This window comes from Agelaius tricolor, unplaced genomic scaffold, assembly GCF_023055355.1.
Source record: "Agelaius tricolor isolate 1412-34295 unplaced genomic scaffold, bAgeTri1.0.p SCAF_5, whole genome shotgun sequence".
NCBI classification, from domain to species: Eukaryota; Metazoa; Chordata; class Aves; order Passeriformes; family Icteridae; genus Agelaius; species Agelaius tricolor.
The window spans coordinates 15122075-15194163 of NW_027269265.1; the positions used below are offsets into that span (position 1 = coordinate 15122075).

Here is a 72089-nt window from a genome sequence, read left to right on the forward strand (position 1 = left end):
TCTGTGCTGTAAATTTCAGTGTTTTCTTTCCTGAAATAAAGCTAAGACAGCTTTACTTTTTAAAGCTTAAATTTAAAATTAAATTCTGTCAGACGGTAAATGGAACTTCATATTAAAATGTAAGTGTGTAAATCCAAATCCCTGTAAAGAGCATTGTCCTGTAAAGAACAGCTCCTTTTGAATTTCTGGGGTACTTTGATAAGCATACATCTTCAAGTGGAGAACTGCCTGTAAATTTAAAATTAACATTTTCTGCTGAAAATAGTGTGAGAAGAAACACTTCTGTAAGTAAAATCAAGTAATGTCCTTTTCTTGATAAAGATTTTCTCTTATTGCTTGAGATTGCAAGTATATCTAATACCATTTCATTTTCTTCTCATAGTAGGCTGTGCTGGAACAAAAATGCAATGAAAGAAACACTGGATGAATGAATGAAAAGCCCTGCTTTGCAATCCCTCAGCATGGCAGGACTGCAGCTCATGACCCCTGCTTCCTCCCCAATGGGTCCATTTTTTGGACTACCATGGCAACAAGAAGCAATTCATGATAACATTTACACGCCAAGAAAATATCAGGTACTAGTGGTAGTACTAATACAGTAACATCAAAAAAAGTACAATTAAATCCATTAATTAATGGAAAAAGAACAAGAGCGGGTGGAGAATGTGCTGTGATGCACACTGTCAGAGCACGTCTCTCTCAGCTCCACCTGTTGGGAGCTAATTCTTTAGTTTGGCTTTGTTTCACATTTGTTATATCCCCTTCCCTCTTCTAAGTTTGCTCTAATGAGCAGAACAGCTTTTAAGCTGCCACTCTCTGCAGAATGCTGCTGGGGACAAATAAACTGTGCCTCTCAGTTGTATGCATACATCATGTCTCCTTCCACCTCCCACTTTGTCTTCCACATGGTATACTAATTTTGATTTTTGGTTCACATCCTGGTCAAAGCAGCCCTCTAAAGTCAGAGACCCCATCAGGGTACTCTGATTTTTCACTTTAAGGAAAACTGAGTTCTAGAATACCAGTTCTCTTTGCACTGCAGCGGTGCCCAGAAGCATTTTGTTAGCGTTACTGAGAAACTTGAATCACCTTCAGCTGGTCTACTTGCTTATTGGGCTGAATTGATGCTTGCAATTGGATTTAAAAGCTGTAGTTTCTTTCTTCATACCATGTATATAGCAACAGAATCATCTATTAAAAAGGTACATTGAGAAAGCTACCTGAGAGCAGATTGTGGTACTGAAGGATTTTAGATTTAAAAGCTGGGCTATATATAGTGTGTTAGTATTTTTGAAGGGTTGTGAGAACACATTGTTATGAAAGAGATGTGTTAATTATATGGCACTTGGAAGATTTCAAGCTGTACTATTGACTTGTACTTGTCTATAGTTTATTTATCACTTTTGTTATTTTTTTGTCAGTTTTTTTACTGCATTACTGCAAGTAAGGACATTCTTATTTTTTAACCTAGGTTGAACTGCTTGAAGCAGCTTTGGATCATAATACAATAGTCTGCTTAAACACTGGCTCAGGGAAGACTTTTATTGCAGTACTACTCACTAAAGAGCTGTCCTATCAGATCAGGGGAGATTTCAACAAAAATGGAAAAAGAACTGTGTTCTTGGTCAACTCGGGTAAGAGGAAATGTTCCTAAACACACTACTATTACTTCCATGGAATATTCTGTAAAAGAAGTTCTTTGAAAGCAAAGTTGGGAGAAACTTTTGTGTAAAGCCTTCAACAGCAAGAATGTGATACCTTTCATCTTTTGTTTCATTGTCTGTTTAATGTAATCTGTTTAAATAAGAAAACAGAACATGTTATATATATATATAAAGTTAAGACATTGAATCTGAAGTGAAATTTAGTTAGCAATCTGTTTCCTTCATGTGGTTCTGCATAGAGGCAGTTGCCATGTATACATGGTTTAACATTAGTCTAAGCTAAAGAACACATTATGAAATGTGGTGCTAGGTTATATGACACACATCTTACAAATTAAAGTATGAGAAGACCTTTATGTAAATGAGAGTATTTTTTTTTCCTTAAGCGAATCAAGTTGCTCAACAAGTGTCAGCTGTCAGGACACATTCAGACCTTAAAGTGGGAGAGTATTCGAGTTTGGAGATAACTGAATCATGGACAAAAGAGAAATGGAGTCAGGAATTCTCTAAGCATCAGGTAATGTATTAAGTAAAAACTATAAGAAAAGCATGCAGAGAGTTAGGTTGGATCAAAAGTGATTCCTTCTAATTATGCATTCAGTCTTCTTTTAAAAGAAATCCAGCATATTGGTAATATTTGTATGTTAATTTTGAGGCAAATATATGTAGGTGTTTTCAGGTTGTTTTTAAAAAGCCATCCTCTAAGTCCTTTGTTTTCAATCTCCCTGACTTGTTCATTATGTTGATTGCAGAAGAAATTTTGAGTGTGCATACTGTACTTTAAGCGCTATTAAAATTTTATTAAATGTTAGGGTTTTGGGGTTTACTTTCTGGTGATTAGTAATGCTTTATGGAATATGTCTGAAGAACTCAGAAGAAAGTGTTACTATACTTAGTGAAGTTCAAAGTGAGTGTAAAAACTACATAATTTTATCAACAAAGTCAATTTTTATGTGTTTGTGTACAAGAAATAAGTTTTTATTTAAAAAGAATTCTGATAATGTCCTGCTTATATTACTGCTGCAAAGAGTTAAGAGCTTATGAAGAACCATCTTTCTGGCTGGACACATGATGATGGGACCAATATAAGGACACTATCTTAATTTATTAGGATTATTTAATTATACTTGTTCTGTGTGGTCTGGTTGCTGCTGAGATTGTCTGTTGTATTCATTTTTTAACAAGGCATGTGCCTGGAGAGATACAGACATATATAAATGCACCCCCATTCAGAGAGATGGCTTTCTCCAGCAGAGAAGGTTTTAGTCTCTCTTGTCCTTACCTGGTATAGGTATAACAATAGGCATTGGTATTTGCCAGTGCTGTCTCACAAGACCTGCAGAAAACTATTCCTCCTTCACCTTACCTCTGATAGCTTGTACTTTTCTTGTAATGACATTTTTTTCCTTTCAATCTAGGTTCTGGTTATGACATGTCATGTTGCTTTGACTGTTTTGAGAAATGAGTATTTATCCCTGTCAAATATTAATCTTCTGGTGTTTGATGAGTGCCATCTTGCAATCCAGGATCATCCATACCGTGAGATTATGAAGGTGCATTTATTGTGTGAATGTTTAATATACTTGGTTGAGGAAGAAAAGTGAGTGGGAGAGCTGGAGAATTGGAAACCATTTAAGGCAACTTTTGCTGCCAAAAAAGATAGTGGAACCAATGTTAGCATGTTCCTGGGACTATGAAATTACTGTATTGAATTAAGAATAATGTATTTACTGTATTTCACCATGGGGATTAAAGACAAATGTGTCTTTAACAGAGAAGCTAAATTTACTGAATTAGGGGAATTTTTAAAATTCATCAATAAAATATTTGAGTTAGGGAATGGGATATGCTAATCGGTTTTTATTATTTTTTAAAATGCTGACCTCTAAAGGTGATACTGGAGCTCTTTCCAGAATATTATTGGCTCCATGTCATTTTTGGCTTGTAAGTGGGAGACACCTGCATAAAAAGTATCTTTCCAAATCTCTTTTCAAATGTATATGCCTTTTTATATGACATGCAAGTATTATGTATTGTAAGTGTGACAAGAGTATTCGGTTTATTGCTAACTTCCATGTTGTAAATACTTACCTTTAAATGTGATGGCTGTTTGACTTCCAGTCAGTAGAACAGAAAGTAATAATTAAATGTTTGGTTCCTTTTGCAACACCTGCTATTGAAATAAAAGTTTCCACCCTAGGCATCATAAATATGCAGGTAGATTAACAAGATACCTTTTGTAAATAATTTAATTTGATTTTATTTCACAGATCTGTGAGGATTATCCATCATGTCCTCGAATTTTGGGATTAACAGCTTCCATTTTAAATGGGAAATGTGATCCTGCTGAGTTAGAGGAGAAGATCCAGAAACTGGAGAAAATTTTGAAGAGCAATGCTGAAACTGCAACTGATTTGGTGGTCTTGGACAGGTGTGTTTTATAATGATTGTTGGTAAATTGATGCCTGCATTTTCGTTTTGGATAGAGGAGTAAACCAGTAGCAATATTTAGTCTTCTAAATTTTAGAAAAGTTTGTGTGTATATGATGCTGATAATTCAATTTAGGATGGAGATAAAATGTTAAATGGCTTTTGAGTATAAAGGCTGATTGGCCTTGGTAAGGAGAGATTTTCTGTTGTTGAAAAACAAAACAAAAGGTTCAACAAAACAGATCCTCTAAAAAAAAAAGCCCAACTCAAAACAACAAAAAAAACCCTCAACACACCACCAAGCTAAAACCTGACATTTCATGAAATACTATTGAACTTTTAAAATGCACTCTTTTGTGTGGAGTGTAACTGTTTCACATCCAGTGTATGCCATAATGTCACTATTTAGGAAAATGTGGCAACATTCCCAGTACAATGTGCTCTTAATGCAAGAGAAGTTGCCTTTTCTTTTTTCTTTTCCCCCAGATGCATAGCTTGAGTTTTAAAGGCTAATGAAAGAGGGAGATGAGAGGAAGTAATAAATACTTTAACAGAACAAGTGAGTTACAGAATCTAGAATCCTGCGAGTGTTGTTTAAACTAAAGGTGGTGATAATGCAACAACTTGTTGTAGGGGAGAGTAGGGTGAAATGATTGCTATGTAGTGTGTTTTCTTCTACCACCTGGACTGTATTGTTGAGTTTCAAATAAAGGTAAAAAGTTATGGAACAGGTGTTTTGTCCATGCATAAATGTTTTAAATGCATTTTTTTTACTCATCTGAACCATTTCCTTTTAAGAACTTTTAAGAATTTTCCCTTGCTGCCATTCAAGAATAATAATTACTTTAATTGTGTAAATGTATTTCAAGACATAAATTTACATTGTGTAGATTGGTTTTGTTTTGTATAGCAAGAGAGTGCACTATCGAAAAACAAGTGAAGACATTGGTGAAGTAATTAGAATTTACTTAAATTTCCCAGTATTTGAAATGAGAATAGTAATATTGGCCTTCTTTTTAGGATTGTATTAAAACAGTATCTAGAATTTGAGTAGTTCAGTATTTCAGGAGATAGAGGTTTTTCTGAAGTGTTTAACTGTATAATTTTTAATAATTATTGATTCTTGGTGGGGAAAGAAATGTTCTTGAATACATGCCATGTTGCTGTTGTGTTTGCTGTATAACCTTAAGAGCTGAAATAGCTCTGGCTTTCAGAAGCTGTGTTTAACTTGATCTTTGCCCTCATTAAGATATACTTCTCAGCCATGTGAGATTGTTGTAGACTGTGGACCATATACTGACAAAAGTGGGTTGTATGGAAGATTATTAAAGGAATTGGATGAAGCACTTGCTTTTCTGAATGACTGCAACATATCTGTACATTCAAAAGAAAGAGACTCTACCTTAATTTCTAAGCAGGTAAGGATACCAAGAAATGTGAGAAACCTTGGAATAGAAATCTTACTACTGTTTTTGTTTGCCATGTATGTTACATAACTGAAACCTCCTTAGCTAGCCATCCTTGATTATCTGAAGCAAAAAGACTTCTGATTTTTGTGTTCATTAACATGCAGTTGTTTTCATAAATGAGTGGGGCTTCAATGTCAGGCATTGATTAGAATTCCATTTACTTTGAGATTCAGATTTGCTTAAAGCACTAAAACAATTCTGCACCCTGATGTTCTAGGTCCTTATCTCTGAAGTCAAGAATTTGACATTTTCATAATCTCCTATGACCTTTGAATAATTCAGTACAGAAGAGGAAATAAGGCTACAGGAAGAATTTGGACTGTTGCCTGTTGTATTAAAAGTTGGTAAAGGAAGAATTTAGGCAAAAATTCCAGCCAGAGATATACAGTGTCTGTAATTTATCTTAGAACAATGTTGGAGTAGTGTCACACCTTGCTGGAACAGAATTTGAATCTCAAGTCTTGCTTGACTTTCTCTGTGTTTGCCCCTGTGTTGTCCTGACCTTTAGCAGAGGATGGTCTAGAAGGTGTGGAGTGTTTAGCAGGGACCTTTCACACAGGTCACACACACCTTTTTGAACCCTGCTTGGCCTTCCTGGTTTGGAACTGCCTGCTAAATTATAACTATGTAGGGATGTAAGTCTTTGAACAAGAAGTCAGTAGTGAGTCACTACTGTGGCTATTCCTGTAATAGTCTATGAGAAATTTGGAGAATATATTTCTTTCTTCAGCCCAAAATATTCCAGTTTCCCTTAGAATTCTCAGAAACTGGGGACTCTGACACTGTCTATAAAATATTATTTGTGCCAGAGGGAAAGATGGCACATAAGGTAGCCTATCACAGTGCATGGGAATTGGAAGTCCTGGTTACTTTTGTGCTAAACTATAATAGGCTAAAATATATAAGGAATGCTGGCTGGAGGCAATCTTCATGACTTGCAGAGTCCAGAAGAGTGGATTAACTGCTCTACATGTAAAGCTTGTAACCCTCTGGGCTTGTTTTAAACCAGTAGCTGTCCGAGAAGATGGAGACACCCATATTAAGAAACCAGTTTCAGACTAAGGTGCTTTATGTCTTGGCAGTGTAGAGTATCAAACCTCTGTATTGCAGTTACAACTAGTCTGGATAGTTTTGTCCTTAAGTCTTAGAACTAATAAACTCCACAGAGGATAGGATAGCATCAAAAGGACGATAGCCTGTTCTTTATTTCCTCACAGAAGGAAAGAAGGAAGAGAAATTAAAGCAGCAGCTGAACAAGTGTCCTGTTATGGTACCATTGTAGTTCTTCTGGTACAATATAGGGCATCCAAACAATAAGTCCTTTTAATAGAGTTATCAGTGTACCCCATTTCTGAATTCCTAGTTTATTGTCTGACAACTTCACTCTTCTGGAGGAAACAACTTTTCATAAGATAAGATTATGATGGTACTCTACTGCCTGTTTTCTATGAATGGGACATAGTTTTCTCTTTTTACTGTTCCACCCACACGTACAAACCACTGTGTTCTGTTTTTCCTAGGCTAGACTTCCTAAGGCTACCTTAAGGCCACTGTGCAACTTACTGGTTATATATATTTCTGAAACCCTGCCAGCTGTCGGTAGTAAATAAAGTAAAAATGCCCAGTAAACTGTTTATTCTGTTAGTTCTGTGTTATGTAGTAAAGATAAGAATTTTTGCTTTGTTTATCTAGCTGCTTCAAAAAGTATTCTTCTTTTTAGTATAAATTTCAAATTGCAGTTCTACAAAATGACAAAATTTTGATTAAGTTTGGGGTTTTTTGGAGATTCAGAAATGTACAGTTTGAAGTTGATTGGTAATAATTTAAGGGGGGGGGAACTCGCTCCATTAGAAACACCAAATTTCCCAACGTCATCTAAATAAGAAAAGCAGACTTCTGCATTTTTTTTAAGTAGAAAAATTGCCATAATCCTTACAAAGACTGTGCTGTAAGAGAAAAAAAGCCCCTAGTCTTAAATGAATAGTTCATGAATGTACTCTTTGAACTGATACTTGAATTCATTTGTTGTAGATATTGTCAGACTGTCGAGCTGTGTTGGTTGTTCTGGGACCGTGGTGTGCAGATAAGGTAGCTGGGATGATGGTGAGAGAGCTGCAGAAGTATATCAAACATGAACAAGAGGAGCTGCACAGGAAATTTTTATTGTTTACAGACACTTTCCTAAGGAAAATACATGCACTCTGTGAAGAGCACTTCTCGCCTGCCTCACTTGACCTGAAATTTGTGACCCCAAAAGTAATAAAGCTGCTTGAAATCTTGCGCAAATACAAACCATATGAACGGCAGCAGTTTGAAAGTGTTGAATGGTATAACAATAGGAATCAGGATAATTACGTATCTTGGAGTGATTCTGAAGATGATGATGAGGATGAAGAAATTGAGGAGAAAGAGAAGCCAGAGACTAATTTCCCATCTCCCTTTACTAATATTTTATGTGGAATTATTTTTGTGGAAAGAAGATACACAGCAGTTGTTCTAAATAGGTAAAGCTTTTTATTAAAAAAAATATATATACTCTGAAGGAAAAAGGCAGACTTAGCTGCCAGGATGTTAATATCATGAATATGTAGGGGATTTCTTTGTATTTTTAGAACTCTTTTCATAAAGTTGGTTTAGGAGATCATACAGAATATTTCTAAAGCATATGAGAAGAGTGTATGTCTTTAAAAGTTGTACTCAAGGACTTGTTTCAGACCTGAGTTTTTAATTTGATTCCTTTAGAAGGCAAATTGTTAAATACTGTACTAAACCTGTAAAATAAGCATATACTGATTTGTTGTAATTGGTCTTTAGATTTATCTTTTCAATGGATGTTGAAAACTTCTCTAGCCTACTGAGTTCAATACTTCTGGAAATCTCACCATTACCCTGCTAAATCACAATATTATATGATCCAAGTCTAGAAAAAATCAAATTTACCCATGCACAAATATCTCTCAAGATTTACCAGTACTGCTTTCACAGTTGATGTTTATAAAGCACCTATTTAGTGAAACACTGAGTGCTTTCTTAAAGTCTCCACCAAGAAAAACATGAATGTGGGAGTGTTTGCCAACTGGCAGTATTGTAGTACCTTATCAGTTCCTATTCTTGAATATGATACATGTTAGTTATGTATAGCACTTAATTGTTAAAAGCCGTTTGCCACAAACTGTGAATGACATGATTGATTCACCTATCCTGGTTTTGGTTTTCAGGTTTTTTCAGGTTTCTCTGATAGTGTAGCAAATGTCCTGTGCCAGGTGTTCATTGCATTCTGGATATCTCTCAGTCTAACCCCTCTGTTAGTACATTTTTGCTCAAGTTAATAAGTGCATAAGACATCCTTTGATCTGCAGACTTGTCTATGTCAACTTTTGTCTTTTCTCTTTTCCTTTTTTGCATTTTAAATATGTTCACATAAATCTGCAGTATGAGGCAAACCAAGCTGTTCAGCATAATGAACATATTCTGTTAATAAGTCCTGAAGAAATGACATTAACAGTCTTTTGCTGAGCTGAAATGAGTATTTCATTACCCTATAGGGAATGAACAGAATTCTGAAAACTTTTTTCTTCTCTGTTCAGTTATGAATGTGATTTAAATCATACTGGTTTTCCACTGTGCAATCATTCTTGTATTCTGTGATTTATACACCATACAATATCCTAACTGCTGTTGAACCTGACAGAATACAGAGTCTAGATTAAATAGGTAATCAAATTCTGCCATCTTTGAGCTTTAGGCACCTTTAGTAGAGGTTACTGGTGGCAAAATATAAAACTATATGTAACTTTTTATCCCTTTTTGAAAGCTAGCTGCCAGACTCTCAAATTGCTCCTTTACCTCATGTAGCATGTGATTTCAGAACACCTCATATGGTATTGACCATCAGACTGGAAGCTTTTGGTGGAGAAGCTCACTGTAGGCCTTCTTCAGCAGCGTGCATTTGATTTCAAGGGCCTCTGCTGATGACAGCTATACCTAGGCTGTATATAGGGGGAGGACTCTCTACTGGATGAGAAAGTCATGAGTGTTTGAATTAATGTATCACAGCTACTTCCAGTAATGGAACCAAGTTAAAACAGAAGTATAATTTTTCTTAAAACACAGTTATTATGGTAGTATTTAGAATACCATTTTATGAAATCTAGGATGGGCAAAATTCATGGCATGAGTTGTACTTTCTGTCTTTATCATTGCACTCGGTGAAGTGGCTTGCTCAGTGTTTAAGTTGATGTACACCGTTCAGTTCTGGTGCCTATAAGCTTCTTTTCAGAACAGAAGACATTTTCTAAAGCCCAGTTCCCTTCCATTTGCATTGTAAGTGCCTCTTGGCTCCCTTAAGAGAAGGGTTCGAAAGCAGAAGTTTGAAAAGCAGAAGTTATCAGTTTGAAAAACACCACCTGTTACCTACCACAAATAGTTTTTTTTAATCACAAGTTTGGAGTCCTATATGTTTCTCAGGAACTTGACTAAGATTTGCAATGAAGTGTTTATTCAGATGCTTTTTATTGTCCATTTCTATACAAGTAAACTAAAGTAAGAATGTTAGGGATGTTTGGTAGGTACTCAATTTGTGTGACCTCACAGAAATGCCATATCGAAAAAGAAATAAAAAAATATTTCTGTCCCGTTATTAACCCATACTTTCTTAGACTGTCTGTCTCAAGAGCCTGGACTGCATACAGAAATGTAACTCCATTTGGCCTTGAACTAACAAACCACATTTGCACTTCAGCACAGGAGGGTCCTTCTAGTCTTGTTTCCTTAAGGATGGCAAGTTGTATGCCTGTTTTATGTCCTCTTGCCTATCTCTCCATCCATTCCAATTTTAACAGATTGCAAAAGAGGAAAGCCTTCAAGGTGTTTTATGTTCACATAAATTTTGTTTAAAATGGGGACTAAGAAAGGGGGCCAGACTTGAGTAGTTTCCCAAGGGTAGAAAGAGCAGGGAGGGCTTTGCATTTTCCCTCTGGTTTGGCAGCAGCTTGCTGGACAGATGGTAGGCTTATAGCTGGGGACTGGCACAGCATCCATCTACTTCTGTGTGAGACAGAAATGCTAGAGATTTTCTGGGGAAAGGTTTGAGTTACTGCTGCAGGTGTAGAGAGACAGTATGTTCTCTGGCCATGGGGAGCACCTGGTAATGGACATGATGGATGTGCTTTGAGCAGAGTAGTAGTGGGATGGCTGTAGTGACACATGCAAGGGATTATTTGTTGTATATAATCCCTTGGTTTTTATTGGCTCTCCTGTTCACAAGCCTGTTGCAGTTAAGTAATTCCAAATTTGTTCATCCTGAAAACTGATCAACTAATGATGCTTCAGCATACTTATTTGATTGCACACTGTAATTGTGGTTCTAAATCCATAAATGCTTCATTTTTAGATTTCATGCATTTCATGCTCATTTAGGTGAGCAATCTTCTACCTTATGTGTGAAATCAGAAATCAGAACAATGCAGAAGCCAGCCTTTTCTGCTTCTATAACATAAAGGATAAACTGAGTGGAAATAAAGTGAGAACATGAAAGTTCTTCACATCCCTGTCAATTACTCCTTTTAAAGAATTGTATTACATCCTCTATTTGGGTTAATGTCACAAGTAGTGAACATCTCACCGTGTAGGCTGAGCATCACTCTTGAGAAAAAACAGGTCAACATTTTGTCACCAGTATACTTGAACAGAATGTATATTCTAGTATTAAGTAGAATTACAATCTTGCATTTTAACCTAGAAGTTAACATTTTATACTGAAGAAACATATTTTTGTTGAGGAAGCAGATACAGGTCTTTCTTCTAAAATCAGCTAGAGCCTACAAAAAAATATTAGCAAAGTAATTTTGAGTAGAGTGCTTTAACAACAGAGAGCCTTAGAGTAATAGATTGGTTTAAAAATATAGAGTTTTAGCATGATAGGTCTGAAATGTGTGTGAAGCACAAAATGCACGAGCTCTCCATGTGTTTCTGTATGCAGTCTGTCTTGTGGTAACCTTGCAGTGGTTTTTGAGAAGACTGCAGTCAATTTATGTGTTAACATGACTTAATTGTCATGCTTCCACTTTTCCTTTTAATATAGGTCTTATAAATAATAGATTTTCCTCCATTTTGTAGGTTGTGTAACTTCTAAAAACACATGTAATATTTTTAGGTTGATAAAAGAAGCTGGCAAGCAAGATCCAGAACTGGCTTACATCAGTAGCAATTTTATAACTGGACATGGCATTGGCAAGAACCAGCCTCGTAACAAGCAGATGGAAGTAGAATTTAGAAAACAGGAAGAGGTAACTTCAAGAAAAAAAATTAAACTGACAGTACCTTTTTTGTGTGTGTGTATGTGCCTTTGAAAACAAAATAAATCAATAGGCAGAGTCTGGGGCACAGTCACTGGAAGTTTATAGCTTTTTTTAAAAATAATGCTTACTTATTGGAGATACAGATGTTGTTTGTAAAACAATAAAAATATGTTTGGAGACACATTGCACAAACAGAAATTAAAACTTTATGTAAATTCATGTTTATATCTAGTCAGATCATTATCCAATTTTTCTGCATTGTGTTAGTGGTAATATAATAATATGTTACAAATGTAAAGAATGTCAGGCTTACTGACATTTTCAGTGGTTCAGCTGATTTTAATATTTATCTTTTCTAAATGTGAATTTGTTTAATTATTAAATGTTAAAAGGTTTAAAAAAACCCCTGATTTTACATTATTAAAGCTCATCCTGGCTGGGTTGTGCTCCAGACACCACACTTTTCCTTAGGATTCTTTCATATATAGTATAAATATCAGAAGTGCCAGTTCTAGAATGAGCTCCATCCCCTGAGGATGCTTCAGCCTCAGGAATGTTTGGGAAAAGATGGTGTCCTGAAAGCATAATTTGTTTTTTCATTAATACCACAACTGAAAACTTGTAAGTAAATAGGGGGGATCCTCTCCATTCCTAGAGGTTATAGTAGCTTCTTAGACACATACCTGATTTTATTCTTAGAAATCTTCTGGTTCTGATAAATAGTCTTGTTACATTTCTGAAAAGATTCTTTGTAATAGTTTTATATTTCCATGTGTTCATGTTTTGTTTTCCGTGTCCGGACACAATTTCATGATGGAAACAGATCTTGTAAAATTAATCTGTAAAATTTGTCTTCATTACTTTTTCAGGTTCTTAGAAAATTTCGAGCACATGAGACCAACCTACTTATTGCTACTAGTATTGTAGAAGAGGGTGTTGACATACCAAAATGCAACTTGGTGGTGCGTTTTGATTTGCCCACAGAGTACCGTTCCTATGTGCAGTCAAAAGGAAGAGCTAGAGCACCAATTTCCAATTACATTATGTTAGCAGATACAGACAAAATCAAAAGTTTTGAAGAAGATCTTAAGACATACAAAGCAATTGAGAAGGTATGAGGTCAAAGGAATGGGCCTGGCGTTTTTTAAGTGTATCTTAGTACTTTTTCAGGGAAAAACCTCTCATCATGTTCTTTTCTTGAAACGTTTAGATCCTCCGAAACAAATGCTCAAAATCTGTTGATGCCAATGAAACTGAAACTGAACCCATTGTTGATGATGATGATGTCTTTCCACCCTATGTATTGAGGCCAGATGAGAACAGTCCAAGGGTTACTATTAACACTGCTATTGGACACATAAATAGGTAAGAGATATATTCACTTCCTCATATCATTGAATAAAAGATTTCTTAGTCAGTCTCGCAACATGGATGCATGGGGCGTTATACACATTTCCTCTTAGGCACCTTGACGGAATCTTCTCTCCTAAAGAAACTGGTCACAGAGGTTTGAAGGGATTATTTGCTTTCTTTATCCTACCAGAGATTCTAGCTCTGATAATAAATGTAGTGATGTTGATTCCTGTTTAAATAAGAGCTTCTCTGAAGACATTCAGCTTCAAATTGTGTACTAAATTTGCATTTTTGCTCTTGTCAAGCTAGTTTTAAAAATAAATAAATAAACTGTTAAAACAGTAGTTAAATCTTCAGTTCTAATATTCACATTTGTGGTAGCAGTCTGTTGCCATCTTTACAAACAAAACCACAGTAACTAAAGTCCACCAGTCAGGATGGTGGACTACTCCACCATCAAATATGCTACTCAAATATCAACTCTGTAAGGGAATGGTAATTAGAGAAGGTTCTCAGTGATAGGAAGACAAAAAAGACAAGGAAGAAGATCAAGGGAGCTGTGGATCAGTCAATTTAACTATAGTCATGTGGAATGCTATGGACAAAGTCCTCATGGCAATGGTTTTTAGGCCCATAAATAAAAGTGGGTTGGCAGAAACCAAGTTTTACTGGGGGATTTTTATCTCTGGTGTCATGAAGTGGTTGACTGTGAAAAGCAGTGAATGTCATTTACTGAAGTAAAGCTTGTGATGCAATTGCCAAAGTACTACCTTAGTAGTTAAATTCTTGAGATGCAGACCATTTTGATGGACTGGCTGGTAAATAAAGCCTCTCAAAGCAGTCAGACTTGAAGCATGAATGGCAGATGGTAAATGGTTCAAAGGCTGTCTGGCAGCTGCATGTATGTGGCATTGCTTCTGGACTGTTAAGAGGCCCAGCACAGTTTAATATCAGGATGTTGGTATTTAATACCAAGCTGGGAGAGAGGGAAGTCAGTACAAGGGAGGAAAGGCAGGAGGGAGAAACCATGATAAACAGGAGGAGTAAGACAACAGTAAACTCAGGAGGCATAATGGGAACCCTGGGACTTGGTGGGAAACAGCCTTGTGCATCATTACAAGCTGGAGCAACCATTCTGGAGACCAGGTTTATAATAAAGGACTTGGAGGTCTTCTGCTCAGAACTTAGTTGAATATGAGTCAGTAGTGTACTGTTACAGTGTGCATCATCTTCTCTAGCATTCGTACCAGTAAGGTAAGGTGCCACTGAAATGTGTTTAGGTTTCGATTTGCAAGTTTTGATGATGTGTAAAATGTTTTGTGCACTCAGGTACTGCGCTAGATTACCAAGTGATCCATTTACACACCTGGCTCCCAAGTGTAAGACCTGGGAACTACCTGACCATACATTTTACTCTACTCTCTACCTGCCAATCAACTCACCTCTTCGAGCTTCAATTGTTGTAGGTATTTGGGCAAGGAAAAGCATGGAAATACATAAATATGTTGGGCTAAGAATGGTCTGTGCCATTTCTAGATGTAGTTTCACTGTTGTTAATGAAAGGTAGATTTTTCTGTATAGTACTCTCTAACTGGTTTTAGATCACTGTCTGTTTTTGTTATAATTCATTTTTCATCAGTTACTTTTTATGCCAAAGGCAAAAATATTTAGATATTCTCCCCTGTACATTGTTGTTTCATGCACTTGTCCTTTATTGGTTTTGATCAGTAGTATAGCTGAGTTCTTGTAATTTTGGTTTCTATGGAAAAACAAGCCTGAATATCTTCACAAAACTGCCATCAACGTGTTTTTTTACAAAAATCTTGCTTGCTTGAAATGTTTGTGTTAAACTAAACACAATAAGTAACTTGCTAGTAAACCAAAGTTTTTACGAAGTGTTTAAATGTTTCTAGGGCCCTCCAATGAGTTGTGCAAGACTGGCTGAGAGAGTTGTTGCTCTTATTTGCTGTGAAAAACTGCACAAAATTGGTAAGACCTGGAAAAACAACCTCTTTGTTAAAGTGTATTTTATAGTTGAGAAGTTGCATATGATATGGCTGTTGTATATGTACATGCCCTTCTCCTGTAGCCATCTATTGCAGCTTGCTTTCGCTTGCCTTGTGTTGTGATGTGGTCATGCACTTACTAATTTAGCTTACAACTTGTAAGTTAAATTTTCCAGGGAAATGTGGTTATTTAACAAATTTCATATTAAACAGCAAAAGGAGCATTAGTAGAGACAAAGATTCTGACATTGAATATACTCAATAGGAGAGAAGTCAGTATCTTAGGATACTGATTATAGTTCAGGGATCACATCCTATGGCCAAAAGAGCATATTTTTTTAAGTGAATTGTGACAAAATGTAAAATACACAACCCTAAATTTATTGGTTTCTTTACTGTATTCTAAGTCATGGTCCAAAAATAGAACATTGCAGAAACTACTTCAGCTCTTTTATCTAGTAAGGATGATGGAGCATGTTCTTAATTGTGAAACATTTTAAAGATAATTCTGTGTTACTGTTTTTTTTTTAATGAAGTATGGAAGTATTTATGTATTTTTTAAGCAAAAAAGAATTTCAGGTCTGGGGTTTATATTTTTTTCTGAGTTAAACCATTTGAACACTGAATTCATGCCAACAAATATACCCAAGAATGGCACCCTGATGGTGGTTCAACCCAGTGTTGGAAGTGCACATTCAACAGCAGTAATTTACTTTGTAGACTGATAGAGAAATATAAATTTTCTCTCTTCCTTTGTATTACTCCATATGAGTGATTTTAAAGTAAGTATGTCAGTCAGAGATCACTTTAGGGCAAAAAGAATTATTGGATATTTTTGTTAAAGAATTCAATTTTTAAATTAAATATAAGACTTTTTTTTTACTAAAAATAAGCATTTTTTTCCCAAAATTCAGTCTTTATCACTCTTTCCCCAGAGTTGCACTTTTGGACCCTTGCAGTAGTCCATGTGTTTTAAAACCTTTCATGTGAGGTGTTTTCACAAGCAGTCTCACTACTCTGTAGTATCTGAAGAAACCAAGATTTGGTTGTTCATAATGCTATTTCTTTGTACTCTTTTGTAATATTCAGGTGAACTGGATGATCATTTGATGCCAGTTGGTAAAGAAACGGTTAAATATGAGGAGGAACTCGATTTACATGATGAAGAAGAAACCTGTGTTCCAGGAAGGCCAGGCTCTACAAAACGAAGACAGTGCTATCCTAAAGCTGTTAGTATCACTTACTGGTGTCCAGATCTCTGATTTAATACTTCATGTACTAATAAGACAGAATTGCCAACTCTTAATCTTAGCTCATCAGAAATTTTTTGAAGTCTTGTGTTTATTTTGGTGTTCTAATTTGGTGAAAGCCTGCAATGCTACCTGAGTTTATGGTACCACATGCTTTGGAAGCATGCCTGTAAGCTAAGAGAACACTCACTTTCTGTAGGGTTTGTTGGCAAATACTTATTTGCCTAGTGTGAAAATAAGTGTGAAGAAAACAGTCCTACATTAATAATCTGTAAAATCTTTACCTTATTACTGGCTTTCAGGACAAATAATTGAACACTAAAGATGTGCCCTGGGCTAAATACAGAAATGCGTTTGGGGTTTTTTTTTGGATGCCTGGTTTACTGGTTGAACACAGAATTTCATAATTCCTGGTATAAATCTTACAATATCAAATAAGTGTACCTGTATTTTTTTTTTAACTTTTAAAGTAGTTCTAAATGTTATGCTTAATATTATATTTGATCTGTTGAATGGGTCACACAAGAAAATACAGCTCTCTGTTAAGTAATGTATTCAGTCTGTTGCAACAGGTTTCAACTACACCAGCTTGTAAAATTGGACTTCTTAAGTGGTATTTGGGGGGAATTGGAAATACTTTAAGAGAAAATGGAGAAAATAAGCTTTGTAAGAGTATTTTGTAACTACTCTGGAACCTTCCTTTTTCCTCTGCAGTTGTTACAGGTTCTGTCTGAGGTCCTTTGAATAGGAAGGTAACTAATATAGAATCTGATAATCTTTACATTCCACAAAGATGCACAGTTTGCATTTTTGCACAGTATTTCTTGTTACAAATGCTTTTCTCTGTCCTTTTACCTCACCAGTGATTGGAGTTGGGGTGATACATAAAATGCAAGATTATGGTATCTCATTCTGAGGAGTTGATTTGTCAAGTGATGCATCATTCTTTCTCAGTTATTTCTTTTTTAATAGGGAATCTAAGAATACTTTCCTTTGCCTTTGTCCCAGCTTCTCACATCTGGAAAAGAAGCTTTGGCAAATGTTTAAGGTCTGCAAGATCCTCTTGGGTTTAATGTAGTTATTAAATTTATGAGTAATTTTCCATTTAGCCAAGGCCATAGTTTTACTGCAGTGTAACTTTAAAATCCAGGACTACATGTATTACAATTTAGTTTTAGATAAACAGGAGGATCATTTTGAGACCTGCAAAGTAATGAACTTCTACAAAACATGAAGCATGGTTTCTTAACATCCATGACAAATGTGAGCAGCAGAATTAAAAGTGCTTGTAGCTGTTGCAAGTATTCACATCTGCCAGCTAGAATTGTAATGAGAGAACTCACATAGTGTAGTACCTGGACGAAGGGGCAGTGCATTGAATTTTGCTTGTGTGTTTGTCCCAAGTGTATCAAAACATTTTTGATACTTTTAAATAATTCTGCTGGAAAAAGAATCTGTGTTAATGAAGATGTAAGTTCAGTCAAGCTTTTTTTTCCTGAGTACGCACACTTTCCTTTTTACCTTTTTTTTTCCTGTTCTACTGTTAAGTTCCAAAGGTCTTGGACATAAAATGTGCTCTAGTGTTACTGGTTAAATGCAGACATTTGCATCAAAGCTTGTTTCAATCTGCCTAAAGTGAAGAGAGGCATGTTTTGCCTCCATCCACTACTGCAGAAAGGAAGGTACTAAGCATACCCGAAAGCAAGATTAAAATACAAACAAGCTTAAATGGTGTGATCCAAAGCAATAATACAACTTTATTTTTTATAAAAAGAGAAAGGAAAGAGAGAAAATAGGAAAGTGGGAGAATGCCCAGAATAATTATAAGAAGCACAGGAAAGGGGCTGCCACTACTATGGTGCTGGCTTACAGAGTGTGATGTGTCTCTTTGGTGAAGTCCCTCCCAGAGCCTCAGCAGCAGGAGAAGCACAGGGGGTAAGGGGGCACAAGCAGCCAGTGCCTTACCTTAGCAATCTTTTGAGGCTGGATGTGTCCAAATGCATCTACCACCAATATACCTTTATTTGAGGGAATGATTCCATGTGAAGAGGCATCTTCAACTTTGGGGGCAGACATTTGAGCTCCAGTATCGACTTGAAAAGTTAAAGGAACTTTATGGGGACCAATAGGACAGGTTGTTAGTAAGTCTCCTTTAGAATTTTTGGTAAGTCTTCTCATGAAAACCCATCTCACCTACTGAGAACAAAGGAAATCTGCTATAAGCTGCTGGCCAAACATTTTTGCTTAAGAAAGAAAACACTGCTTGAGCCCAGAATAATTTTTTTTTTTCCTTATTTTTAGCAATGTGTTTCCAAATAAACCTAAGAGGACTTATTCAGAAAAAAACAGCTAGGTAGACTTGGCTGATTTTTGTCATGTTAATGTTTTAATTTTTTTTATTTTTTTCAGATTCCAGAGTGTTTGAGGGATAGTTATCCCAAACCTGATCAGCCCTGTTACTTGTATGTAATAGGAATGGTGTTAACGACTCCTCTACCTGATGAGCTCAACTTCAGGAGACGAAAGCTATATCCTCCTGAGGATACTACAAGATGTTTTGGCATATTGACAGCCAAACCTATACCTCAAGTAAGGAATCTGTTTCCTTATTCTGCATGCCTTGCAACCTGTTATTTTCCACTTACTCCCCACCCAACAGAGTGAAGAGTTGGAAATGACCATAAATTATGCTTGTATCAAGTAATGTCCAGAAAATAAGCAACACTATCCATCCAGTCAAGTCACCACTTCTTTTTCTGCCTTTAGGGATGGAATCATCTATTTTTGCTAAACTTTTGGTTTAGAAATTTAGTATTTTGCATTGGCAAATTCAAGATTTCCCTCCTTTCTTGTATGAGATATGATAGGAGTAGACATACCAGCTACGGAGGTGGCCTGCACTGCGCTACCTTATCTATACAAAAGCTAAGGTAACAAATTCTCTCAGCATTCCTAGTCTGCAGCAGCAGCAGAAAGTGTGGGCCATGTTAGTTGAAATTGGCATCTCTTGTTTCAGAAATTTTTTAGTAGGCATTTTCTGTTGGTGAGACTCAGCTGAAGAAGATTTTTTCAAATGGTATTTTCTGCTGTCCACATAAGATGATGTTACAGGAATATTCCTGGGTTTCAAATTTCTTACTTCATAATAGAAAATACTTCCTTTTCTGCTTAGCTTTAATAAAGAGCTGTAAAACACAAGGAGAACTATTGAGAAAACCAGTTCAGTCATTCTTTAACATTCAGAGTCTCATCTGTAATTGAAGGATCATCACAGTTCAAAATTCTGATCCTGTTTGTTCCGATTTGCTGTAGGGTCAGTCAAGCATTACCTCAGAATCTGCACTAAACAGACAGTACTCTGTAAAGGAATCCCACTTTGGATTCTCTTTTGTGATTTCTTTCAATTTTGTTCTTGTTTAGATTCCTCACTTTCCTGTGTATACTCGCTCTGGAGAGGTTACAATATCCATTGAGCTTAAGAAATCTGGTTTTACTCTGTCTCTGCAAATGCTTGAGCTGATAACACGACTCCACCAGTACATTTTTTCACATATTCTTCGTCTTGAGAAACCTGCACTAGAGTTCAAACCTACAGAAGCTGATTCAGCCTATTGTGTTCTACCTCTAAATGTTGGTAAGAACAAAAATTTTGAAATTTATAGCTTGTCAGAAAAGTTCAGCCTAGAATACTGAGTTATGCATTTTCCTTTTTAAGTTGATGACTCCAGCACTTTGGACATTGACTTTAAGTTTATGGAAGACATTGAGAAATCTGAGGCACGTACAGGCATTCCCAGTACACAATATACAAAAGAAATGCCTTTTATTTTCAAGTTAGAAGATTACCAGGATGCAGTTATCATTCCACGGTGAGTATTCTACAGAGTGTAGGTGTGTACCTATTGTATTTATACAAATACTTGTAATAAGGGCATGTTAGTAGTATCTGCAGCAGAATTGCTTTTAAAGAACTGTATGCTGTTAGTCTGAAGGTATGTGGTAGCATTTCAAATAATTTAAAGATTTTTAAATCAGTAGTTAATCTTATTTTAGTAGGATATCCACAAAAAAGATGTTGCCACAGTCTAGCTTTAATTTTAATATTCTGCCTGTAATGCAAGAACTTCACTGTCCTTGAAAGGCTTGTGAATTGACCTTGTTAAGTATTTGAAGTTTTGTATTTTAACTTTATTTAGGGGATGATTTGGTTAAAATGCCAGTTTAGACATGAGGTAGTACAGTCTTTGTATGTAGAGGAACTCAGAGGAATTCTACTGATGCAGAATATCACATTGGAGACCAGATGCTAAAAAGCCAAATTATCAAACTTTATTGTTAGGTGTTCTGAATTAAGAAATTATCATTTTCAGCATTACTGTTGTCCAGAGCTTGATTTTGTATTATATATTGAAGACCTAAATCCTCCACTTAATTTAAATGTTTATCTTGTAGAGGGAATTTCACAGATTATAGATTGACTTTATTCATCTTTGTCTTAAAGCACATTTCTCATTTAGCATTTGAGTTAGCTAGATAAGTGGTTTCTACAACAAAAAGAACCCTCATTAACCAAAAATCTCAAGTGCACTGTTTAACTGTTAATTTCCTGACTATGTTAGAACATGAAGAACTTAACAAAAGCTTTACTTTAATGTCAAAATATTATTTTTTTAGATACCGAAATTTTGATCAGCCTCATCGATTCTACGTAGCTGATGTATACACTGATCTTACTCCACTCAGTAAATTCCCTTCCCCTGAATATGAAACTTTTGCTGAATATTATAAAACAAAGTATAATCTTGACCTTACCAATCTTAACCAGCCACTGCTGGATGTGGACCACACATCTTCAAGGTAACAACAATCATTTTGAGTCTGATGTTTGTAGTTTGACAGTAAACTGCCTTTTTTTTTTTTTTCTTTAAAATATGGGATAAAGCTGAGGATTTGTGTCTTCCAAATAATTACTGGTTTGGTTTTTTTTCTTGAGAGATACTTAACTTGTGTAACAAGAACCATTAATTGAATCTGTTTTTTCCCAGAGATAATGGTGCTGTCACTTCACAGCACTTTGAAGTTGAATACTAAGAAACTTAAGAAAATTTAGGCTAGAAAGTTCTAGTCATTAATTATGTACTTACACCACAGTATTTTCACATGGTTTTTAGACTTAATCTTTTGACTCCTCGCCATTTGAATCAGAAGGGAAAAGCACTTCCACTAAGCAGTGCTGAGAAGAGGAAAGCAAAGTGGGAAAGTTTGCAGAATAAACAGGTAAAATAGAAGCATCTAATTCAAGTGGACTCTCTTAATAGTTTTTTGATGGCTACCTTTACCAGGAATATTCTTTTCTTCCCCCTCCTCTCCCAGATACTGGTTCCTGAGCTCTGTGCTATACATCCTATTCCAGCATCATTATGGAGAAAAGCAGTTTGCCTCCCCAGCATTCTTTACCGCCTGCACTGCCTTTTGACAGCAGAGGAACTAAGAGCTCAAACAGCCACTGATGCTGGTGTAGGGGTTAAATCACTTCCTGCAGATTTCAGGCATGTATTTTCTCAATAGATATTTTTCAATATGATCTTTAATTTGCAAGGTAGAAACAACTATTACTGCATGGATTATGAAACTAGCAACTCTTGTTTAACTCATAGCACTTTTCAGTGAAACACAGTTTAAAAATATTTGATTGTGAGAAATGAAGTTACATGTTGCAGTCACTGCTCTTTTCAAAAGGCTGTGGCTTTTTTTAAACATGTATGTGCATGTAGAGTCTTCTTGTCTTCTGCTAATATTTTTTGTTAACAAATCTCCTGTTTATCTTTACAGATATCCTAACTTGGACTTTGGATGGAAAAAGTCTATTGACAGCAAGTCCTTCATCTCTCTTCCTAACTCCTCTGTAGTTGAGAATGAAAATTACTGTAAGCACAGCACAATTGTAGGCCCTGAAAATGCTGCACATCAAGGTGCTAATAGAACCTCTTCTGCAGAAAACCATGACCAAATGTCTGTGAGTTACAGAACATTGCTCAATGAGTCACCCAGTAAACTCCAAATTGATGTCTCGGTAGAACTTGCAGCAATTAATGGTGTTTCTTATAATAAAAATCTTGCCAATGGCAATTGTGATTTAGTTAACAGAGACTTTTGCCAAGGAAATCAGCTGAATTACTGCAGGCAGGACATACCTGTACAACCAACTACCTCATATCCCATTCAGAATTTATACAACAGTGAGAACCAGCCCAAGCCCAGCAATGAATGTACTCTGCCGAGTAATAAATACCTTGATGGAAATGCTAACAGATCTACCTCAGATGGATGCCCCATAATGGCAGTGACCACCAGTACTTCAAAAGCTATTAATCTTTCAAAAGACAGAGCAGATTCTGAAAAGAGCCCTTGCAGTGGGTACTCCTCAAAAACTCTCGGTCCTAATCCTGGTCTCATTCTTCAAGCTTTGACTCTTTCAAATGCTAGTGATGGGTTTAACCTGGAGCGGCTAGAGATGCTTGGTGATTCATTTTTAAAGCATGCCATCACTACATACTTGTTTTGCACTTACCCTGATGCTCACGAGGGACGGCTGTCATACATGAGAAGCAAAAAAGTGAGTAGAAACAATCCATTCATACTGTGTAAAAGGCATGCTGTAACAGGCCATATATATGACATTTTTGCTGGAAGGTTGAAGGGGAGCAGGTTGATTTAACTCCACAGATTTGTTCATTATACATTGAGTATATGCACATTAGGAATAAAAATTCAGGTCTGTGGGCTTCATGTTGCCATAACTATGATTGATTGAAACTGTTTTCTGCAGTTTAGTTTGAAATATGAACCATCTGATTACAAATTGAATGAAACTAAAAGTTCTGGGTTAGTGAGAACATTTGGTGCACTGAACTTCTAGAGCTGTATTGAGTAGAAGCTTTTTAACAGCAATGCTTGAATGAAGGATTGAATTAGCAGCACAGAGCCTTAGTTTGCTTCTTTACTTGAACTTTCCTTTGTTTCCTCAAGAAGATACTTCTCTAGAAGTTTTTAGTGTCTACTTAAAAATGAAACAACAAAGAAATCTTACAGAACTGTCGCAATAAAACTAGAAGTATTTTAGAGTAAATGTAAGCAGTAGAGAGTAGAGTCTTGAGTTCTGCTGCTGCTAGAAAAATCCACCATGAAAACTTTTGTTTGGTTTGTTTTTTCTTCCAAATGAATGTGATAATTTCAATTAAATGCCAAGGCATTGACTGTTGACCTCTAATAAAATGCATCACTCTGAAAATAAAATGATTGTAGAGTTTAATCTTGGAAAATAAGGAGGGCTAAATAAGTTGCACTGTTCAAATAAAAGAAGTGATTGAATATTCAAGTTCAAATCTCAAGAGTTTAAAACATGCAAAGTGCATTTAAAAAGAGAAAAAAAGATCGGTGGTTCATAGTTAAAAAAGAAAAGGAAATATATTTGTATCTGAGAATGCTTTTTTCCCTTCCCTTTAAAATACTTATAATCATTTTAGAGGCTATTAAAATAACATCTGGATTATGACTCAATAAGTGTTATATGGAACTGTTTTAACACTTTCTACTGCCAAGGTTTAGGTCAATCTACCTATAAATAAGAATTTTTCATTCCAAATGTAGTCTGAATGATGATTATTTATACTGGTAATAAATGACACTTGTACAGGTTCTATTTACTATTATTTTAAAACTAGCAATCAATTTGTTTTGTGAGGAGAATGTAATATATTAAATTTCTTTAACTGAAACAGTCATACCTACTATGCTTGGCCTCAGGAAAAAAAAGAAAGGACGATGTGTATCTTGCTTTGAGTTGGTTCTACTGCATTACAAAAGCTGAACTCCTTTTTGAGAGTTGGAGAAACTGCATAATAATATAAGATCCAGCTTGACTCGTAACATTTTTTTGCTTCTTTTGCCTTTTAGCCTGTTTATGTAAATGTATGTCCAAAGGTTTATCAGAATGTTCTTCTTAAAGGTCAGCAACTGTAACTTGTATCGCCTTGGAAAAAAGAAAGGACTGCCAAGTCGCATGGTGGTGTCGATTTTTGATCCCCCGGTCAATTGGCTTCCTCCTGGTTACATAGTAAATCAGGACAAGAGCAATACTGACAAGTGGGAGAAAGAGGAAATGGTAAGAATTTATTTAACTGTGTTGACAAGTAATCTTTTGTGTGTCTGTATTCTTTTGCCCCTACCTGATCCCACCACCCCCAGTTACTTTGCTGTTTTCAGCAAAGAGAAGGTAAATCCAAATTTCTAAAACTTCTCTGTAAGAAAACGAGAGGAAAACTGATTCTAACCAGAACCTGAAGTAAGGAAATTTATTACACATCATCCAGTATTGAATGTAGATATTAATGGAGAAGCAGAGAAGAAAAGCTTTTTTGCTGATATTTAGCCTGCTCCCAGGAGTTTTTCAGAAGTTTCTGTTGGAAATTTTAAGTGGTATTACCACACTGCCTTAGCTGTAATATGTTCAGGCAGAACACTGTCTGCTTTTTAATAATGAGTTCACCTTTACAGAATATATGAAAAAGAGTTTGTGTTTTTCATAATGCTGAGGCAGATTGAAGAGTAGAACTCTCTTGAGATAATGTTCCATATTGATGGCTGGTGGCTACACCATTTGCATGACTGAGAGCTGCTTCTCAGGTCAAATACTGTGCTGGCTTAAGCTCTCTCTCTCTCTCTCTCTGACATCCTCACTGTCTTATCAAATGCTTCACAATGACAAATCCTAATGAGGAAAGGTTGACAATATTTTCTGACATTCTATGAGTTGGAGGACATGTTCAGATATACCAGTGATCACAGTAGTTGGTAACATGACCTTGAAGTGTTTCAGACTGGTTTGGAGTTCAGGGGAAGGAGGTGCAAGGACATCTTTCTTTTTCCCAGTTCTGAAGACCACACTCAGGCTATAGAACCACCAGAGGGCACATGAGAGTACTGTTAGATGGATGTACTGTGCAAATAAATGTTTATTGCAGAATAAAACAACCTGATTATTGTGGTTCTGTACTGTGCCAAGATTTCATTTCAAAGAGACTTCCTGCTGTACCTTTCTGGCAAATGAGATAGTACATTTGGGACTGGAGCTAATTGTTGGTTTCTAGAAGGTTTCAGTTTTCCACAAGTTTCAGCAGTGACTGTGATAGTCACTGTTTATTTGTAAATAAAACATACAGTTTCAGACAAAAATGCAGAGAGTGATACAACTAAATATTGGGAGTGGGGGGTTTGTGACAAGTAGATATTTTGCTTTCCTAGATGTAAATTTAATTCTCCACCCATGGACTGATGTCACTCTGCAACAGTCTATAACTGAAAATAGGGATCTCATTATGACAAATTATTACTAAAACATAGTAGTCAAATGTTAGTATTTATCAAGCTTTATAAAGGGGGAGAATCTTTCTTCATTCATTTTATCAAATGGCTGATTTCCAAAAGAGCATTAAAAAAGCACTTAACATGTATTTTGCGTCACCTTTTAATTGGCAATAACTTCCTGAAAATTAGTCAGTTATTATTTAAGAAAAAAATCATTCTTCTGGGGTTCATAGTTGATTTTTTTTAAATGCTAATGACAAAAGAATTAATGATCAGAATGGTTTTCTGTTTTCTTTAGCCATTGCTCATCCTTATCTCTTAGGATTTTCTTCTAATGTACAAGAAATAATGTACAGACAATGTTAGGATAGCTCATGTAGCTGTCCTGCTATTTAAAATTCCATTTTAAGAAACTTGTGAATGAAACCACAGTAAAAATTTAAATTTATAATTTGTTCCATCTTTGTAAAAACAGATGCCAAAATCTGTTTTGGAGCATCCATATAGATGTGTCTCATTCAGAGACTTTTTTCATTTCAATAGTAAATGTGACAGGTGGTGTGTAACAAGAAAAAAGCAGCACTTGTCCTTGCTGGGATTGGTTAAATTAATCTTATTTTAAGTTTTATATTACTACAACTATCTAAAATAACTATCTCAAATCCAGTTTTCATATCTCTTTCTGAGCAATTTAAGTTACAGAAGTCCCTGCTGTGTGTGTGAGATAGGGAATTACAGCAGCAGGAATTCTTTCAGCAGAATGTCTGAACTAAGAACTTCTAGAGCCACATTTTTTTCCTCTCTTCTGATTACTAAACCTGACTAGGCTTGGTCCATCCCAATGAGGAGGAACACTGAGATCTGTTTGATCCTTAGGCAGTTTTAAGTGCTGTCCCTTACAGCTGCCACCCATCCACACCTCTGGATGGGTGTGCATTTTGCCCGAAGGGGTAAAATCCCCCGTGGTAGCATCTGGTTCACAGATTTGCAAAATCAGTGACTGAGTCCTGCAATATGACATGCATAGGTTCAGGGCAGATAGAGGCTGTTTCACTTGATTCAAAATGTTGTTGGCTTTCAGAACCCAGTCCAGGAAAGTGCTTTGAATCTGATCTTGCTCCTATCAAATTCAGTGGCAGAATTCCTGCTGACATCAGTGCTGCTGTGTTGAGCCTGTTAATAGTCCTTTTGATGTTAGGGAGACTACTAGTGCATTTAGCTAAGCACGTTTAAGTGCTTTCCTGGATAGGGGCCATGACAAATCGTAAAGAATTATATAGTTTGTGAATATTTGTGTTCATGTTTTAATTTATGTCAGTCCATACCAATTTGTTCATTATGAGGAGGGAAAAGACATAAGATGTCATTAATTTTGCTCTTGTGGGTGTATGTGTAAATATTAGAAAATTGGTAACAATTTTTGCCTTCTCTTTTATTAGTTAGGGCTAGAAGTATAGCCTGTAAACAAAACCCAAAAAACTGAAGAAAACCCCACTGAATTTATTTTCTGTGTAGCAAGGATGTAGAAAAAAAATCTTCAAAATTGCATTGATTCAACATTTGTAATAGCCTTACTTAGCAGCTTGAGAAGGATGCATCCGGAACTTTCTTATGATTCCTGAAATTTGTTAATTTAGAATTTTCCATTGTTTACTTTGGTGTGCAAGTGTATAATGTTTAGTGGATATAAAATTCATTGTGTGTCCCTCACATTCAAGTACAAGCACAGGTTCTTACGAAATGCAGCATGTGCTGTGTGTAGAACACACACTGTTGTAGGTTTGTAACACAGAGTTTGTTGTTCCAGGACAATTATTCCAGTCCTTGTGGAAGTTGAGGTTGTATTGTGCATCTGATCAGACAATGTACTTAGGAACATAAAAAAAGCAGTATTATTATTAGGATATACTTCTCAAATCCTGCTTTTCTGATCTTTCTGCAGTAAAAGTGTCTCATTTCCCTCTTCACCCTCTTTTTTTGTGTTCTTTCGTAGACAAAGGAAAACATGTTGGCTAATGGTAAACTTGATGATTATAATGATGATGAAGTGAATGAAGACCTAATGTGGAGGTTGCCCAAGGAAGAAACAGACTTTGAAGATGATTTTCTGGAGTATGATCAGGAGCATATCAAATTCATTGATAATATGTTAATGGGATCAGGGGCTTTTGTGAAGAAAATTTCGCTCTCACACTTTTCAACCACTGATTCAAACTATGAATGGAAAGCACCCAAAAAGTCATCCATGGGTAATGTTCAGTGTTCATCAGATTTTGATGATTTTGACTATAGCTCTTGGGATGCTATGTGCTATCTGGATCCCAGCAAGGCTGTTGAAGAGGATGATTTTGTAGTGGGCTTCTGGAATCCATCAGAAGAAAACTGTGGTGTGGATGCAGGAAAGCAGTCCATCTCCTATGACTTGCATACAGAGCAGTGTATTGCTGACAAGAGCATTGCAGACTGTGTGGAGGCCCTGTTGGGCTGCTATCTGACCAGCTGTGGTGAAAGAGCTGCTCAGCTTTTCCTGTGTTCATTGGGGCTGAAGGTGCTCCCAGTAATTAAAAAGACTGATTGGGAAGGCACTCTGTGTGCTACCAGAGAGAACTGTAACAGTGAGCAGAAAAATCTTTCACCAAATTCTGTTGCTGCTTCTGTAGTTAACTCAGAGCCTTCTCTGTGTAAAGACCTGGAGTATGGCTGTTTGAAGATTCCACCAAGGTGTATGTTTGATCACCCAGATGCTGAAAAAACCCTGAATCACCTTATTTCTGGTTTTGAAAACTTTGAGAAGAAAATAAATTACAGTTTTAAGAACAAGGCTTATCTTCTTCAGGCATTTACTCATGCCTCTTACCATTATAATACCATTACTGGTAAGTTGTTTTCAAAAAGCTCTATAGTTTTTTTCTCCATATTGCAAAAGCAAGAGAAGTAGTATTTTGTGTTCTCATGTATAGACTTTTTTTAGACATCACATGTTACAATAGTCTTGGAATATACAGTGTCTTAAAAATAGTACTTTGCTTACTGTTTAGAGGGGGATACTTGTTCAATTTGTATCTCAGTGATTATTCATATTTTGACTTGATGCAGATAAAGTATATTTACTGAGGCCTCATCAAGTTTTGAGAAACAGCATCAGTGATAAATGCTCTATCACTAGCTGTGTATGACTGACATTAGATCCTCATTTAATGGAAATAAATTCTTGTAGGACTCTGGAAAATTGCCATGTACTTCAGGAAATAGCAGTAATATTTTCCAAATATATTTAGCAAATTTGTTCTGTAATTGAATCCCAGGAATGTTACACTTCGTACTTCTGAAGATGAACTGTAGACTACAGCTTTTATTAGCTGATTAATCTGTAGGAGTGCTGAATGTGGAGACTTCCCTTTGAAGCTGTGAATTCAAAGTCTTAATTTAAGTCTAGGCATTTTATTGAGTAAATATTTAAAGTCAAAGTTTGAAGTAATTTGTCTAAATCAGACTAAATATTAGTTTCAGATTAACGTTTAATGTTTCTGTACATGATCTCATAAAAATTTTACAGCAGTAGAAATTTGTATTTCTGTGATCTTTAATTGCTCTTGCTTATACTAATTGATGTAATATTTGTTCATTCTAAAACCTGCATGCATTTTTCTACAATAATATGCAATCAAAAGCAAACCATGGTAAAATTCCAACCCTATTTGTAGTGACTGGCAAATTTCTTTGCAGTCAGCAATCTGAATTTTTCCCATAGTGAATTGGACCCTTATTCCAAAGAGTGAGAAAGCTCTGCTTTCATTAAAGAAATAAGTAATTTTTAAATGCTACTGCATTGAGAAACAGTTGTGACAAAACACAGAAGTGCTCCTTTGGGTTTTTGTTGTAGGGGATATTACCCACATATGTATTTACTTTTTACAAATATTTCACAAAATGTATTGAAAGTAAATTATTTCTTCATTTTTAGACATACGTAATAAATTATATACACTATCAGAAACCTTGAGGCATAGTGTCCAGTTAAAATTACATTGGTGAAACTGTAGGAAAACTTCTGATTTCATTTCTGTTTACCAAGTGAGACAACTGTGAATAGCTGTTACCTGTAACTTTTTAAGTCATAGCTAGCAGTTGAGATCTGGCAGTGTCATAGGTTCAGCTGCTATAAAAGCAACATAGTGCTAGTCAGTTCATGCTCATGGGAACTTCTTTAGTAGTTTGTCTTCTTCCTTTTCAACCTACCTACCTGTTTTTGCATTCAAGAGGGTTTTTGCTTTTGTTTGTGTTTTAAAAATAGATGTTCTTTGCTCTCTGTTCCCATGGCCCCTGTCAGCTGTCAAAAAAGCAAAGGCTTGACAATTTTAATTTCCAGTTTAAAAGACATATCCTAAAAAGGGATCTTTTTTGAAGGTGTCTTAATGTGTGGCAAATCAGACCAAAAACTCAGATTTTATGTTCCCCTGCTCTTAATACATTGGTTTTTATATTAATTAATTAATATAAATCAATTATTTATAAATTAATTAATTTATATTAATTGGGTTTACATTTTAATTTTTTTTTTAAGTTTTAACTGTTACAGTGTTCAGATCAGCCTGCTGGCAGAATCTCTTAAATTTACTTTTTGATGTTTCTCAGCATGTGAGGATCTTGAGTAAAAACATTAATTGACTATAAACACAGCTGTTTTTCTAGCCTACCAAATTAGCATTCTGTTCAAAATTTTCTTTACTATTAAATATAGCTCCTGCTTTTCCTGATTTTTTTTTTTAGTATTGTATTAGGAATCTCTTTAAACACAAGGATACTTCTTTTAAAAAACAGATTGTCTTCTCTGACCATTGGTTAGTTTGTGGAATTTACATGGCACTCGACCAAACTTCTTATCCAAAAAGCCTGAAAAAAATGCGTGTGTTAAACTTAATTGTGGTGTTGTACATTCTTTTATTTCCAATGCTTTAAGATTGTTACCAGCGCTTAGAATTCCTGGGAGATGCAATTTTGGACTACCTCATAACCAAGCACCTTTATGAAGACCCACGGCAACACTCTCCAGGAGTTCTTACTGACCTGCGATCTGCTCTAGTCAATAATACCATTTTTGCATCATTAGCTGTAAAGTATGACTACCACAAGTACTTCAAAGCTGTCTCTCCTGAACTGTTTCATGTTATTGATGACTTTGTGCAGTTTCAAATGGAAAAGAATGAAATGCAAGGAATGGATTCTGAGGTTAGTGGAAGTAGAAGAAATATGTTCAGTATCTGATTTGAAGCATGTCACTGGATTTCTTAACATTTTTGTAATGTTTTATGCATACAGCAGCCAAACAAGCAGGCTCCCGGTAGTGAAAGGATGCAATCTGCAAAGTAAAATACAGCCTTCAGAAAGTATAAAATCAATTAGCATTTACAGCAGTTAATTAATTGAAAGCCATTTGCCTCTAGGTTTTTCTGTGGCACTTCATTTTAGTTGTTGTTTTTGCTCTTGTGTTGTTAGAACAATGTGGGGCACACACTTAGCTTGCTGCTTTCACCAGCTGATAGGAAGCACTACTACAACATGAAATTGTGGTGAAGAGTTGCTAAATCAAGTAGTGCTGACTCAGGGTAGGGCATCCCTACAACACCATGAACAAAACTGGCATTGTTAAATGCAGTACACTGACAGGAGATTTCTGCTGGTTTTCTTATGATTTCTACTGGAGGAGATGTTGCTGCACTATATTCAAATATGTCTGCCATGCTCCTAAAGGCATTCTGCTAGCCAGGGAAACATTATAGGCATCTTTCAAGTGAGCCACTTGAAAAATAGTTTCACTGAAGACCTGCAAACACAGGTCATATTTTGTGCTGTGCAGGAAAGCCGATGATAATGAACTTCTATTTTTGGGAGAATGTGGTAAAAGTAATTCATCTACATAAGATGGTTAGGAAATCTGTGAGAACAAGGACCTTGTGAGTCAAGTTCTAATCAAGATCTGGAAGACAGGGACTACTCATTATCCTGCTTTAAAAGTGTTACATAATAGGTGTCCATAATAATTTGTCTTCTGAAAAACTGACCAATCTTTTAAAAAGTATTCTGTCTGACAACATGCCAGCACTAAGTAAGCGTGTTATTTTTGTATTTAGTAGGGTTTTTTTCCTGATAGACAATTTAAAACTTAAGTAATCAAAATATTTCAGTCAGATACATGTTCACATCCATTGCACGCTGTTGCAAAGTGAAAACCATGTTTTAATGGAAAAATTCATAAAACATGGAATAAGAAATATGCCACTGAAGTTCAGGTAATATAAATTACTTTACATTAGGAGATTAAACTCTTATCTCTCTTGTTTTCTCCACAATATGAGTGAATAGGCTAGGAACCTATTTTCAGAGCTTCCTGTGTTGTTTTTTTTGCTTTCTTCAGTTCTTGCAAGTATGCACAAAGAAACTTTCACCAAAGTTGCAACCAAATTGTGTAATAGCTGTTTCAAATAAAATCCTTGTTTCACTCTCCCTCCGCCTGCTCCCTATCTTGGTCTGGCACTGAATTACTGAAACTCTTATTTCATCGTTTAATGTAAGACTCTTTGTTTCTGCAGTTCATGCCAGCTAGACTGGTTTCCATGTGTATCTCCACGTCATCTGCTTTTCTGTTTTTTCAAATCTCACTCATGAAACATCTGTCCCTTGCCTTACAGCTCTTAGTTTTTCTCTTCTTCTGTTATTTCAGTATAATGCAAAAGTGCTTCAGTTTACACTTGGTATGAAGTGCCCTATTCAAAACAGTTGGACTTGGTTTTTAACATCAAAATTCCCGTTTGTATTGCTGTATGCGTCAGGTCTGACTACTTCTTTGATTTATTTCAGGTAGAAATATTGGGTGGAACACATTTATGAAGTATTATGGTCACTCTGAAGAGAACTGAATTGGATTTTAAGCCCCAGACTGAGTGAGAGTGTAGCTGCTGGGGAGAAGACTGACAGAAACTTATTTCTCTTCAGGCAGAGTAGCATAATGGTCAAAATCTTTGTTTTCAAGTTACTTTGTTTATAGTTAGGCAAATGTATATTACATATGTTGAAAATATTTTAGTAAAGGAATTGATTAGCTCAAGACCTTTAAGACATACACTGAAAGTTTATTTTTGATAATGAGAATAGATTATTGTCTTAAATTGGTAGCATAGAAGAAAACACTGCCTGTGGCATTAAACACCTAAATGTGTCTTTTAGCTCAGTCTGGTGGTGGTGTTTTTCACTTATTAATGTCTTATTTTACTAGTGCTTGTTTCATGCTTGTTTTCAGGGGTAAATAAGGTAAGGAGAGGTACATGCAACTTTCATCCAGAGACTGGACTTAAAGAGATTTTGAAAGTCTCTTTTTGGGAGATATATGATGTGTTAACTCTTCCTTTGTTATGGGTAGCTTTCTGGTATTAACTGGCAGAAGTCTGGTTCTGATTGGGAAGAACAGACCCATGGTGAAATCCTACAGAATTATCACAGAAGGAATTCACAGAGTATGAAAGTATCCTGTACACATTGATGTTTGGGATTTTTTTTTCCATATTTGAAAAATGATATAAGCAGCAGCTTGGTTTCACTTGGGAATAAAGCAACAGTTTTGCTGTGGAAGGTTGTCAATTAGAAACTTAAAGGAAGCATCACAGGATATAGGATGTAGGAGAGCTTACATTTCTGAAGATCTCTGTTTTACTGTAAGTAAAGCAATCGTTTCTCTCTTTCCCCCTCCCCTTCCCTCTCCCTCCCACCCTTGTCTTTTTTTTAATTGCCAACAGCTCAGAAGATCTGAAGAAGATGAAGAAAAAGAGGAAGACATTGAAGTACCAAAGGCCATGGGGGATATATTTGAGTCCCTTGCTGGTGCCATTTATATGGATAGTGGAATGTCTTTGGAAATGGTTTGGCAAGTGTACTATCCAATGATGAGGCCACTAATAGGTATTGCCCTTTCATAAAATTACTACTAATAAAGTGCCATCTGCTATGAAAAGAACAAAGCTAATCTTTGTTTTTCACTTTTTTTATCAAATAGAAAAATTTTCTGCTAATGTGCCCCGTTCCCCAGTGCGAGAGCTGCTGGAAATGGAGCCAGAGACAGCCAAATTTAGGTAAGAATATGCTTTCTTCCATACACACTGACAGAAAGTGTTTCTAAATTGTGCTTCCATGAACTATAGAGAATTTTTAAATGTCACAAAGTGCTTGTAATTTCTTTTGCACTAAGCAGCTAACCTAATCATCATTGTGTGCACTGTTCTTTATTTTTTTTTTCCTTGCATAGCTTTCTGAGAAATGTCATGATTGCTGTTTAATTTTACTGCTTTAACTTCTGTAGCAAAAGAATGTAGGTCTCTAATTTCACATTACCTTGCCTTGGCAGTAAGTAATTCTTGTGTATATTTTTGCAGTCCTGCGGAAAGAACTTACGATGGGAAGGTCAGAGTTACAGTGGAAGTTGTAGGAAAGGGAAAGTTTAAAGGTGTTGGCAGAAGCTACAGGATTGCCAAATCTGCAGCTGCGAGAAGAGCACTACGAAGCCTCAAAGCAAATCAACCTCAGGTCCCAAACAGCTGAGACTCCTCTTAAAAATAAATGAAATGGGGAAAAAAATAACATACAAATAAAGCAAATTTTTAAAAGTTGATGTTGAGAGGAACAAATTGGAAGCCAGAATTTAAAGTTTGTTTGATAACAGAATAGATAACAAAACATTTAACATGTATAAAATTTTGGAACTAATTGTAGTTATAGTTTTTTGCGCAAACACAATCTTGTCTTCTTTCCTCACTTCTGCTTTGTTTAATCACGAGAGTGCTTTAATGATGACATTTAGCAAGTGTTCAGAATAATTGTTGTCAGGTCTTTTTGGTTTACTTTTCTTGTCAGTACAGCTTTGCTTAGTATTAGAAGGCCAGGGAGCTTATGCCTAATGCAGTTGCTAGATTTATATATATAGTAATCTTGGAATTCTTCAATCTGTGCACTAGTGCCAGTCATAAAGCAGTTGATAAACTGTACTGGATGATTGGGTATAAGAAAGATTAAGTGTGCCAGTATTCTCCTTTTTATTTTCTTTTTTTTTTTTCTCTCCATGTCATCTTTTTACATTAAGATGGCATTCCCAATCATTATTGCACTTATTTGTTAGGGACAGATTTTAATTGAAATGGCTGGCATACTGGTAGAGTGAAACTTCGGTTTCCTTATGCCACACAGTCTTGCATAAAAAAAGGTTCTTGCCTTAAAAATAAATAAACCCTCATTAATAATCTTTAATTTCTGATCTTTTTTGGAACAAACTGTTTTACATTCCCTTCATTTTCTTATGCATTTTACAATGATACAGCTCTATATTTACAGTACAACTCATTACTATAGCTGTGACTTATTACAGGATTATAATAGAAATTATATTCATATATATGTAATTAGGTTATTTTTAACAATTCTGAGGAGGTGGTTAGTCTACAGTTTTTTTTATACCATAAACAAAATATGGTCTTTGGCTAAAATTCCAATTTTACATAAACCTGCAAGCTAGATAGTTCCAATACTGGAAACAGCAACAAATACTTGCACAGTGCAAACTGTCACTAACAAAACAACCTTAGACATATCACACCTAAGATATGCTGCAGATTTTATAGTCAATTGGTTACGTATTTAACAAACAGAGCACCTTTACACTTAGAGATATTTCCACGTAAATTTCTTACTGTACTTTTCAGAATTGCATGCATATTTCATCTACCAAAGCTGTGCTGTTAAATAACATGAAAGTTGATGTTTGAGATATAACTGCCGTACTTTTGATACATCTGTGATTTAGGTCCTTAATTTAGAGAAACTAGCTCATTGATGTTTTGGTCTACTGGGAGCGTAGGGGGAAATCATACTTGTATTTTTTAGGCTTTGCCTATACTTCTTTAATTAGATTTTTTTAGGCACTCTTCACTTAAATACCTCAGTTCTTTTTTTCTCTTCTTTTCCTTTTTATTTTTGCATGCATTGGGTTTTTTTCTGTTTTGGTGCTATGTTTATATATTATGCTTGAAATTTTAATTTTTTGCACTGTAACTATAATACCTCTTAATTTACCTTTTAAAAAAAGCTGTGGGTCTTGTATTCCCACCAGTATCAGTAGAGGTTTGCTGCAATTTTGCCCTGTTAATTATGCTTGAAGTTTGAGAAAGCAGAGCAAGGTGTTTTAACGTTTTCCAGCACAATAGTTTGAACTTGATGCTGTGTCTTATGAACTAAATTACAAACAAATACTGTATTTCCTGCTTTTAAACCCTATTCCTTTCCTCACAAATGCACACTAAAACAAAACAAAAACTGTCAGCTCTTGCTTTCTTAACAAAAAAATAAAGTAAATGCCTTAGTGACAAGGGGCAGACATTAAGCTTTTCTGAAATACAGTTTTCAAAAGTTCATATATTTGCTATCTCAGTCACTTCTCAGTCTGTGAAAAGGACTGTTCTTGTATTTGAAAGCTGCTTGTTATAGGAGTCAAACCAAGAATTAAAATACTAGCTTATAAAAAAGTCTAGTATTTGGTACTTCAGTCATAAAAGGAGGTATAAGAACAGCAAGTAGATGATATGGTGATATGGAACAATGAAAACATGCAGTCCAAATTCCCAAATGTAAATTGCTTTGCGTTAGCTGTTTAAAAAAGGTCACTGATTTAAGCTGCAGCTTGCTCTTTGTAGTAGGACTGAATTTTCTTAATGAAAATACATGATTACTCGTGTCAACAATTCTGTGTTTCTGGCCTCACATCAATCAGCAGATTAAATCAGACCATCTAGAAAGTCTTAAGTAGTTTTAGTTGCATTATGAAAAGCTAAAATTTCAGTTATTCTTTGAATGCCTAAAATTCTTACTGATTGTTACAAGGTTATAGATTCTCAGGGGTTTCAGGTAACTGTTAGCAGTGAAGTGGTTATGGAGTGTTTGGGTGCAGACAAAATCAGCTGAACCTACTCTGTGTTTCAGAACAGTTTAATGATCACTTTGTTACTAGATAAAGCGTATGAATTGGACATCTGAAATGTGTAGTGGCTGACTATAAAGTAGTTGCTGCTGCTGATGCATTTTTAAATGCGTTTTAAATGCCGCGATTTTTTCCAGTGTGACCTCATTGAAATACTTTTTATCCTTTGAGGCAGAAAATCCATATTAGTTTCCATGTTCCACATCTGTGTGTTTTACCCTACAGTTGATATGATTTTGATACTGGACAGTGTACGCTATTAAAGACCTAAATCTGATCATTTGAAGGCTGGGGTAGAAATCACTTGACATGCTATAAGCACAAGTGTAAGCGGACTGTTGCAGCCCATCTTCAAAAGCAACCACACAGGCTCATCATAAATGGTGTGGGGGTTAATTGGCATGAACCTTGGGGTTTTTTATCTAAGTCCTGTTATACTGTACTTTAAACAGTCCTCCTAACTATGCTGCGTTTTTATTTTTATGGCTTTTTTTTGCGCTGTTCTGTTCATGTAGCACAAATAAGCATTGCACTTGGTACCATGCTTTACCTCATTTCAAGGAAAAAATGCTTAACAGAGAGGAAAAATGTGGTTTGGCCTTGCTGCTGTTCTGATTTAATGACTTTGAAAAAGATAGTTTTTAATGCCTGCAATGTGTCATTTACTTGCACAACTGAAATAGGTCATTTGTAACGTCTGTGGCATTTTTACTGTACGTGGAAAAAATACAACAAAGATGTGCAACAACTCTTGATTGTATTTTAAAGCTATTATTTTTCTACTGCATCATTTTACTGTTATGTGAAGTAATTAAAATTAGAATGACCTCTGACTGACACTCCAGTAATTATCTCTGAACAAACCAACATTTTACACATAAAATGTAATTTTTGGGAGAAGACAGCCCCTAGTAATTTGGTCAACCTCAACTAAATCTGTCCAGTCTGAATATTCAGTGCTTAGTAGTGACTTCTGAAGTGTTTGTTCAGCTTGATGCTGCTAAAGTCCATACAAAAAAAAAAAAAGCCTAGTATTTTTAAGTCTCATTACACAGTAGTGTGTTGCAACTGCCGAGTGCAGAACTTGAATAAGAACCAGTTTCAGTGCTGGGGGGGAATAGAGTGGTGGCCCAGGGATGAGGTGCTGGATCCTCAGCTGGTGCAAATTGATGTTGTATCATTTTAGTCAATGGAACTGCATTCATTTACATATCTGAAGATCTTGTGCTTGTATGTATGTTTCAGAGTTTCATTTTTTCCTCCTTGTGAGCAGATACAGAACCATCAACTGGAAAATGTGGGGGGTTTATGTTACTGCATATGACATAACATATGCTACCTATTCTATGCATTTATCTGTACAGAACATGAACTCTTTGTATCCCGGTCACAGCAGCACATGCAGTCCAAAAATGACAAATAGCATTGTGGTCTGCTGTGATACTGCACTTGACTCTGACAGTATTCTGGGTTTGTTTTGGATGGGGTTCCCCATGAACACATTCTCATGGAAATCTCTCTATTTTTTATATGAATGAAGCAAGAAGCATTTTGATTTTCGGTACTTAATTACTGACGTTGATCCTTTTTCAATTGCTCTAATATTCAAGAAGTTAATTTCTTTACTTTCATATTAGATTTTAAACTTTAAACACTACAGTTCATGACCATCAAATGTAATCTAAATATCAGCTGTAACTCTATATGAATTATGTTAGCAAATATCTAGAGGTCATTGTAGTATACTCCACTAGCAGTTAAAATTAACTTCTGTCAAAGCTAACTACAATTCTTAAAAATAAATTTCATCCAATGAAATCCTTGGGGTTTTCCCTCTTTTATTTGAATGGCAACCACAGACTACTTTAATTGCTTTGTAGATGCACTCAGAATTTACTGCAGCAGCAAGTTGGTGAGAAAAATGTTTGTGAACAATAATTGGAAATTGCAGGCATTTTTATTGTAAATAGTGTGACTGAAAAGATGGTTAAAATCAAGTAGAAAGAATAACAAATATAATTTGATGGACAATAAAATATTTACCATCACATGCTGCAGCTGTCTTTAAGGGACATAAAATGTAATTCATTCATACTGTAATCATGCTGCAGAAGTTTGCAATCTGCACCTTATGGATCACAATTACCTTTAATAGTTTTTTGTAATAATTGTAGCTGAGTATATCTCCAATAAAGTTATGGTCTGTTCACCTTGTATTGTCGTTTTGCTTTTTTAAAATTCTTGTTAATATCTCCATAAATCTTCCAGAGTTTACAAAAAAAAAAAAATTACTGTTCAGTCTAAATTTAAAAAAAATGTGAAAACATTTGTGAAAACAATATTTCTTCACCTTGTTTAAAGACAAGTCTGCTTGTCTCTTTCCTCTGATGAATGAACTGTCTTCAGAGCTATGTGAAGACCCTTAAGGGACACTCAAGTTAAAAATGATGGTGTATGTGGTACAATTTGATCTCTGTGTTGACTATTATACCTGCAAAATGTCTGTTGGAGCTGGGAAGCCCCAGAGCACAAGGGTTCTGGAACACAGGTTTTCATGACTGCCACATAGTTTAAAAATACTATGTTAATTTGAGCTAATAGTCTCAACATTAATAACGTCAATTTCATCATTTTTTCATTGGTTTCTGTTAGTATTTTGGTTATCCTGAATATTGGCAGTGTGTTTGTAGAATGTTTCAACTGGCACAGCAGTGTCATGTATCTTTTATGGAGACAAGTCAGACCTACCAGACAAAGATCAGGAGTCTTCCTTTCTGAAAACTTCACAATGGAGCAGTCACTTGTTTGGCATCTGCATTGAACATCTTTTACTGCACATTTTGTCTTAAGTTAAAGAGAAAAGCCTGCTAGGCTGCTGGTAGGCATGGTGGGATTTGGAAGAGGGGCCTTAAGGGCCAGGCCCTTCAGGCTCCAGTATGTGGGCTAGTAGGGATGACAACACAGCCCCCTCCTCCCCAGTTCTAGCAAGTGAGTCAAATGAGAAAACTTTCCCCAAATTTTCTGCAGGAAAATTGGTTTGAAAATAATAATATTAAAAATTGGTTGAAGATGCCACTAGATCCTGTTAATTGTGGCAAAATGAGGTGAGGGATGGCCTTCTCAACTGGTGTCTGCAAGAAGGTGATCCGTCCCTTGCTGAGTACACTGTGGAGCAGATGGAGTTCTCCAGAAAGTCAAGGTGTAAGATCATCAGAGGTTCTGCTTTGAGGGCATTTTTTGTCTGCAAACTTATTTGCAGACAAACTTTAGTATCCTTTCCAGTCCTGCATCCAAGACATTTATGAATTTGAAGAGCAGGGCCAGGGATGGAGCCCTGTGGAACCCATCTAGTGACAGGTCCCCATTCTGATGTCAACCCTTTGTATCTGACATGTGGGCCAGTTGCTCACCCATCCCATGATGTGTTTATCCAGCTGTGTGCTTGACATTTTGTCCAGAACAACTCTTGAGAGAGAGAGTATCAAAAACTTTACTGAAATCCAAAAAGGTTACATCTACTGGCTTTCCTGTATCAATTATGTAGGTTACATTGTCATAAAAGGAAATCAGGTTTGATAAGCAGGACTTCCCCTTGGTGGAGCTGTGCTGGCTATGACCAGTGAGTGACTGTGTTGTCTGTCAGGAGTTTTTCAATACCTCCCTGAATAATCTCAGTAACTTTACCTGGCACTGGAGTGAGACTGACAGGCCTGTAGTTTCCAGGGTCCTCCTTGCCCTTCTGGAAAATGAGGACAACATGCATCAGCTTCCAGTCACCTGGGACCTCTCTGCATTCCCAAGACTGCTCAAAAATTATGCAAGAGAGGTTTTGTGATGACATCAGCCAGCTCTTTGAAGATTCTTAGATTAATCCCATCAGGCCCCTTCAGTGGCAAGCAAGCAAGTTCCTCTGTGTCACTTGACCTTGCTTCCACTGGATATGCACCTTCATTTTTTTGCCTTATTTCCAAGATATTACTGTTCAGGCAACCTGGCCCTCTGCCTCCCCTGCTTGACTTCCAACATTTGGGAATTGTGCGTTCTTGTGCCATTAGAGGGTGATGTTTAAAAAATGACCAGCACTGATGGACCCCAGCACCTGCAAAGACATTGTCCCAGGAGATTTTACTTACTAGTAATGTGAGCATCCTGAAGTCTAGAGTTGAGGTTTTGCTGGCGCTTTTCCTCATGTCACCAGAGATTTCAAACTTCATCACTTTGTGGTCACCAGTCTCCGCTTGGTTTGTGAGATCCTCTCTGCTGACAAGCAGCAAATCAAGGAGGGTGCCTTTCTGAGTTGGCTCACTTAGGACCTGTTTCAAATCATCCAGGTTTTTTAGGAATTTTCTGGCCTGGGTTGTACCAGCTGTGTGATGCTCCCAATTGATTCCTGGCAAGTTGAAGTTCCCATTAGGACAAAGGAAGTTGACTTGAAAATGACACTTTGTTCCTCAGAATAATTTGTCATTGCCATTGTCCTGGCTGGGAGGTCCATTAGAGACTCCCATGATGACATCCACATTATTTGTTTGCTTCTTGATTCTTACCCAGAGGCTCTCAACTGTGCCATTGCCAGCTGTGATCTCCATACATTCTACTATCCCTTCTATTACCTAAAGTACCACTGCCTGCCTCTTCTGCCCTGCCTGTCCCTCCTGAAGAGCCTGGAACCCTCCAACAGGGCATTCCAGTCACAGGCCTCATCCCACCAGTTTTCAATTATGCCAGTGATGTCAAATCTCTGGGACTAGGCCAAAGCCTTCAGCTCCTCATTTGCTCCTCATGGTGTCTGCATTAGTGTAGAAACATTTCAGGTGTGGTGCAGGTTAGCCAGTGCCTGGTGAAGCACATTGAGAGATCCCATTAGCGCTCCTCTCCTCAAGTTCTGGCAAATCATCCCATCACTCATCACTGATGAGCCTGGTTTTGCCCCTTTCCTTCTTCAATGCCAGTTCAAAGCTCTGTGCTCACCTCATAGGAATTGGAGAGAGAACACACCTATCTGTGGAAGAGTCTACAGGTACTGGTTTCTCATCTCCTTGTTACAAAAAAAAAATGTGTTTCCTAATTGCATCAGTTGAAATAAGATGTATTTGGTTAGCTGTTTTTACTCAAGTAAAATCATACCAAAAAAAGGAGTTTGAAAACTGAGGAGAGTAAGTTTTGGACAATGCTTGTCGGAAAAGAGGCAGTAACAAGGCTAATCATAACTCCAAATCCAGAAACACAGAGGAACGGGTTTGGTGTATGTATGGGCTTCCCTTAACACTGCTGCCAGAGTCCAGGTGCAGGATCTGTTCCTTAGAGGAAATCTCCATGTCAGTGGACACAGGCAGTAACTAACATGTAAGCACGTTTTATTTTCCTCATAGCAGTGATTAGGTCTTTCCTTATTGTAGAATGTGAACAATAATTTCATTTTGGTGAGTAAAATAACCAAGAACCTTCCCAGTTTTATGGAAACAGTATCATTTACTTTGCTGCTTAACCATCTCTACTTACCTGGCTTCTACTATATTTTTAACATTACTTTTTATGTGTATTTTATTGGAAGTCTCATGCTAGCTTTTAAATTGAAGTAATTTTCTTCTGTTAGCTTGAAAATTTCCTGTAGTTCTGAGTTCCTGTCTGGCTCTCACTGAAGTCACTGGGAAGACATCCACTTGGGGTCTGTAACTTGTGTGCATTTGAATTTAACACAAAGGTCCTTCAGACATGATAAGTGTAAATTCCAGATGTTAAGCAAAAGGTGAGAAACACAGGGATGTGCAAAGGCAGCCTCTGCTGTTCTGCTTCTATTTTTTCAAGCTTTTCAATAAAATGTGGCACACTCACCAGCTGCCTCCTTCTGAGATAACCCAGTCTCTTTCCCAAGTACCAAGTGGCAGAACTAGAGGATATGGCCTTGAATTGTGGGGGTTGTTGGATATTAGGAAAAATTTCTTTACTGAAAGAGTGGTCAGGCAGTGGCACAGGCTGCTCAGGGAACTGGTAGAATCACATCTCTGGAAATGTTCAAAAGGATGTGGCACTTGGGGACATGGTATTGTGGTGAGCATGGTGGTGCTGGGTTAATGGTTGGACTTGATGATCTTTGAGATCTTTTTTACCCTAAACAACTCAATGATTCTATGACAATTCAGGCATGCCCTCTGCAGACAGTGTTGGGGCTAACTCCCACCCATTTCCTGCCCTGAGATCACCCTCTCAAAATAAGGTGAGTTGAATGAGAAAGAGGTCCCTTCCTCCCTAACCTCGGGATGGCACTCAGGTGATGACATGGATCTCACAGAGTAGCCTGAAGCTGGAAATGTTCTTCAGAGAAAAGAACATCTGGAACAAAGAGAAGAAGATTTCATCAGAGTGCAGCATGGCTAGGGAATCACCTGTTACTCCAGGATCACTCTCATCTCTTGCCAAAGTGAGGGTCATCCTCTCTTCTTTACAGTCACTTGGCCTGAAGAAGGGGAGATGAACTGCTGCAGCTGTGCCAGCATTTGAAATAAACTGGTGCTAAGTTGCAGACTTACCTAACTGAGGCACTGAGTTCCATGAGGAGACTGCAGAATCACCACCCCAGTCCTCAGCTGTATATTCCTTTAAAAAAAGAGTTTCACAGAGGTACTTGAGTGGCACTTCCACATCACTTTTAGGGTAAGGCTTCTAACTTTACTTAGCTTCTCATCTGTACAGCAACATCAAGAAAAGGGCAGAGTTATTTGTATGTGTTACCTGTCTCACTACCATCATTAGAAAAAATCAGCAAACACTTCTTGTTAAGCCCAGACATCTGCTTCCATGTTCTTATACCACAGCCACTTAGATCAGTTTTTACTTTTTTGTATTTATTCTCCAGTCACCTCCTGACTTTAGACAAGACCTGTCTGTCTAAAGTGTCTCAATGGAACCCTCCCTGAATTCAGTAGAGCCTCAGGAGCTTGATGGTTAAGATTAGAGAGTCATACTTTGGAATGAAAGGGATCTTAAAGAGTAGTTTCACCCTGCCCCACAATGGTCAGGGACACCTTCCACCATCCCAGTTTGCTCAAAGCCCCATCCAGGCTGGCCTTCAACACTTCCAGGGACTGGGCATCCACAACTTCTCTGCCTGTTCCAAGATCTGCCCTATTCTCACACAACTATACCAATTTATGCTATTTTGCAGCACCAATTTCAAGTTAAGAAATTATTGCTTTCAGGGTGATTCTAGCTGAAATAGCAGGGCATTATGTCCCTGCCAGCAACACTCACCACCTTTTTCCCAGCTTTACATAGTACATGTGCTCTAGGCAAAAGAGAGCTCATTATACAAACAAGCATGGCATAGGCAGCTGTGCTCCCTGTCTGGCCAACTGGCTGCTGTGCAGGGCCCTGCCAGCAAAAACCTCACACAGAACAAGGGCAGACTTTCCTGGGACTCTGCCTCAACAATGGTGTTGAAATTGCTCATGGTGGAGATGGGAAGGGATCTGTGGAAGATTTAATAACCATTTCTTGCTGGACCAAATGCCTTTGTTGGGCTTTAAAAAGTTGCTCTTTCTGTGGAATCTGTCAGCTAGGAGGGTTCCTGCACGGAGCACTGCCTGCCATGGAGGGCTGAATTCCCAAAGAATTCCCCTCTTCTCAGCAGGTACAGCAAGGCAGGGAAAGGCAAGTGAGACCTTTCCCATCCACCTTGCAGGGTTGAATCAAACACACATCCTTGTGCATGCACATTGAGAGGGAAATCCTTATTTTTCTCAACATTTAATTGCAAGCTGTTGAATTTAGTGTAAAATAACCATACAGCAACCTCTGTGGAAGGTTTCTTGTTGGTTTATTGGCAGGTTAGCTAAGGTGAAGGGTTACTTAGTGCAGCAGCTGAATAAATCACAGCAGAGCCTTCTGGCACATAGGCTGTACTAAACTAGATGTGAGTGCATAGTCCATGCTAGATATACAGCAGCTGCTTTTTCTATAGGATACTGTGTTGATGTGTGTCAGGAAATCCCAGAAACTGCAATCACTGAGGCAAGGAGTGATGGGGGACCCGCATAAACACCTGAAATGTATCAACAAATAGAGAAAGGTGCAGACTGAAAATATGCTGGAAGAAATGCCAAGATTCAGAGACACTTCAAATATACAGAGGAAAGGAAACAGACCTGGGCAACCCAGCAGATAAATAACACCCCCAGAAAGGGGTGAGCATTGTGGGGAAGAGCTGGGCAGTGGTGGAAACAGGCAGATCCAGAGTAATCCAGTAGGCAGGAATAAATCTATTGATAGTGATTTTCAGTTTTAAGCCAGTTTTAAGCTTCTCACTTGATTTTCTTGTAAAGCTAAATCTAATGATTCAGAAGTTGATTCCTTGCCTTGATCAAAGAGGGTTAGAGAAGGTCCTGAATGAGAATGAGCTGGAGAGATTTGGGGCTGACATGAAGGCACAAGAGACTACCTTGGCATATGGTAGGTGTGAAGGAGTTGAAGCTGCAGTTGGAGCCAGCTGAGGAGCACAAACATTTTTCAGTGGTGTAGGTAGCAAGAGTCTTTGACAGGCAACTTCTAACTGAGTAAACAGCCTAGCAAACATCCATGCATTTCCTGATCTCTTCTATTATTGCATTGTTTTTGTACAATTTCATCCAATTGCCCACCACAGAGATATCTATCAGTATGCTCCCATTTTCCTGTGGTTTCCTAGAAACACAGCTGGGGTTATCTCTGGGGGATCTGGGCACTGCAGGTGGTGATACTGGAGACAGCTCAACCCCCTCCCCAGCCAGAGCTGCAGCTCAGGGAGCTCATCCCTGTATCCCTGCCCATGACCCACTGCCTGAGGGCTGGAGCTGAAGGCTGGCCCTCCAGTGATGGTAGGATTGCTCACCAGTGATGGCTAGGGCAAGAATGCCCCAAATTGTGCTGAGTCCTGCCACAGCTGCCTGTGCACCTCCCTCACCTGCAACTGTGATCATGTCTTTTATACGATGCTCCTGAGACCTGGGTATAATTTTCTGTGCTCCCCATCCCCAGCCATCATCTCTGTGTGTCAGTGTTTATAGTGACTGAGCACAATGTGCACAATTCCTCTGCTCCCCTAACCCCTGCTCCACCCCAGAGGCAGCTGTATTTCCACAGCAAATGAAGCAATTCCTGTATGCATGATTTTAAAGTGCTTTGGGACCCTTAGGGAGAGAAGGTGCAATTGTACAAGAACAAGATATTATTAAAACAGGAATCTGTGTAATAGGTGATAAATTTTGATACTGTATGTTTAATATAATATGACGGTTGTAAATCCAGTGAATTACCATAGGTATTTGCTGTGCTGTGTGTTTATGAATTGTTTGGGCAGGTGTTTTTCAAGTCCCAGTTTTTCACACAAAATGTGAGTTAGAGGACAGTTTAATAATATTCCTTACTAGACTCCAATATGCTACAATTAGCTGCAGAAATGTTATCACTTGATGGTTGAGGTTGGTGGCTGATTAAGTTCATGTATAAGAAGGTAAATGAAAAAAGCAGCAGAGAGAAAAAGAGACCTGCACAAGTAAGCTTTTAGATCTGCCTTTGATCTCTTACAAGCAAATATCTTTTAAAGCTGCAGAAATCAATATTTTCAGTGTTGTTCAACCTGTATTTTACATGTGCTTTCACATAAGTTAGAAGCAGACTATTTGGATTGCAATAATGAAATAGTTCTCTAAAAGTTTATATTCAATAGTTAAACTATTTATATTTATTGATGTGAAGGGATATCTGTACTGCACATGTTACTTGGATCAAACCTTGTAGTATAGCTTTTAAATCAGATCCAAAATAATGTAATTCGGGATTACATACAGTCAGAATTTCTTATTTTTATTTTTTACTGACTTCCACATAAAAAGTCTTATAAGAACTTGAAAAAATGTTCCAATCTCTGAAGAAGAGAGAAGTGTTCTATTTCACTCTTCCATCTGCTTTTGTACCATGAGCTAAATCTCAGCCTGAGCTGATGTTATGCCAAGTAGCACAGTATTAAACTATGGAGAGGTAGGGTTGAGGAGAGCTTTAGAGACTGAAGAGCATCATCTCCATCACTGTAGGATTTTATGAGTGTAAACCAGGCTTTCATTAGTCTTATGAATGCCTTTTGCTGGTGTTCTTTGGAGTGTGGAGTCCTTTGCTTGCTAAGTAGGTGTTGCAGCTCCAGAGGGGTTGATGTGACTCCCACACTTCCATGGCCATGGCTGGCACCTTCCAGATGAGCGGAGCTCATGGCTGGGTGTCGGAGGTTCTGTGCTCCTACTGCTCCAGCTGATGTCCAGGGGGGCTGAAAGTCCTGGTCATCACTGCCCAGCTCTCCAAGTCCCATCCCACCATGGCTCATGCCCTCCTGGGTGCCCATTAGCTGAGCACCACAACATCAGGCCCATGGCTGAGTGTCACTGGATCTCACTGGTGTGATGCTACAGCTGGTAGCTGGGATGGAGTCTCACTTACACACTTTCTTTCCCCTGAATGGTGTAAGGAAGGTGCCTGCAGCCCGCCCCCTCCCCACACCGAGCCTTGTGTATGTGTAAAAGTTGCCCTTGGCCCCAGATGATATGTTTGCATTTCATAATTGATGCTGAACTCGACTTGAGGCAGATACGAAAGGACGATTTTTTAAACAGATGTTGCAGGTCACTTGTAAGTTATTTGTCAAATAAGTTTCAGAGCACAAGCCGCTGCTTTTGCCATTGTAACCAAAGGCGTCTGCTGTTCAGCAGCAGTAATTACAAAGCCAGGGCAACGCAGGGAAAATTCATCTTATTTAAAAGTGTTTTAGTGTCACCAAACAGCTTGCTATGCCATTAGGTGAGTTTTGCTAGACACATTCAAGTTGAGGATTTTAATTTGTTTGAAGTATTCTCTAAAACAGAATTATGTTGGAGTTTACATAAAATGAGAGAATGACATGAAAAGTTTTAACTTAAGCAGCAAAATATAAAGGCTAATCTTATTTAAAAGTAATATGTGTGTCTTGATTGAGTGCCCAGATACACTCAACTGGGACATTTTAGTGGAATCGGTTCTAAGCTGTTACACTGAGTTATACAGAGTAGGTTTTCCTGAGCTCACATTGCCAGACCTGAAATACTCTTGTGGCTGCATTTAATAAAGAAACGAAAGTCTTGGGTAAGGGGATATGATTTTTTATGACAGAAGGAATGCAAATAACTTTTAGTCTCATTGCCTAGACCGGGTTTGGTCTGATTTGATGGAGTTTAATAATGACTTATAACCTGTGCTGACAATGTGCAGACCCGCACAACGTCATTTAACTCATTTATTCTGCTTGCTGTAAAAACAAAGAGATGGCAAATAAATATATGGAAAGTTCATTGTTTGTCAGAGGGCCCGAGCCAAAAGTTTTCAGTGACCTTTTAAAATATGGTCCCAGGCTAGTACTAAAATGTCTGTCACTCAGCGCACACACTTGCACAATTTGGCCTTTTAACCCGTGCATCTTGTTTTTCTCTCTTTCAACTGGTTGTATGAATTTCAAATCAGCTGCAGCTATTTAAGTTTTTGCATTGGAGGATTACTGTAAATTGCAGTCTGACAATTACAATGTACAGCGCACAGGAGAGTTATTAATGGATAGGCCTACTGATGGCCTTTCAGCGCTGACGAGGGCCTGGTGTTCCTCAGCCGTAATTAGATCCAGGGGTCGGGGTCTGTGGATGAGGCAGAGGAGGGGGCGGCCGGGGAGCGCCGCTCTATCAGAGGAAGATATCAATTGATCAGAGATAGTTACTATCGGCAACGTCTAAATCTCTAATTCACCTTCTTCTTAATGACTTGTATTGGCTTAAGAAGCTAAGTCATTTGACAGCACGGAGCTCGGCTGACAAAGCTGTGCAGGTGGTTTTAATAGAGGATTCCTGTTGCTTGAGATTTCACTAAAGACGGAGCAACAGTTCAACAGACACAACAGAGGCCAGTAAAAACCCTGCTCTGCTGCTCTGCTCTCTGAGGGTACCACTGGGGCTCAGGCTGCTCTGAACCACCACTCCCATTTACACGGCACTTTTTCCCTTTGCAGACCTGAACAAGGGCTTTCTCTGAGGTTTCAGTATTTATTTTAAGGAACGAATCTTATGTGGGCATAAATTATATGTGACAAATGAAAACCCTTTGGAGGGGAATTTATTTATTTATTTATTATTGCCCTATGAAAAATGTTTTCCAGGACATAATGTTCCTGGAAAATGAAATACACTTTTAGGACAAAGAGAGTCTAATGCCCAGGAAAAACCAGTAAGCTTTGTAAAAGCTGAAGACAACAGTTGTTTGCCATTGATAAACCAAATGCAAACCAGTGCTATTAGACATGGCTTCATGAACCAAAATGTCAGCTTTTTAATGAAGTAACCCAAGAAGCAATGGTTTTGTGCTTAGATTATCACAGTGTAAATCCAATAAGAAACGGGCACCTAACACCCCAAGGCGCTGCTGATCCAGCCCTGTTCCTCTCCAGAAGGATTACAACCACCTGCTGGGAAGTTTTCCACGCAGTAAAGCTGGGAGCCAAACTGATATTCACAGTATGTCCCAGAGACTTTTTATTATTATTATTTGGATGATGTATACACATGGGAAATACAGGTTTGAGTCTGTTAAGGCTCTTTTTGGGGGTAAACATTTGTTTAAAACCTTGTTCCAATCTCTTAACACATATTGAAGTAAAATCTAATTGAGTAGATCACTGGCATAGGCAGAACTTTCTGTTGTTGTTCTTGAGGGAGAGCTCAACAGAAAAGCACGTCTGTGGGACTTTGCATTGTAGCCTTGAGTGGAAACATATTTATCAGCACAAGCCTGTTATTTTAAGCTCTTCTGGAACTAGCAAAACTGATGGACATTTCTTCTGATTTCCCCACCAGGTTCATGACCTCATTCCCAATACCACTTCTAGGTTCATGTCAAGGTTTCTACTTGTGAGCCATTTTATTTCCAATGTACTTGCAACCCAACTCTGTAAGCTGTGGCTTTGCAGCTCCTAGGCTGAGGACTGCTGGCCTGAAGTGCTAAGAATAAATACAGCGTGCACCTGTAGAGTGCTGTTATCTCAAGATCTCCAAGTGCTTTCAAAACTTGCTATTTATGATTTATAAAGCTCTGAGTGTTCTATCAAAGGAGAAAACAAAGGCAGGGGAAAATAAGTAACTCTCTCAAAAGCAATAAATTGTTAAATGGTTTATTAAGTAATTTGCCCAGCCCAGTTTATAGACTGAGTTAGAGTATGGATTAAAATCACTTGTTGACTGGGAAAAGGCACCAATCCCCACCTAGCTAGAAGCTCTTTTCACATGGTTGTAGAAAGCAGCAGGGTCCTTTCTGAGCCTCCTTTCCTCCAAGCTAAACACCCCCAGCTCCCTCAGCTGCTCCTCACAAGTCTTGTGCTCCAGACCCTTCTCCAGCTCTGTTGCCCTCAATGCTCCAGCCCTCAATGTCTTTCTTGTCCTGAGGGGCCCAGAACTGAACACAGCATTTGAGGTGTGGCCTCACCAGTGCTGACAATCATGGGGACAATCCCTGCCCTGGTCCTGCTGGCCACACCATTGCTGACACAGGCCAGGATGCCATTGGCCTTCTTGGACACCTTCTTGGGCACAACTGCTGCTGTCAGAGGGCACCCCCAGGTCCTTTTCCACCAGGCAGCTTTGCAGCCACTCTACCCCAGCCTGTGGCACTGCCTGGGGTTGCTGTGGCCAAATGCAGCAATTGGCCTTGAACCTCACACTGTTGGCCTCAGCCCATCAATCCATCAGACCCATTGGCTTCAGTGTGCTCAGGAGTCACTAGCATTTTCTTTTGCTTAACGTAAGGATGGTACCCAGAAGTCCAAGTCACAGATAACTACCACATAATTATAAACTTTTGTCATTAGAATGAGAGCTGTCATTCTGGATCTGACTGACTGAGATAGCTGGGGTGTTGGTGTCATCCTGAATTTAACAGGGATGTGCCAGAAGAAAGCTAACTGGAGAATGGTGTTGAGGAGGAGGGCTGCTTTTCTGTACAATGAAGCAAAACAAAAGAATGGTGATAGCTGTTGGCTTCAACCCAAAATGTTCCTATTCTGTCATGAACAATGAGGGATGCCCAACAAGTACTTTTGGGGCAGGTGTGTAAGGGAGCTGTTTGTTATAATAAATTGTTTTATTTTAGAATTGCCTGTGCTTATGCCCTTAGACTTCTGCTTTTTGTGTTTGAATTTACATGGTGAAGGGAAGGTTTCTTCACTAATTTTTAGTGTAATCCCTACAGTCAAAAGATATTGCTGACATCCTTGGATGCTATTATTTAGTCACAAACTACTGGCAGTGGTGAGGGCAATAAGCAGTGTGGTTCTTCAAGATTCCAGCACATACAGAAAGGTGTTTTTCTCCTGTCATGTGCCTTGTGTCATCTGCCAGGTACTGGCGCTGGGGCAGGCCTGTGTCTCCACCTCATTGTCTACAACTGCATGTGAAACAGACAAAAATCAAACTTCTCACTGAGGAAGAGTTTGGTACCAAGAATCAAGCACAACCTGTTCTCTTGCTGTAAGTCTGTCTTTTTTATTATTTAATTTTTCACGTATGGGTTGGAATATTTCAATTTATTTTGCTCTCCTGTGTTGAGGGACTTGATGAAAAAATTGTTAGGGAGGTAAAGAGCAAATCTTGATCACTCAGACCTTAAAGGTGACAGTTTTGGCATGTTTAGAGGGCTTGAAGCAGGGGAGGCACATTCTTTGCTCATGTTAAAAGAGGAACCTCTGCTGACTCAGTTAAGCTCTGCTTGTTTATGCAGACAAGATAGGGCCCAGTGGTTTGCTCTGTAATGGTTTCCATAAGAGACACCTCAGCTCACTCCCAGTACCCTGTGTGGTGTGAATCATTGCAATCTGTTAGCAATTTTGAGCAAGGCTGTTAGCACCATGAGCTGATCAGCTGAGTTTTGCAGAGAGTCACTGAGCTGTTCTGTCTCTCACAGTCACTCACTTTGCTCTGGCAGTTCATCTCTTCCCACAGGGCAGTGTAATGGGGGAGCTGCTGGTGTTAGGTAGCTCCTCCCCCTTTTGCTTGCCAGTCATGATTGTGCCCCACCATGTAACACTTCAATTCAAGCATGCTTGCTCTGCTCAATGGCTTTGAAGGTAGTTGTTCTCTTCCTTCATGCCCATGAGCTGCTGACATTGTGATAAGCTGGTCACAAGAGGGTTCATGATTGGTGACATAATTCTATCACAGTGCCCACAAACCATGATCAAAATATGACTTTCTCTGTGCGTTGGGACTTGTGTCTATACCTCATGCCTCCTCCCCAAGTAAAAAAGTTTACTAATTCAATCATTAGTTCATATATATCTGTATATATATACACTATATGTATATAGTTCATATATATCTGTAAATATATATGTATATAGTTCATATATACCTGTATATATACTCATTTATGCACACACACAGTAAGTGGGCGTGTGCATGACTTGTTCTCCTATGACTTGCGTGTCAAACATCTGACGGCAAAGCAAAGGAAACCACCAGCTCTCCAGCTTCTGAAGTGAAGCACTGCTGCAAAATGTATTATTATGAATAACTGACTTCTGTCTTAGTGGCGCCTTCATCTTTTTATTCCTTTTTAAAACAAAGTCTGTTTTGACTGTTCTGCTGTACTGTTAACAGACGGATACACTCAAAATGTTGGCAGTTAGATTCAAGACTGGATTAATATACGTTTGTTATTTTAATAGCATATCCAAAGGCAAATATTCCTACTGGACTCCACCCTTCAGCTGTGAAGCAGATTGTAAATCAGTCCCTTTTTTGTTGTTTTTAAAGTAGTTTAGGGGCTTTAAAATGGTATTTAACATTATTACAGTCTGCTTGAATATTGTACAATTTCTAACTATTTCTTCTTTTTTTTATATCCACTTTCCTGCCACTCGGAAGCTTCTAAAGAAAACAGTGCAGTCACTGCTAATGCTAGGGTGTAGCAATAGTGCTTATACTGTTCTTGATGACTGTTCTCTCCCAAGTATTTAGGTGCTATGATTTTTGGCTTACTAGGAAATCCCAACATTTACAGAGGGAAAGAATGAAGGCTGGGTTTTCAGACTTTGTCTTTAAGGCTGGAATGGGTAAATTTGTCATTGCACCATTCCCTAGGAAAGGTCCAATAGGTGCAGAGCCAATGGTCCTTGTCCCTTTGCTGCCATCATTAATGTGTCACTAAGACTATGGAAAAAAATATTCTGCATCTGGAAATATGGAAGGAAATGGTTACTGGATCAGAAGCCAGCACTTCTGACACACATCAGACACATCCATCAAGCACTCCATGACCTGTGAAAATTATATCCTAAAATATCCCTATTCATGTGTTTCTATTTTGAAATTTCGGTCTCTGGGTTTATTCTCTTTCCTCAAAGTCAGAGCAATGTAACCAGGGTGCTGGAGGAAACTGGTTTTTGAGCTGATCTTAGATTCTTGACTGATTCTAAAAATAGGGCCAGCCTATCCATTAAGATAAGACTGAAACTCCAATGACATTAAGCACAGTTATAATAGCTTTGGTGTTCTGGTCTGCAAAAAATGCCCATCCTGTCTAGCAGGGCCATTGTGTTGGTCTAGTCTCTCAGACCTGATGAGAAGTTCCAGGCTATCAGATGTCACCTCCCACCACGTCTGAGCAGCTACTGTCCCCAGAGGGAGAGAACAAGCGAACATATGATGTTTCAGAGCTCTTGTGATAAAGCCTGAGTACCTTGGAAAGCAAATCTGCTTCTTGCTCACCTCGTTCTCTTCTGATTTCATGTCCCTAAACTCTCTTGTGCAGCTTGTTTTCCTTTTCTTTGCAAGGCTCCCCTTATCTGGACTCCTGCTGGATCTCATGTTCCCGTTCACATCCTGCCCCAGTGCTGTGGAGGGCACATGGGCTCAGTGCAGCCTGTGCTGGGAGCCCTCAGCCTCACTGACAGGCCAGCATCTGTGCACAACATGCTGTGCAAACCCAAGGCTGCTGGCTGTGTCAGTAGCATGTTTAGACTTTCCCAAATGAAAGGACTAAAAGGTGAAAAAGATTATCATTTTTCAATCCCTGTAATCTAATCACTGTGTAGGCTGACATCCAACCTTGCTTTCCTGCCCTCCCAGCACTGTGTTCCTGCCCCTGCACACTGAGCTGGTCAGGGGAACTATTCTCATCACAGCCTGTCTTAAGGTATTTTTCTGCTTTAAGGTCATGTTAGCTTTAAGCTGGATCAGGTTCCTCATTTGACCTACTGCATAAAAATTTCAGGAGCTGACACCGATCTCCCATGCCCCTGGCTGTGAGCTCCTCTGAGACCCCCGGCCATGTGCTCCAGCGCGTGTCTCCCATCACACCGGCCATGGCAGCACCACCAGGACCAGCTCTGCCCTGCTGCTCAGGTTACTCAGTGAGCTGATGTGTCAGTACAGGAGTGGTCCTGTGGTCCCAGCACAAGGAACTCATTGGAGATGGTTGGCAGTGGACAGGTGAGGGAGAGCTGGGCCATCTCTTTCAGGTTGACCGTGGGTCAGAGTAAGTGTGGTGTGAAACTGGACCTGCATGAAGGCACAAATCAAAGCACCAGCTCAGCATCCTCATGTCAGACATGAGCAAGCATTTAACAATTTGCCTTGAGGATGGGACAGAAGCAATTTACTCAATACTTCTGCAGGTAGCAGTCAGTGTGCTGTGGCTCACTCCCTGCTCCCCATCCACCCCGCACGCACACAAACACACACACACACACAGACACACACAATGACTTCTTTGTTGGAGTGGAAAAATGCTCCACGGGGAGCTGCACATCCCAGAATGCAGCTCTGCTTGTGTCTAGAGCCGTGATGGATCACTGTGGGGAACCTTAAATCTCTGCAGCGCTCAGATCTCTATCAAAAATGAGGGCAGCTGGAGTGCGCTCCATTTAATGTAAGCTGCATGTATAGCTGGATTCCTTACCACCTTGTCAGTGCCACCCCCAGCTGCCAAGGCTGAGAGCCCCTGAGTCCACTGAAACCAAAGGGAGGTGAGCATTTTCTTTGACTTGGATGCAGGTATTTTAAAGGGAACATGGGAAATAATTAGCACATAATTAACCTGTGGAACTTTCTGCCAGGAAGTATTACTGAGGCCAACCGCTCTGCAGGGTTAGGAATTTATATGAATAATAAGAGGTTCAAAGTGGAAAAGGTATCAGCCTTCAAAGTAGAGAGGACATCATTAAACAAAGTGAGTTAAGGAGATGGTTTTCTTATGAATAGATTATTTTCTAGTGGTCTGTTGTGGGACGTCTCTCACATTCCTGTGAACTCTCTGGGAATAAATATGATGAAGACAGTAGACCACTGGTCTGATCCACTCTATCAAGCACATTTCCTATTAAATATACAGTATTGCAGATGTACTCTAGAGCTATTAGAGCAGCACTCACCCTGGTTCTTTCTGTGCTCTGGAAAATAACTGCTTGTTCAAACAATGTAAAAAATAATATCTTATTGTGTCCCAGATCTGTCACTCTTGTAGATTGCCATTATACAAATGGCTCATTGTCACTTTGTCTCACTGGCAAGTTGTTCACTAGAAATGAAAACATATATATGGAGGAAGCCAGTCTGTTTGAGGGGTGAACTACATACAACTGTCAGAACAGATCAGACTGGAAGGCTGCCCTGCCAGGAGGGACCTTTGCAGCTGTCTGTAGGTGTCTGGGGAAAGAACATAAGCAATGGAGTTAGTGAAGAGTTATCCTTCCTGGTAAACCATATGATCATGGGACTTCATACCTTGAGGATTCCTAGTGGAGCTTCAGGTTATGTCCCCACCAGAGGGAATACTACACACTTTAAAAAAAATTTATTCCTTCTTGAATCCTTTTTATATTTTGGCCATCACTACATGCTGTAGCAGTGTCATCCCATGTTGTCTCACTTTCTGGGTAAGAAGGTGCCTCCTCTTGGTTGTTCTGAGCTTGCTTGGCCCAGCCCCATAGGATGGAGTAGAGTGAACAGTCTACACACGAGATACTATGGCCCCATGGGCATTTCTTGTACCTTCTTCTTTCTGCCTCCTCACAGCTTTTCACCCAGCAGGTCCTGAGGCATCTCAGAGCCTCTGCTGCTCCCTTACTCTCCTCTTCCAAAGAAGAGCTGAAGCTCCTCCAATCAGATGGGCTCAGCAAGAGACACAGAATCACAGAATGTGTCCAGACAGTTCTTGAACACCTCCAGTGAGGGAGAATCCACAGCCTCTCTGGATATTCTGTTCCAGTGTGTGGTCACTGCACAGTAAAGAAGTTCAAAGTACTAATATAGTATATTAAAAGTTCTTATATGGTCTCCTTTTGCTTTTGTCTGTCCACATGTAGAAACCCAAAGAGGATTACAGCTCCTGAAAACCCTCCAACCCAGCTTGAAGCTAGCAGCCTCAGGGCTCTTGGAAATGATGGGAAGGTGCACAACAGGTCTCCATGGGCACCTCAGCCTTCTGCTGCCATCACTGCACTGTCATCAGTACCCAGCAAGCCAGATGAGAGCTACCCCTGCTGCCTGCTCAAGTCACAGTCACACCTCCAGGCTGCAGTATAGACACACCCTCTGTCTCAGAGTCTTACTCCGCATGAGTTCTCCCAGTTTTAATAAATTTGCAGTGAAATATTAAACACTGGCATATACATTTTTTTTGGCAAAAAGAAGCAAAAGTTGGAATCTGAATTTAAAACTGTAATGCAACAAGTGGACATGAAGATTTATGGACTTAACAAACACATACAACTTTTGAGACATGCCTAGCAGACATCATGCTTTTAAAATGTCACAGTTCATGTAGTTGTCACTTCAAACACTAAGGAAGCTGGCACTCCCCAAGTGCCAGCAAGCTCTGACTGGACAGTAATAAGACTCAGACGTCTAAAATTAAAAACTGTGCCAGAAAATGTATAACTTCTTAAAGACCTCATTCTGCATGTTTTATAGCACACTCCACTTTGTAAAGAAATGGTTGTCTGATCAGCTAAATAAAAATGAGATGTTTCCACTATACCTTCAGCAGAGGAAACAGAGCTGTTTGTAATGGAACAGCTTCCATGGGCAGTGTTGTGAGCACTACTGATTGAAAAATGTCTTCTCCTACGAGGTTTGCTTGCCTTTCTCTGGCAGATGTCTAATCAATGATTCTGAAATGTGTTTTACACTGCGACCCTTCTGAACATCACTGATTAATAGGATGTATTATTTTACTTCTGTAGTTATCTAAAACCTCATTTCAGGTCACAAGTCAGACAGTTTTTCTTTCTGTTACAGCATTTTAGTAGTGTCAGCTTGGAAATCTCATTGCAGCCTGTTTCAGCAAGCAAGGTACCCTGACCTAACTGAGACCTCTGGTACAAATAGGCAAAGCTTTGGAAACCTGCTGCCATTCTCCTCCTAAGAGCAGCTGACAGACACCCCTACAGAAGCAAATTTCTCCTGCTGAAATGCACCACTGATAAATGAGCCTTTTCTTCTGGTTCTTCAGAAAGTTAAAATAAATATTAAAACCCATAACGCAAGAACACTTTTTATGAGTTCCAAGCAGACTTCACTCTTCAAAGAAACTTGTTCATGTTTAGTTTGAGAACTTAAACATACAATTTTTCTGGTGAGCTGAGGCAGGAGAATTCTGGAGTGAATTTATTCTATGCTAGCAGGATATTCTGCTGATGCACAGCATTAAATAATCATAGATCAGATGTTTTAAATGTTATTTTCCATATACCTGGGTGTAGTTTTACAGCCAGCTGTTGCCTCCTCATCATCCTAGAGACATACTGGTTGTACTGGATTTTCCTGTCCTTTTGCTTTGTGTTTCCTTAGGTCAGTCAGGTCAGTTCCCTCATCCAATGGCCACAGCTCCTTGAGTCCTGCTGGGAGCACAGCGAGGCACAGGTACACGTGGCTGAGCACAGAGGAAAGAACAGCTCATGCCCTTTCAGGAGCAGGCTCAAAATCACATTTTTCGGAATTCTGATGCAGATGTTGGACACTAATTAGTGCACTGACTACCTTGTTCCACTGAATTCCTTGTTTCCCTCGATGCCTCCAGTCACACTTCCAAGCCAAAGGTTTCTATTGGGTATGATGGGACTTTACACTTTGACTTAATTAAAGCATATAAGAGAAGCACAGCTAAGTCTCATCTATAAACGTGGAACCATGCTAGAAACACATTAGGATGAACAGTTCTGTTGCAGTTTCCTCTTTTTTCTATGAAGAGTTCCTTTGGTGAGGCAAATGGAAATAAAATGGAAAGGAAAAGAAATATTCTTCCCTATGGAGATGAAGAAGAAAAATAAGAAAGCCCATTAAAACCCTTGTACTAAATAAAAAAGACAAGAAACAATTCCTGCACTGCCACCACGGGAAAATGAGTGTTGTCTGTCAATATTGGTCAAGTTCCTTTTCTTGTCTCCTTTTCAAGAACTGAAGAAACAGCAAGAGCAGTGATGCCAATGCACTTCTCAAGTTTACTCATCTCCATCCTTTCCTCTGCCAAAGTGCCTGGCTCTTCGAAAAAGTTCATGAAAAGTTCAAGGATTACTAACCTGTACACAGAAAGACTGAAATAAGAGATTTTAATTAAATTCCAGACTTGTTATTGAGTTAGAGTATTGTCACAACAGACAATTATTGGTTTGGAGAATTTAGGGGTTTTTGACATGCAGCAAAAATCTAAGTAGGGCAAAAAGAAACTTCAAAAAATGAGGAAAGGAGGAATCTCCAGTCTTTGGGTCATCAGATCCTTTTTGCCCAGGGTTTGTAGCAGGCATGTGGTGGGATACAATGTGGTACAGTGCTTGTTGAACTATACTGCACAAATACTGGCCCAAAAGAAATTTTGTGGATAACTTTCTTCTTGTTTGGGTGGGCAAGACTCCTTGCTTGTGACTGCAGTTGGAGTGCTGCTGCTCAAAGGATGATAGCAATTCTATCAACCAGGAACACAATGCACAAAACCACAGCTGAGCTCACAGGTTTGCCTTCCCTGAAGGGGTTACCAGGAGAGTCCACCACAGGCCTTTTAACAGCTCCCCAGGATTCAGAGCCACTTTTCTCAAACTGAGTCCCACTGCAGGATCCTTGAGAGCACAGGTGTCAAAAACATGAATTCTCCATGTATGACTACATGTGCTGCATGTCCTTCCCCTCCAGTCCATGTGTATCACAAGTTTCCTGCTTCCAGCCTGGCTGATTAGGTGTGTGGCTGGAGCTGACCAGCTAGGTGGGATGATTTCCCTAATTACTCCTCTGGGAAGACTAAACTATTTCCCTAGCTGTGTCCACTGAGGTGGCCATGTATTTGACACCCTCTCTTTACAAGGAGATGACAGGGCAAAATATTTGCTATAGGGTGTATTGGATGGATGGATTAAGCAGAAATTTGGAGATGGAATAAGCAAGATATTTAGTAGAGGTACAAATGTGTAGGTTGAAACTCTTACATTAAAGGCCTGTGAAAGATTTGAGTTATTTTATTGTACTGCACTAGATACCAACACAAGAGGCAAATGGAAGAGTGTTTCATTGAGAGTGCTTTGGGTTCCCACAGACCAAAGGGATTTTGGAGCTGACCTGAGGTGCGCAGAAAGACTTTGGAGGGGCAGGAGGTCTCTTGCATCCCAATGGGCCTTGTGGAGTCATGAGAAGTTTACTGGAGGATCTGAAGTCCCTCTGACAGCCCGTGGGGATGTGTGTTGGCTGGGATGCTGGATAGGTCATGGAGAATGTTTGCACTGGCACGTCCCAGCACTGAGCTCCGTGCTCACACCAACCCCCACAAAGAGAGGACAAAACCAGCTGCCCCAAAACATGGCCCCTGCTACCCTGTGCTCAGCAGTGCATATTCACCACAAGGCATTCAATATTTAATATCTCACAAGACTTGTCTGACTTCCAAGGCCCTTATGTCATGAGTGAGATGAAATACTTTGCAAAGTGTAGAAAAACCTCTTTAATCCCGGGGACAGCAGTCCCAGATTTTCACATTGCTGCTATCACATGTTTCCCTTGAGCCCCCAAAAAAATCAGTGATTTCTCTGATTTGTCCATTAAGCTGTTCCATGCCCACAGGACATCCAGCATTCTTGGTCCTGCTTCACCAGTTGGAGAGGCTGTAGTTCTTGCTAGACATGCCCACTGAAATTAATGCAGAAAGTCACCCACGCTCTTTTGAGTTATGAAGCTGTACCATTATAAAAAAAAATATAGTTTTATGGACAGGACATGCTTGCATGGTGTATTGCTAATAGCTTTCTCCTTGTAGAAATATATATTCAAAAAATATAAAAATGTTGAGCTGTCAAAAAAAATGATTGAAGCAGCAGCTAACTATTATTTTTCAGGGTAAAAAAGTGCTCATTTGCCACTGACCATCTTCTCTTGATGTAGTTATCCCCAATTAGGCTAAAAGTGCCAGAATTACAATATAGTGTCTGCCAATTCAGCCTTACAATGGCTAGATAATTATAGAGCAAGAAAATAGTATGTCTGGAAGGGTGTTAACTGAAGAGCAAGGGGCCATGTAAATAAACTTGACAATGATATTGAAAGGCAAGAAAAAGACACTACTGGATAATAGCATTATTGTGTGTGGGAGTTATTTACATGCAACCAGAGCTTGTCACAAGTAATGAGAATTAGAGGAAAGCCCCTGCCCTTGGATACCAGGCACACCATAGAACCTCTTTGTCTTAAGAATTCCAACATAGAAGCTCAATTTTCTTTCTGTGCTGCACAATGCAGAAAATTGGGGACTGCATCTTCTGACAGGCCTAAAACATGGTCACAGTGTCAGCTTCCAAAGATCAGCTCTCCAGGCAAGTTCCTCTTCAGAGGGCAGTCAGCTCCAGAGAAAAGGGGGAAGGGGAACATGGGGCATGGGAAAGGGCTGGGGTTTTTGTAGAAACCATGTGTTTTTGGTGGTGATGGAACTCCAAAGAGCTAAGCACAAGAGTTAGTTACACCAGATACTACTCTGGCCTTGCCTTCATCATCAAACAGTGCTTACAGGAAGGCTAGACAAAACTTCCATCAATTTCCATGATTTTCACCAGACACATTTATGCCTTCTGAAGGTCTTCAGCCTCTTTTATGGGTAAAAAAATATTAAATTGCTGCAGAAAATCCTGCATCTTTCACCAACTTAAACTAAGAGCTTTTGCAGGCCACTTGTAGAGCTTGCCTGTATCTGAGCCTGCTCTGTCCATTTTCTGAAGTGGTTTAACTCTCACTGTAGAAACACAAACTTTGTCTGCTATGGCCTGTCCTGACCAGAACTTATGGTTATGCAGCCCTATTAATTATTTGAAATGTAGATTAGGACAGATAGCACACTGTGCTAACACAACCCCATTGCATTCATTCTGCTCTGAGCATGGGCAGAGCAAGGCAGTGTTTGCCTGGAAAACACTCTGTAAATGTTCTTTTTCCTAAACTAAAAGGAAGGCTTGTATAGCATCCAGCAGAAGGTCCTGCTCTGAGACAAGGTCTTTTATCTGCACTGAAAAATAAACAAGAATCTTATCCATAGCTAATAAATATCTTCAGGATTTGGCCCATAGAAATGATAAATGGAATAGGTCTGTCAGATTATGAAGTGTACATAAGACTTCTCAATTTTTTTTCTAACTGTGGCTGTATGTTAATGGAGACACAATGTCAAAAGCTGCCCAATATTATGATATCCAGTATATTGCATAATGCCCCACTGTGTTGGTAGGGAAAAAAAAAAAAAGGAAAAAAAATAAAAAAAGCTTGAACAATCAATATTCCTTAACTTCTGAATGAAGAAATGTAAATTTCTAGATGTCATGGTGACACAGAAAACTTTGGAACTGGAAGCAAGCTCATTACTCAGGGTTGAAAAGCAGGAGAGCAGGCAGCAGTTGCCCTGTATTTTTAAGCAAATGAAACACATGGATTATTGTTAAGTCACTGTCCCAATTTTGTGAGGATTCATTGCTGTTCCTGCACTGGAAGGATGCATCCCACTGCCTATTCCCCCCTCTCTGGAATCACACTGTCTCCCTGTAATTTTCCAGCAAACACTTTGACATGACAAAAGTAATTTTACTCCCCATTTTGCTTCTTTATTTTTTTTTTTAATGCAGGGTAGCATGTGGTAATAAGAGGGAAGAAGAGGCTGTGTCAGGAACCAGCAGGTGCCCCCTGGTTTGCCAGCGACCAGCACAATGTGTGCTGGTTGGAATCTCACCTACAGGTGTTTGAGTAGCATCCCAGGTGGCATCTTGCTGTGTTTAACATCCTGTGTGAGAAAAGCTCTGCCACTCTCCTTAGGAGCCATTTCCCTGCTGAGTAAGTCTCATACTGAGAGTTTGGAGGGAAATTGCAGTCACCAAACTCATCCCATTAAGAGCTGTTTTCCATCAAAGCAGTCCTGGCTCAGCTGTGACCAAGGCTGATGTTTGCACTGCTGGTGGAGCACAGCCTGTAAGTGTGTGCAGGGGTCTGGTGGTGAAACCACTGCCTGGATCACCTGGCTCAGCCTAGAGAGAACTTTCAGCACCCTGCCTGCTGTCCTAGACATCTCCCCACTTCTCCCCACAGCTCTTCACAACCTCCTCTCAGTTCCTGCCCTCAACCGTGGCGCCAAGGCTGCCCATGTGGCCTCTTTGAGCTTGAAAAGAGGTAATTGTTGCAGAAAAGTGAAAGAAAGTAGATTTAAATCAGATATTAGGAAGAAATTCTTCACTGTGAGGGTGGTCAGACACTGGCACACGTTGTCCGAGAGAGGCTGTGGATGTCCCATCCCTGGAAGAGTCCAAGGCCAGACCAGACAGGGCTTGGAGCAACTTAGTCTAGTGGAAACTGTCCCTGCCCACGGCAGGAGGCTGGAACTAGATGATCTCAAAGGTGCCTTCCAACCCAAACTAATACATGATTCCATGATAAGAGCACAGTTTGAACATGAGTTTCCACCTGGGGAATGCACAAATACATCCTACCACAGCTGTGCTGCACTGAATACCTTCCAGCCTTTCCCTCTAAGCAGGTTTCAGATCTCTACCTAGGGATACATAAATACTTCTGAATCTGGCTTGAAGTGATGAAAGCGCCTCAAACCCATCTATTTCCTCTGAAACAGGCCATATCCTTCCCAGCTCCCTCCTGCTGAGGTAAAACAGCAGTATCCTGGTCCCTTGCTGTTCCATACTGGCTCTGCCACTATTTCATGGACCCTTCCCAGCTGCTCTCTCTCCCTCTGCCCCCGTGTTGCTCTGTGCATCATCCCAAAGCAGCAATGCAGGGGGCTGCACCCTCCAGCCCCACACAGGGCATTTCTCCAGGTGCCTCTGAAATCTCCAGCAAAGCAGGCCTGTTCTGCCATGGAGGTCACCCCCTCTTCTCCTTCTTTGCTGTTGCCTCTTTTTCCTTGCCTGCCCATGGCTGGGGCTGGAGCCTCCTCCCAGCCTCCTGAGCAGCCTTGCATTGGTGGGGCACCTCTCTCAGTGTCCCTTTTGGTAGGAGACCTTCAACACTGTACAGCAGTGCAGGTTGTTCCTGGTAGTTTTATGTAGCTGTGTAAGATTAGAGGGGTGCCCAGAGCTCAAAAGCATCATTCAGGGTAATTGAGGGCTGGGATGAGCCAAGGTCTCAGAGATTTCAGGGTTTCACATTGATATCTCCTGGTGGTGCACCCAGCAACCAAGTCCTTTTCAGGTCCTGTTTCCTTCAAGAGAATTGTATTGCTTTATACCCTTCAAAAGCTGACTATATTATGTATTAAAATGGCAAAACCACTGATCCAGGTGGATCTCAGTTGCTAAATTGTCTTGGCCGGGCATCTTACCCAGATGCCTGAGCTCTTCCTTCCCATCTCAACCTCCCCTGCATGACCTGGGGGAGTCAGGCATGTGGGCACTGTAAAACAATCCCCTTGGGAGTCTGTCTTCTTTTCCAGGCACTTAAATACTCTGGCCCTGTAGTACCTTGTTGCTCTGGTGCTTATTGGTACCTCAACAAGTCTATATTTCTTCATATTTCATCTTTTTCCAGGGGTACCCAGAGTTTGGGAGTACTGAAGTTGATGTCTCTGCAAATTCTCTAACCAAACAAGCTGGTTACCAAACACACTGAGAAAATTAGCAACCTAATGGTACAGCTCCTTTATGCCCTTTTAGTTTGTCCTTTCATTTCCATTCATTTGGAAAGAACGTGACTAAATGGCAAAGATAAGAACCTGTGGAGTCACCAGGCCAAACACATTCCTGGTGTAAGGCTGAAGAAGTTACACCTGGGACAAGTTTAGCTCAGTGGATTTAGGTATGCCTCTGTTTTCCATCTCAAAGAACCCTCAGCTGGTTGGAAACACATCTCAGGACATCCATGCTGCCCACGAAATGAACCCACCTTTCATGTTCTCTAAACCTGAAGACATACTAAATGTTTTGTATTTCTTGTCAAATAGCCCCCAGAATGCTGTATCAACCTGCATGGTGAACTCACCCATGAAAGCTGAGGTAGCTGAACTTTTCAGATTTCTGCCTCTTCAGGCATGCCCCAGTGAATGGAACAGAGGCAGGGCAGGGGGATAAATGCACCTTCCTTCCCAGAGGGGTATAGCACAGAGAGCTGTGGAAAAGGACTCGAGATCAAAGCATCTGAGCCTCCCTGTGGAAGGGAGCACAGGGGCCACAGAAAATGGGGAATGCACTTGAGCAGGACTGATGTTGTTTGCCTTTGGGCCAAGCACATGACACAAAAGCACATTGCAGTTACCTTTCCACCCCCTCCTTATCATACTGCCCCTCTCTTGTGAGCCCAGTGTGTTTAATCCCAAGGATCTATCCCAAAATATTTAGCTCATTTTGTACATATTACCTTCTAGTAATCATACACCACTGAGTCATATGTCATGGGATTAACAATCCTACACATGGTATAAACAGAACCTAAATAAAATCCCAGAAAAAGGATATTGCCTTTTAAATAAGTCCTGACAGCTGTGGAAAATATTATGCCCCAATACAACCCTCCCATACGACATACATTAATATGAAGAGAACCCCAAACTGTTCCTCTGGATATTTTGTAAGGTTTTATTTTATTGTGGATTGGACATATTGAAGTAAGACTATAATCTTATTGTGCTCTGACCTGTGCTTTTACTGCACTGTATAAACAGCAGTTACTATGTTAGATGGAGAAATGTTTACAGAAAGAAGAAATAAAAACAAACGGATTTATTGTGTTGCAGAAATTTGAAACAGGGCTGAGAGGCTGACCATGTGTTTTGTGCTTCTAAGACCTTTCCCTGATGGAAGCAGACAGCTTAAACATGACAGAAGCCCAGCGAGGTCCTGTGCTATCAAGAATAAAATGCAATATCCGCACAGCACTGGCTCTTTCCAGCCAGCCTCGCCTGCAATCAAAGCCCTTGATATGGCTCTTGCTGTTGTCTGTTCACATACAGCAGGTTTGGGATCTCATTTTTAAAATAGATTTTGAAATTGTTTTTAAGTGCTAGTGAAAAGTGCCAGATTGACAGCTCTGGAGTCTGGAGCCTCTTTTTACCACAGAAAGAGTACAGCATGGGAAATGGCAGAACAAACTTCCTTCCCCAGCCCGAGCCACTGCCCCATCCGTGCCTGAGAGGAGGGAAGCACAGTGGGCTATCCTTCTCCACAGGCTTCTAAAATGTCTTAAAGCCCTCAGGTCAAGCAGCCACCAGCCTTCATGGGCTGCAGGTTGAGAAATCACCCAAGACACCCATAGAACCAATCCACATACACAAACCACTGGGGAATGCGAGTCCGTGTTTTGGGAAAGCCGTTCTCTCCTCCTCTTTTTCAAAACATCACTTTTTCTTAAGACAAAGATCATTAGAAAAAAGTGGACTTTTTCACATTACGATTTGGCTTCTTTTTTTTTGTTGACATTTTTATAGACAAGGGTATCAAGATCAATGCCAACATGATCATTTAGATTTTTCATTTTTCCAAATTCTGTGTTTCTGGCAGAAAAGGATGCCAATAAACATGTCAGTGATATCCTTGATAAAAAGATTGATAAAAAACACCATATGCAAAATCTTCAGCTATAAAACACAGAAATTAAACACTGGCCTGTTTTCATCCCTACAAAATGGAAACAATTTTGAAATTTTTTTAGGATTTTTGTTTCACATTTCAACCAGCCTTGTGATATTCCAAGTCAAGTCTCCACAGACTGATCAAAAAGGAAAAAAAAAGTTTCCTAGGAAGAAATGCTGGCCCCATTGAAGTAATCTGCAAAGCTCTAGTTGAATTCAACCCAGCTAGAATTTCACCCCTTATTTGTACACTGAGAAAATCTGATCTGGACTTGGTAACACATAATAAACATGGGACCCTAGGATGCCATTTTTAGTCACTTTTCAGGGGAGAGCTGTGCTTTAATTTATTTTGTCAAGTGTTTCCACTTAGGTTTTTCCTATTAATGCTTCTGTTACCCGCTGCACAGTAAGGTTATACCTCATATAAGTTCTTCTCCCTTAATAGTTGCGGTACTTTTGCAAATGTTACTCTCTTTAATGTGTGATTTCAGAATAATGAATGCTTGTCAAACTGATTTCTTGCTGTCTTCAAAGAGTTGGATGTGTTAAGCAATTTGCACTAGCAAAAGGCATGATATGACTCAAAATGGCAGTCACCCCCCAGAACAGGCTGAATTATCCAGGGGGATTGGATCCTTCCCAATAACCAGAGGTCAGCTGTCTGGCCATTAAAAGGATGCCTTAGAATTTGTGATACTCCAGTTGAATTCTGTCTCTTTCAGACCCCCATTGCAAAATGTCTCAGTGTACATGAAAAAATGAATTTCTGAAAATAACCGTACATCAAATAAAACCCTGAAAAGTTCCATGAGCCACCAAGTATGACAAGAAAGGTGACACACATACTCTGCAGGAGAGGAAATCATATTCCAGCTGCTGTTCTTGGTAACTTCAAGAATAGTTCATAAGATTAAATAAACCAGGAATGTAAAGGGATTATCAAGAAAAAGAAATTATAAAGTTACCTGATTTTTTTTTTTTTGCTTTCCTCAGTGAATAGCACAAATCTTCCCCTTACAAAAACCTTCTTGAGAAGCTCAAGACTAGATGTTCTGAAAAAAGCTCATTGACAAATACCACTTTTTGGGTGGAAAATTTTACCAAGTAACAGATAAACAGTTGTATCAAAAATAGTTTTTCTAAAGCTAAAACCATTCAGGTTTTTATGTCTAATCCCTTGTTTAGTTCAGGGCTGGCCAAGTACTGGCTGACCCTGCCATGCTCCAGCTCCACTCACCCTCCCAGCAGTGCAGGGCTCACTTTTCAGGCTGTGAGTTGTCATCCCCTCAGTTCATGGTAGTCTTACTTATGGAAATGGTGTCACTATATCACATAAATGTTGAAAGGAGGAGATGTCAAGAAATTGTCATATTGATATAGAATCCCATGTTTTGGAGAAAAGATTTTTCTAGTATATCTATATAAGTATTTAAAATGGCTGTTTGAAATTGCCTGGAGAAGCCTTAGGGAGATGTTTAACTCATTGAATGCAGGAGATGGTAGGAAAATAAACATTAATTACACAGCCTTGTGAATTAAATGGGAAACAGGGCTGGGAAGAAATTCAAAAAGTTAGTTATTCCAACCTTCTCTGCTGGGGTGGGATCAACTTCATGTGTCATGTGGAGTCTAATCAGCATTTTCCAATGCAGGTGAAGTGATCAGAAGTGTGTGACCTATGCACATGGTCATCTGTCCTTGCTTTCAGAGACAGCAGAGCTCACACCTTGCTGTGATGCAGACAGGAATCAGGTGATTCACCTTCATGCTGAAAAAGCTTCCTCAGCCCAGAACTGAGAGTATTTTGCGACACCATTTCTTGCAGGTCTGTTGCAGGATTATGACTGAGAAATGTTCAGAAATGTATGAGCTGATAAGGTCTTCAAAACCTGCTTTATAGCAAAAATTGAAAGCAATGCAACCTATTTATTTTGTCAGACAGAAACTGGGCATGGTTGCAGATGAAAGAGGAACAACTCCAACAGCTCACTGATGCTCAGAAGGATAGCCTGGGTGCCTGCTCTCTCCTCAGGGGGCCACCAGCACACCCAGAATCCATTATGGGGAGAAAATTTTGTGTATCAGATAGGTCTTGATTTTATCAGTGCAAAGGGAATACAAATCAGTGTCTGCAAAGGGAAACTTTAGAAGGCAGTGAGGTTTTCTTCACAAAAAGAGGCCAGCTACCTCTGACTGCTGGAACAACTTCTCCAAAGCTGTAGTGGATTACCCAAACTGGAGATCTCTGTTAACATTTTCCAGCTTAGCCAAAGGGTTTTTGTTTGGCTCAGGAAATGCTTCTTGGTCTTTGCTGTTTTATGGCCTTTGTTATATCAAAAGTCAGACTAGATAATCATAACAGCCCCTTTCAGCCACCAGAACTTTGGATCTATTATACAATTTTAGGAAATCTCAGCCCTGGCTCCCATGAGTTCCATGTGGTCCTGGTGAAAGTCAGTGGAGAATATTGCCTGCTGAAGTATCTGCACTCCCTGTACAAATAGGTACTGTGCACAAACAGGAAGATAAGTGAGCAATTGTGTGAGTATGTGAATGAAACAAGATGATGCACTACAGAGAGAACGATAAAATGAATCTCTGTGTAAAACCAGCCATCTAATGGAAAAAGCAAGAACAGATGGTGAAATAACTCCTAAACAAGCTGTTGCTTTAGACTCTGGCCATCCACAAACAAGTTGTGAGAATTTCTGATCCATGGTCCAGTGATTAAAGAGATGAAATTCAAAGGAAAAAGTGGGGGAACAAAAGAGGGGGGAAAAGAATGCATAAAACCCCAGCCCAGTTTAAGTTTCATAGTGAAATATCAAAGCAGTATTGAAGCATAGGAATACCAAATGCCAATACTTTATTTTTATGTTTTGCATTTACCGAATCAGTTTCAATTGTATGAAGCTCTCTGCCCTTAAGCCCTATGATATAAATTTTATTGGATTTAAAGGAAACAGATTGGGAATCTGGGACAGAAATATATATATATTTTACCAGTGCAGATTTTATAGTTTTGCCAGAGGAAGCTTCAAAACCATTTGATGTGCTGCTTATTTAGTACTACTAACATATTCAAAAATTGAGGATGGGAAGAAAGAGAGAGGTAGGGGAAGGCAGAGAGATTTGTGCAAAGAACAGTAAAGTTCTTCCCCTGGAACCAATAAAGCAATCAGAGGCTGCAAGTGTGCCTGGGGACATGAGAGTGAGAGGCTGAGGGAGGTGGAGGTGGTGGAGAGACGGGCTTGTAGCTGCCAGCAAGGCCAAGGAATGTTTCCATCGATTTTTTTCTGTGTCAGTCTGGGTGTTAATGCTCTAACCTCATCATTGGACAGTCAGCTGAGGTGAAGATGGCAATTAACACCTAATTGCCAAAAGCCTGCTGGTAGAAGGGCAGCCAGAGGCCCCTTTGTGGGTGCTGCCCTGGAGGTTTTATCCCTCACGCTCAGGAGTTACTTTCTAGCACCTTCCCTGCAACCAGCGCCTTCCAAACCCCTGGGGACACAGGGGAGGTAAGGGATGTTTCCAAGGCTTGAGTTGTTTATTCCTGCCTCACAGCTGGTTGCCAAGAGGGAGGAGAAGCAGTACAACATTGCATCTCTGGCTCAAGCTTTGCTCTCCACTGATGTTGCAGGAGACCCTTGCGCTTTGCTCAGTCAGAGGTCTTGTATGGAAAGTGGCGTTCAAGCCACACTGGAGCAAGTCCAGGAGAAGTCCTGGGCACTAAAAGGGGACTGGTCCCTCTCTTTGCCTCCTAAATATTTCCCAGGTCTCTGAAGTAGAGGAGCCTGAGGCACATCTCCAGTTTTCATGAAAAATGTGAGCATTAAATCGAAGTCTGCTACCATTTGCAACACTGACAGTGATTTGGTTCTCAGTTAAGTCTTTGTCACCATGGTGGGGAGTGTGTGCGTGTCATACATTCACATTTTCCAAAGATTGTCTGTCTGTCATCTCTACTCCTACCTCCCACCAAGGCCTTCCAGCTGGGATGAGGGCTGTACCATTGGAGGACTGAGGCTGCAGCTTCCTCAACTTTAAAAAAGAGTAAAATCCTAATCCCTACAGAAACCTGCTTTACTGAGAGGATGAGCAGGTCATTGGTCATAACTCCTTATTCTGCCTACTTCAGCTGTGTGTTCCTTAAGTTGGCTGCCAGTAGAGCCAGCTGATGGTGCTGAGCCAGGTGCCTGAGCCACCCCACAGCAGCAGTCATCCTTTGGGGTATTATAAGGACAGGGATCTAGTCCCTACTTTACTCTTTCAACCCCTGCATGTGAGAAGGTAGAGGAGAGCAAGCTTCTTCTTGGACAATGTAAGAAAACGTGGAAGGATGTGTAGGAGGTAGGGGAAGAGCTAATATTTCCTAATGGTTTAGGCTATATTGGTATTTCCTGGCCATGGGGAAGCTGAGGAAGTCACAAGCTCCTGAATTTCCACAGCTGGGGCAGGTATGGGCAAGAAGATGAAGTCTGTAGTCATGGTTGTGTCAGCTGTTGATCTTGGACACAGAGGAATTCAGATGTCTTCATCATCACTGTTAGAGTAAGGGACCACAAATGGACCACCCTACCATGGGGTAGGAGAAATGGAGTTGTTCCTGAGGGAGAGGAAGTGACAAGAGGCAGAAACTGAATGCAAAATGGGAGCCAAACTGCCCTTCTTGAAAGATGCAGGGCTGGACATTTAGTTCTCATGGTCAGTGACAGATCCTCAACCAGAAGTAGCTCTGTGTTTCCTGAGTATCCCTAGAGCTGCTCCAGTCACAGGGGGGAAATGGGAAGGTAGAATAGCCATTGGAAAATGAAGATTATGGACTTGTGTTTGTGGAGTTACTCAAAAATATTCCAAAAGCTGTGCCCAAAGAGGTAAGACAAGGCAGTTAAATTCTCTGACATCAGTGGGCAGTCACACTGAAATGTAAGGCTAATATCTTAAGTGCCTTAAATTCATCAAAACAACTATTTCTGTAAACATATATACTGCAGAGTAATCTGATTTATTTGGGCATTGGTCATGGCAAGTGTTTACTGATGTCTGTTTATGCTGCCATCACTAGGTACTGTTTTAAGTCACTCTGTCCTCAGAGTTTACACTCACCCTTACACCAATGTGTCATCACTTACTTCTCACTAAATTTTATGTATGTACTGTCTTTAATAAGAGATAGTCCTAGCAAAGAATTTATAGAAAAATATTTTTCTTAAAACAAGTCCTGAGTTCACTTCAGCTGTTTGTTTTCTGTGGCTGTTGTAGAGAGGAAGTTTGCTAACAGTGATGTTTTTATGAAAAAAGAGTGGTGAGCAGACACTAGAAAATATCAAGAGAAAGCAAACTATAATTGTGTAGAAGGGTTCATTAACACCTATACTGTGATAACACAAACAGAGGCAGTAAAAATAATGTGTTTGAGAAACTTAATGTTGGATATTTTTAATAACTTACTAGAAATATTTTTGACTTTTTTTTCTAGAAATAAAAAATTAGATTTTATAAATTCTTTGACCTTCTTCTGAAGAAGCCTGTATTAGCCAAGAAATGTTTTTCCAGGCTTCTTTCTGGACTTTCTTTCCTCGTTCAACAATGAAATTGCACTAAGTGTTTAAAATCCGAAGGAATCATCATGAGATTGTGTTTAGAACCTGAAAATCCAAGACCAGGAGTTCCAATAATTCATCTGAATAAACATATTAAGTAAAAAAGTTAAATTTTTTAGTTATCTAATTGGAGAATTAAATGCATTTTGTGGAATGATCTGGAAGAAAAATAAAAGGGTAACTTCTGCTGTTATTAGTGGGATTTCTCAAAATCACACTGAATATACCCCACAAGTACCATGATAATCTGAAGTCAGAATAATATATTAATGTTTTCCAGTGATAAAATGTTTTACTTTCTTTAATTTAATTCACTGGGGTGTAATATCCAGGGTCTGAAAAGAAGGTTATTCCTATCCAGTTTGGAAAATATCATCCTGTGGTAGAGGAGGGTAACCATAATGCTAGTAATACTGGACAGAAAAAACAATCATCCATGCAGCAGCTGAAAGAAAACAACTGCAGCATTAAAAAAAGCTTTACTATTAAATTACAACGTGTACTAAAACTTACACTTTGA

The 72089-nt window shown here is 39.0% G+C and overlaps 1 protein-coding gene across 1 annotated transcript; it reads left to right on the forward strand.

Annotated features, from left to right (window-relative positions):
* Positions 1-427: 427 nt before the first annotated feature.
* DICER1 (dicer 1, ribonuclease III) lies at positions 428-39065 on the forward strand. Its single transcript, XM_071426552.1, is given in 27 exon segments — positions 428-451; positions 453-575; positions 1472-1634; positions 2051-2181; positions 3083-3217; positions 3935-4095; positions 5344-5512; positions 7595-8067; positions 11718-11850; positions 12732-12974; positions 13073-13227; positions 14545-14677; positions 15129-15204; positions 16311-16450; positions 18881-19060; positions 19892-20105; positions 20187-20340; positions 21146-21328; positions 21643-21748; positions 21845-22020; positions 22304-23087; positions 24480-24635; positions 27831-28713; positions 30798-31066; positions 33628-33790; positions 33885-33960; positions 34261-39065. Coding segments are annotated over 27 exon segments (5769 nt in total). The 3' UTR covers positions 34427-39065.
* The last annotated feature ends 33024 nt before the right edge of the window (positions 39066-72089 follow it).